Source organism: Myxocyprinus asiaticus, chromosome 16, assembly GCF_019703515.2.
Source record: "Myxocyprinus asiaticus isolate MX2 ecotype Aquarium Trade chromosome 16, UBuf_Myxa_2, whole genome shotgun sequence".
NCBI classification, from domain to species: Eukaryota; Metazoa; Chordata; class Actinopteri; order Cypriniformes; family Catostomidae; genus Myxocyprinus; species Myxocyprinus asiaticus.
The window spans coordinates 16,044,180-16,116,268 of record NC_059359.1 but is presented as its reverse complement, the minus strand read 5'-3'; positions in this window follow the sequence as shown (position 1 = coordinate 16,116,268).

The following is a 72,089-nucleotide window of genomic DNA, read 5'->3' as shown; positions in this document are numbered from 1 at the left end:
ACGACTCATCCAAGAGGTCACAAAAGACCCCACAACAACATACAAAGAACTGCAGGCCTCAGTTAAGGTCAGTGTTCATGACTCCACCATAAGAAAGAGACTGGGCAAAAATGGCCTGCATGGCAGAGTTCCAAGATGAAAACCACTGCTGAGCAAAAAGAACATTAAGGCTCATCTCATTTTTGCCAGAAAACATCTTGATGATCCCCAAGACTTTTGGGAAAATACTCTGTGGACTGACGAGACAAAAGATGAACTTTTTGGAAGGTGTGTGACCCATTACATCTGGCGTAAAAGTAACACCACATTTCAGAAAAAGAACATCATACCAACAGTAAAATATGGTGGTGGTAGTGTGATGGTCTGGGGCTGTTTTGCTGCTTCAGGACCTGCAAGACTTGCTGTGATAAATGGAACCATGAATTCTGCTGTCTACCAAAAAATCCTGAAGGAGAATGTCCAGCCATCTGTTCGTGACCTCAAGCTGAAGCGAACTTGGGTTCTGCAGCAGGACAATGATCCAAAACACCAGCAAGACCACCTCTGAATGGCTGAAGAAAAACAAAATGAAGACTTTGGAGTGGCCTAGTCAAAGTCCTGACCTGAATCCTATTGAGATGCTGTGGCATGACCTTAAAAAGGCAGTTCATGCTCGAAAACCCTCCAATGTGGCTGAATTACAACAATTCTGCAAAGATGAGTGGGCCAAATTTCCTCCACAGCGCTGTAAAAGACTCATTGCAAGTTATCGCAAACGCTTGATTGCAGTTGTTGCTGCTAAGGGTGGCCCAACCAGTTATTAGATTTAGGGGGCAATCACTTTTTCACACAGGGCCATGTAGGTTTGGATTTTGTTTCCCCTTAATAATAACAACCTTCATTTAAAAACTGCATTTTGTGTTTACTTGTGTTATCTTTGACTAATATTTAAACTTGTTTGATGATCTGAAACATTTAAGTGTGACAAACATGCAAAAAAATAAGAAATCAGGAAGGGGGCAAACACTTTTTCACACCACTGTATACACTATGCTGCCATGATCAATAGAAAATGTACACAAATATACCTTTTGAATAAAAATTCTGTTTTCTGCCTGATTTCCATAGGCGTTAATAAAGGCAAACAAATAGTGCTGACTATTGTGAATAAAGCCTCAATATTGTGAATTAACCACTATATTGTATAATTTTCTTCATTTTAACGTAGTAATTAAGTGATATCTTTCCTTGATGTGATGTTTCTGAGTACACTAGAGGAGCAGTCACAGCAGTAAAGAATTTAGTTGTGACCAAACTTCTCACTGTCTGTCTGTGTTCTGAGAAACCTGCAGGAACAGATTGTCTCCACTCACCCCCTGACGTGCTCTGTCTTACCTCATCCTCCCATGGCAGTTTCTCAGCCCTGAAAACCAGACATATGGAATGGGGAAAGACTTGCCAAGATAGAGGCAACAGCAGAGACTGGTGGGCCTTAAGGACCCTGACAGGCACTGCCGGGTAAATGGGGCCTTCTCTGCCTCTCTGGCAGATGGCTGGTGGAAGTGGAACAGGCGCAAGAGAGATGGAGGGAAGGCTCGAAAATACAAATCCAACTAAAGCCAATTGTTTCAGATGAGCTTCCTTACAAACTCTTGATCTAAAGCGTCAAAAGTAAAGATTAAGCAAAGTTTTCCACCAGAAATCAAATATCAAACCTTTTTCTACATTTGATTATTTTTTTATGATGGATGAATTACAAAAATTGGAATATTGTGGATTGTTTGATTGGGTTCTGTCTCATCTCTCTTTTATTTCAATAAATGACTCTTGGAAGGAATCATGATATATTGTCAAGCTTTTTTGGAATAAATAGAAAAGCTTTTGCAAATGAAAATGCAGTGGTGTTCCAAAACATACATATTTCACCAATTTATTCCCAGGCGTTTATTAGTTAGGTTGGACAATTTCAAGTATGGGAAGTATGAAATATAATTACCAATATGGATTAACACAATTTAGGCAACAAAACATAAAAACACAATCAAATGGTTAAGGAAAACAGAGACAGTTACAGTAAGTGGAGTCACACCACAAAGGCCTCTATTTAAAAAAAAAAGAAGAAAAAAAAAGTTCTATCTGATGAATATTGGCTTTGTTTGACTTTTTAATCTAGCTACATAGCATGTGTGATATCATACATATAAAATGTTTAAAAAGAGACATGTTGACATGGATTGTAAAACATTGCAATCATGTATCCCTGGCATTTATCATGGCTCTGTAGCAATCAATTTAATACTGTTTCATGGCAAGAATTTATCACATGGGCCTCGGTGTAATGGCTTTTATTGATTGTCATTTTACAGATTTTCCTCTCCACTGAGGACACAGGTACAGGACAAAACTCTGTATTTTGTCAGAGGTGTTGATGAAGCAATCATGCTGTTATGACCACCGACATGATTCCATCACATCAGCATTGACTCTGAATTGCACTTTGTGTCCAGTTGTCCTCTGTTGTCCAGCTGTCTCTCGTTGTCTCCATCTGCTTAAAATAAGGTGTTTGTCAGAGTGCATCAGTTGTGCAAACAAGGTCTAATCTCACTTATCCTCTGCTTACTTGCCCTTGAGGCAGGTAATTAGTCTTAAAGACAGTGTTAGATAATATTCTTTAACCAAGCCTGGATTGAAGGGTTTCTGGGGGACATACACAATCTTCAGGATTCTAGTTCACCATAACTGGCACTATGTGAACAACATTTGTAGCTATGTTGTAAAAAAAAAAAAAATATGATCACATGGGAAGTCGACTTGTTGATTACGAAAGTTCATGTTCCCTAAAATCAACTCTATTCAGCAGAATTTCTGACATGTGCCATCCTCCATCAGACATTTTTGCATCAATTTAAGCATAAATACATCTCCCTCTAGCACTACGCACAGGGTGTTGCAGAAGCAATCTTTGAGGTACGGGTTCTGGTCTCGTGAGAACCAGGAAGTAATAGCATTCACATAAACAATGGTGAGCTTGATTGGAAGGTTGCATTTTCACTCTAAAATGAAATGTTTTCTTCACTGATGGTTAGGTTTAGAGTTGGGGTTAATAAAAAAAGGGGGTAGAGTTAGTAAAATATGCATTCCTGTTGACTGTATTACATTATTTACAACTGAAAATACAACTCACTTTTGGAGTCACTCTGGATCTGGATGTTCAACAACATTTCCAGCTTCAAACACTGGGGGCATTGATTTGATTTTCAGTAAGCACAGAACGATTTCAGCAGCAAAACTTTCAACCTATTGTTGTAAAATTCACAGTGTGATCAGTCAGGATAAACGTACCGACAACCTTTAATGCACATGCCTGGACCCAGAACAGTCAGATACCCTAAGGCCGTCTATAGTACATGGAGAAAGCTTACTGTTAGCATTACTGTTCATCTCAATGGCATTTGCTTGGATGGCACAGGATTTTATCAGAACACTTGGCTATTTTTGAATGACAGATGGTGTAGTTATGGCATCTACCAGCATGGGCAATCTGGGCCATGCTAACCAGTCAAACATCGGCAACTTGGATTACCCTAATTCACTATTTCATGCATACTGTAGGCTTTTGTGTATGGCCAACCCTTTTTCAATACTAGCCTGCAAGGATATTCATATATTTACTTATCAAGATGCTTTCCAAGTAAGGCTGTGGGATTTTGTCTGCCTAATTGCCGCTAAAATATAGAACAGTGAAAAATGCAGGCTAAGCAACAACTAGGACAAACATATACCAAGTTGCTTGGGTCGAGATGGGCTGCAACTACAAGCGAACTCATTTATTCAAAATGCACCAGACAACAGTTAAGAGAACATTTTCCTAAATCCTTTATTTTGCTACCATTAACCATCTTCTCATTGAGATTTTCTTTAGTTTTTGTTCATATATAAATACAGATTATGACTGATGAGGCTATTGTACAGATATTAAGACGCACTTGACATTTGTGGAGCTTCATCTTCTATTCCTGCTACCCATTTTGCCTGTGCAGCTTGCCAATGTGTCAACAGAGGATGCTATTAAATGTTGACAAATGCTCTTGTCGACAAGCAGCATAGGTTAAGCTGTCCCTTAAAATCCAACTGGAAAACGAGGCAGGTGCCACGGACAGAGACAAATCACTAGCGTACAACTTATCTTAAGCAACAGAAAGAAGAGGTTGGCCTGAGCTTGGACAGAGAAAGAGAAGTGAGTGAAAGAGGGCTGGAGAGAGATTACCATCTGTCTTTTAAACACTTAAATCAGTCTATGTGCTGCTTCAGCAGCAGCTAAAAAATGTAACAGCCCTCTTTACAGCTCTCTGAAGCAGGCACGTAACTACACCCTGGCAGATAGGGCTGAAGCCCTGGATCTTTTGTTAATAGCCCCGAATGTTTTTCTTTTGTTTGTTTTTCTTGTGACGAAAAAAAAAAGAAAAAAGTATGGCTTAGCCTAATGTTCATTACATCAGGGTACAAAAGCAACAAGGCAGGCTGCAATTCTGGCTTCAAAAGTAAATGAATTCCTATCAGTAAGCCCCACAGTAGCGGATTTAGGCATGGGCGACATGTGAAGTTGCCCAGGGAGGCATCTTGCAGCGGGGCGGTGGCATCTTGCGGTGGGGCAGCACGAGGCACCCAGACATACTCCACCCCCCCAGTCAACAACTTTTATACAATCCCCCCCCTCAACAACTTTGGGGATGTGTTGAAGCGGGTTTCACCCAAGGCACCATACACCTCCCCCCCACCCCCCGGTCAACAACTTTTATACAATCCCCCCCTTCAACAACTTTGGGGGCGTTTTGAAGCGGGTTTCGCCCAGGGCGCCATACAAGCTAGAACTGCCCCTTAAGACCCTCTTGCATTAATTGAGAGTATGCATTTTGACTTTTTTCCTGCTGTTCATGCTCAAGTTCATCAGACATGTTACGAACACCTTGAGTGGCTGGGAGCTTTCTATTTTCTCTCAGAGGGGTTTAGCTTTTCTGTTTAATTATGCAAGCCTTTTTGCTAAATATATAATTGTGGCCAGGCGGAGGGCGGGGCCGGGTCGTGATTCTGCACACCCGGCCCCTAATTGGACTGATTAGCCCGAGAGGGTTAAGGGCCGACTGGAGACGGCAGTGTGACAGAGAGAGAGTTACGGACAGCTGTCCGACACCTGTGTGTGTTTGTGCTTTTGTTTTAGTTAATCATTAAATATTATTTATATTATCAAGCCAGTTCTCGCCTCTTCCTTTCCATTGCACTGTGTTTCACTGGTACTGAAAACCCGGGAAGGAGGAGGGATGCGCCGTAGTAAAGTTCTCGCCGCTACCATCCACCCCAAAGGAGCAGCCGCGGCCATCCACCGGAGGACGGAGGAGCCCGGCCGCCTAGAAGCGGAGGAATGGTCGCCGACTGCGAGGGAAGGAGGGGCTCCCAACCAACTGCCTGGAGCGGTTACCACTGCCAGGGGTGGGGGAGACCCCTACCATCCACCAAAAACGTGGCGGGGCATTCCATCCACCAGGGGCCGGAGGACTGCCTCTGATCCACCCGGGGATGCATGGCTGTCATCCACTAGAGGGTGGAGGAGTGACCGAGGACCGGACTATGGCGTACTGGAGAACTGGCAAGTAAATTCTTATTTTTGTCTCTCTCTCTCCTCTCTCTCTCCCGCTGCTGCTCTGTGTTGGCCTTTTCCCTCTCTTATTAAATGTTTTGTTAATTTGGCACGATCGCCGTTACCGCGTGTAGGTGCCACCTTTTTTTTTGTTTCCCTCCCCTTGTCCCCTCCCCTGATCCAGGTAGACGGGGATGACCTGCTGGCAGATGGGGCACAAGGCATGCCCCCCCCCCCAGGGAAAAGGGGGATGTATGTCATGTCGGGGGCTCCCCGGCCTGAGAGAACGGGAGCGGAATGTGGCAGGGTGGAGGGCGGGGCCGGGTCATGATTCAGCACACCTGACACCTAATTGGGCTGATTAGCCCGAGAGGGATAAGGGCTGACTGGAGACGGCAGTGCGACAGAGAGAGAGTTACGGACAGCTATCCGACACCTGTGTGTGTTTGTGCTTTTGTTTTAGTTAATCATTAAATATTTATTTTATTTATTTATATTATCAAGCCAGTTCTAGCCTCCTCCTTTCCATTGAACTGTGTTACAATAATATGTAAGTCTCATGTCTAATATTCATTTGTTTTTATTAATCCATACACCAAGTAGATTTTAATGCATGCACCAGTGACAGTCAACTTGTTCGGAGCACCTATTCTCGCTCCCTAAGATGGGCTCTTCCCAGGTTAAATTGCATTTAACAATGACCCTAATCAAATTAGCAGCAATTTCATTCAACAACAAACCGACCAGAATTTATTCAGCATTAATCATTAAGAATGAAGAAGGTACGTCAGTAACAATTAACTTTAACAAGGATCATTTGTATGGTGTGCGATTGCTATGCCAGTAGATTGGAACCTTAAAAAAATGTAGCAACTCCTTCATGCCAATTGAATAAAACAATGAAAAAAATAAACATTTCACAATGAAAATTAGTCAGAGATGTGATTCATACACTAAAAAAGGTTAATGTAAAATTGTTATTGTATCATTAATAATGTTTTATTTAACATCAAGGCTATTAATCCAGATATCATTTTTGTTAATATTATTATTAATGGGGGCCTGGGTAGCTCAGTGGTAAAAAACGTTGGCTACCACACCTGGAGTTCGCTAGTTCGAATCTCAGGGCGTGCTGAGTGACTCCAGCCAGGTCTCCTAAGCAACCAAATTGGCCCGGTTGCTAGGGAGGGTAGAGTCACATGGGGTAACCTCCTCATGGTTACTATAATGTGGTTAGTTCTCGGTGGGGCACGTGGTGAGTTGAGCGTGGTTGCTGCGGTGGATGGCGTGAAGCCTCCACATGCGCTATGTCTCCGTGGCAACGCGCTCAACAAGCCACGTGATAAGATGCGTGGGTTGACAGTCTCAGACGTGGAGGCAACTGAGATTTTCCTCCGCCATCCGGACTGAGAATCACTACGCGACCACGAGGACTTAAAAAGCACATTGGGAATTGGGCAATCCAAATTGGGAGAAAAAGTGGAAAAATCCAAAAAAATAAAATAAATATTATTATTAACTACATTGAAACATTTGGTTATATTATATTTTGTGTTCTCTCAGACCTGATTAACTTAATAAATATATAACATCCATCCCTCCTGCACTTTGGCTTCTAGCTGGTGAGGAGGCTTTTCAAACAGACAGGCGCATATAAACCGATGGGCATGGAAGTATGCTATAGCACAGCACTCACTACGACAGTCAATTTTGAATGAAAGGAGTGAAGGGTCAGGTAATTGAGCATGGAAACATGACACCGAACTGATGTGGACCAAGAAGCGGAGTGCCCGTCTGTGCGCGTTTATGGCGCAAACATCCGGCATCCGCCACTGACTCGGCAACATCTGCACAACTGGTGGCATGAAACAAATGATGTTCAGTGAAATTCAAATGAAGATCGCAATGTATGTATTTGGAACTAGTCCTTTATAAGATGTTATTAATAAAAGAACAGGAACTCTTTGTGGGGGCAAAGAGTTGATTATCATCACCATCTTCATCGACTAACAAAAATCTCTTATCTCATTGGTCAGTCAGTTTTCATCGCATTCCGAAAAAAATCAGAACACTCTCCATAAAAAAATCTTCGGATTGTCGGAGGATGATTTGTTGGATTCTGTATGAATAGTGGAATCGGAATTCGTGACACATGACACAACAGGATGATCACATGACAAAGACAGGAACCAGGAAGATAATAAGGGACAAGACCAATAACACATGAAATCAGAATAACATAATCTGACATAACTAAAAGGAACATGGAAAAGCATGACTAGACACGTTATATAATCCCCCTCTTAAGGGTGGCTCCTGATGCCCAAAAACAGACTAGAGCCAGACTTCTAGACAAAACCTGAATGTCCTGCTGAATTTTCAGAAACCATGGAATTACAGGCAATAATGACAGACCAGGCAACAGTAAGGGAAATGTCCCACCAGATGGGTGACTGAACTGAGGTTGTGTATGTGGCAAAAAACATCCAGACCAGGGCTTATGTCTAGGCAGAGGCTGGAAACCAGATGTGTGGCATAAACCAGAATGTTTGAATGATCTGAAAGGGTATGGTCCAGAAGGAGGTCAAGGTAAGGAGGCAGATGAAACATGAGGTACTGGATGAGGTTGGTCAGGGGCATTTGGCAGATCAGTAAGACAGACACACTGGAGAACAGACGAAGTAGCCTGAACAGGAGCGGTTTCAGGGATCTCTTGGTCAGGAGCAGACTCAGAGGGAGCAGAGCCAGGAGTCTTTAGCACAGGATCAGACCTGGGAGACATTGGGTCAGGAGGGGACAAGACAGGGAGTTCATGAGTGGTAGGGACTGGGAACTTGGAGACATGACCGGCAGAGACAGGGAACACACTGGAGATTTTAAGTGCAGATAACTTAAAACTCAGAGGGACCCTTGGATTTTGAGAATGCAGACTCCAGACACTCCGAGGGGATAGACGGAGACTCAACAACAGAAGGCTCAGGGAGCTCAGGAGAGGCCACAGCAGCACGACCCTCAGGCTCATGCAGACCTGCAGACTCTGTGTCCATGGACGATGTGGGTTCAGGTCTTCAGTTAAAAGTGAACTCTAAAAGCTCCGGGTCTGGAGCAGACTGTGAATGCCCAACAGTGGACACAGGATTTGAGATAGGAACATGGGGAACAAAGAACAGGGACAGGAACAAGGACAGGGACATGAACAGGAACCATAATAGGTACTGGAACAGGGATAACTAATGGAAAGGATGGAGCAGGCTTAGACAAAGGAGCAGAGACAGATGGGGCAGGATGACCAGACGAGACAGACGTGGGCAGTGGAGCAGGGCCTGACGAGGCTTCTGGTGTTGCCTCTGGGAACAGTACAGACTCGATAACCACAGGGAACTGGCAGCAGCTGGGGAACAGCCTCTGTGGCCAGGAACGCTGGCATTGGGAAGGACGAGGCTTCAGGTGCTGGCTCTGGGACGGATGAGTCTTCAATGCATTAGTAAATGCATTAGTTTAACTGCTGGGTTCATGTTGGTGGTCAGATGTTCTGATAGGTTCTGGCAGGCTAAAGACAGGAACAGATGAAAACGATGACAAAGATGATGTTGAACCCAAATGCAGTTTAATCAAACTTAACAAAAATACAAAACAGATATCCAAAAACAATGAGTCTAGAAACAAGGTGAACAAAATACAGAGCTCACCAAACACCAGCATACAACATTAACATCTCACAAAGACTGAATCAAACAGAAGGCATTAAATACACAAACAAGGGAAACCAGATAATAAGACAACCAATTAAAAAAAAAAGAAATAATAAACAAGATAATAAGACTAATAAAGACAAAGAAACAAGAACCAATGATAAGACATGACTAATGAACCAAAGACCAATCATAACAGGACACATGGCACAACAGGATGATCACATGATAAAGACAGGAACCAGGAAGATAAGACAAAATTCAAAATAACACGTGAAACCAGAATAACATGACCTGACATAGCTAAAAGGAACACGGAAAAGAATGACTAGGCACTTTACAGCTTTGCTTCGGTCAGGCTGCGCGGATGACAGCCTACATTTCATGTTTCATTTGTTTCTTTTTGCTTTCAGAACAACATGTCATGTAATAAGGGAAATACCACTATTAGTCTTTGAGATTTCCAACCCAGCATAAAGGTACACCCTCCTGAAACCAGGGTCACACTCAACATTACATTAAACAATTAAAAGAGAAAACATAAACCCATATCGTGGGGTTCAAAAATATTTTCAAGTCTATTCAAAATATAAATTAAACCTGGAAATAATGTTTTAGAATTTTGCAGGTGCGATTCACCGAAAAGGGCTAAATAGTGGATCAGCTTGTAATGCATGAATGGCTTGCACGCACAGCGCGAGTCTCGTCACACTCCCGTTTAGCTGATGAAAGCACGCTACGTAATCATGAGGAAGGATTATATCAAGATGTATATTGGAATGCAGGTGTGGAAAACGTCATATAAATAAAATAGACTGCTCATCTCTCGCTGTTGCTTGCGTGCTAGTAATTACATGATTACACTGACATAATATAAGAAATATTTAAGATTCCAAACAATTTCGTGATCAGTAATCAAATAAGAAAATTTGTGACATTAACTGTGTTAACTCATTTTTGTACAAAAGGACAGGTTTTCTTTCATTAAAGCAATTAAGATGCTCTGTGAAAACTCCCATGCAGGACCGCATCAGCACAGCCATTGACCAGAAAAATAAATAATGGCACTCCATGTCAAAAAGGTTGCCGACCCCTGTTTTAGACAAAAGAATTGCAGAACCACACTGCTATTTTTATTGCAAGGATAATATAACAAAATATTGCAATAATTTAAATAAGAAAAGGCAGTGAGCCAGTATTTTCTTTTCTTTTCTTTTTAATATATGCATCATATTTTATACCATACTGTTATTCTCAATGTACACTATTCCACATGTATTTATATCACTGTACCTTGTGTTAGGTTGTCCAGGAATTATAAAAAGGGAAGTTGAGTTCTGGAGTCCATTTGGAAGATACTCGTAGACAAATACATGTGCAAATATAAATAGGACATATGTTTATGCAACAGTGCTCTTTAGGGCTGCAACAACTATTCGATAAAATCGATAATTATCGATAATGGAAATCATCGACAACGAATTTCATTATCGATTAGTTGGATATTTGTAGTAAGCACGGAGAAGCCCCGTCAGTGATGTCACTTCACAGCCAGGTGAAAAATGTGTTGCATTATGAAACAGCGGTTTAAAAAACAACGGAGACAAGTTGAAGTGGAAAATATACGACCCAAGTTGTCCAGCACACGAAAGCACTTTATAAAAATTTCAAAGAAGATCATAATAATTGTACAGCTATGAATTCAAAAACAGCCGTACATTTTGCTAACTGTTTATTCTTACCACAAGCGAGTCTCCGTTAAACTCTAATGAGCAAGTGAGCATGCGCATCCGCATCAATCAAACTGATCGCAATGGAGGAAGGGAGCGCTGCGCAATTATTTTGATTAAACTGCCAACATCATACCACAATTTCAGTTTCAATGTAATCAGCTGTGCAGCTTTCATGCATATCAGACCGAAGTCTCAGCAGTCAAGGAGTCTGTTCCAAAACCTAGTGAGCTTCCTTCGGAGGCAGCATTTTGAGGCATCATAGGCACGCTCCCGATGCGAAGGCTGTTCCAAAAGCTAGGTATCATAATTTTGCTGCCTCATAAGAAATCTAGTTTTGGCTGAATTCTAAGGTAGCATTGTACGTATCCTTCTCCGGGTAGGTGATCCCAGAATCCCAGCACCATGATGAGCTCAGTGGAAAAATAAATCCAAAATGGCAGATGAAGCAAGAGAAATTTGGATTATAAGTATAATTCATTCAATAAGGACAGTATCGATAATTTTTTTTTAATATCATAGAAAAATTACTATTTTACCCACAATGTGTGTGTGCCATGTGTATCAATGCTCATTAGAGGACCACGTCTTTCCTCTCGTCACCTGTGTTGAAATTCGTTGCGAGCCTCGTGCGCTTTTAGTAAGGATGCTGCCATAGAAGACAGCTGGCTATGTAGGCAAGAGACAGAAAGACAGCTCACTAAGTTTTGGAACAGACCCAAGGTGTGCCTGTTTTTAAAGTGCTTTCTCCTGCTCATGTAAGCGCATGTAATACAGTGTGCACTGGGATGAGTCTTTTCAATGCGAGAGTGAATTTGGACAGGTTGTACAGATGATTGTACTATATTAAACTGTATGTAATGCTGAATATAATGCATAATAATGCTAAAGGTCCTTATATTTGAAAGTCATACTGATAATGCCACATGTAATGTCTGATTTCATTAGTAAATGTATACTATGGCAAACATTATTTTACTGGATAAGCATACACAATTTAAAGAAAAAAATTGTTTAGAAACATGTAATCAGTGAAAATACTATTTTAGACAACACGTTCAAGTTCACGTAACTAATGCGTTAGGCGCTAAAATGGATATCTGCAGTGTAAGCATTGACGACCGATGTGGATTTGGCTAAGTTAATTTCAATTAAAAATCAAGAAAGAGTGGCTATCAAAACTTCAACAAGCAGGAGACTTTTACAACAAAGTGACGGAAATGTTCATTCGCAAGGAGAGACGCATGGATTTTGTGTTCAAGTAAAGGTAAGTTAACATATTTATTAAAAATCTGTGTTATTGAGGTCATAGATACTAGGTCATTGTTTCTGGTTAGTCTGAGGCTATGAAGTGGTGATCTGGCAGTCATGTCCTCCTTGTGTTATGTCTGTCTGTTTTATAGTTTTAACATTAGGGCACACTGTCTGTTTATGTTATAATATATAATGTTTATGTTGTAATATTAAGGAATGTAGACTGCCGTGTCTAATTTACATTTGCCTTGTGCATTCAGGTTAAGATTGTTGTCTTTGGTGGTCAGATTACTTAATTGCCGCTGTATATTCCAGTGGTTCTAACCTGTGGGAAGAGTGGCGTGTGAGGCCTGTGATGTTGAAACTACAGTAGTAACTGGCAATCTGTTCTTTTTCTTTTTGTTGTATGCCAAAACAAGCTCTTCTGGCACTATGGTTCATTGTATGATTTAATGGACATAAACATGCTTGGCTCAATATATGACAAAATTTAATTTATGTGATATGAGCAATATTACTGTCCTAAATTTAAAACAATTCGGTCATGAAGTTCGGCACTGTGACACAATTGTTTCCATTGACAATTTATGTCAATAACATTTCCGCGACATTACACTCACCCGTATAACAAATTTTGGGCACAGCGTTTAATAATATATATAAAAAATATTTTATGCTTGGCTAGTTTCAAAGCCCATGGCACGTGCCTGCCAGGATGGTTGTTCCTTGTGCTTAAATGATGCTTCTTTAACAAACCCAGGATAGATTATTTTTGTGTCATGGGTCAATGCCAGCATCCCCGGATGAAGTATATGTGTTTCCCATTTTAATACAGATGCTCTATATTTATTTGTTTTGACTGTTTTTCTGTCTATCTATCTATCTATCTATCTGTCTAGATTTTCATTGTACACTTCCTCATGATCATCTACATAATACATATCTACATCTAGTTATGAGGCTGTTTTTGTTGTATGATGTTGTATGATGGTGATTTTATTGATGTGTTGTGTCTTGATTGGAAAAATAAACTCAAGCGTGAAAGTAGAAAAAAGACAGCAGAATGACTAAATGTCTGTGACGCATGGCTGACTCATTTTATGCCAACCATACTGAACAACAGAATATATTCCATTCAGTCAAGCTCTGTTAGGCATTAAAGCCATACTTCTGTTCATAAATTCTATTTGGAAGCTTTCATTATAAAAAAATGATCAGGCAGTGCAAAAACCCTGTGCTTTCTCTGTAATTTACAACTCAAGAGGAACAGAAAACAATGGTACATTACCATATTCATACTACATCAGTCAGGCCCATATCAGCAGGCTCAAAAAGACATTAGTTCTGGTAATGACTGGGTGGAAAGCGCAATATGTCACTTTTGATTTTCAGCATTTTATGTGAATATATCTGTACTTGTCTCTGCTATACTGGAATACACAATTTTGTTTAGCTACTCATTATATGACCTCAGTGAGAATTAAAAAAAATTATTCTTGCAAATAATAATCTGTAAATGCAAAACCAGGGCAAGATGAACACCAAGATGATTTAAAGTAAACATTGAGATGCTTTTGAGGTCAAAATTTAGTTTTAACACCACATTTTCAATTCAATATAAAGGCATGGGAGTTTCACAAATCTCCCTTCACCTCCAATTACTTTTTGTTGCAACACAAACCAGAATCTGAACTGAGAGCCACGGAGTGCATAAACAGAGCAGATGTTTCATAAAATATATATTACATATTTACACAGCAAAGATATGATAAACAAAGTCGGCAGTAGAACGTCATGGTTACTTTCGTAACCTCCATTCCCTGATTGAGGGAACGAGATGTTGTGTCGATGTAGTGACACTAGGGGTCACTCTTGGGAGTCTGAAACACCTCTGATCTTTTGAAAAAAGGCCAATGAGAATTGGCGAGTGGAATTTGCATGCCACTCCCCTGGACATACGGGTATAAAAGGAGCTGGTATGCACTCAGGTTTTGTGCTGAGGAGCCGAGACAAGGTCCTGGCCATTTCAGTAGGTAGTTCACCTTTGTGGCAAGAGGGACACAACGTCTTGTTTCCTCCATCAGGGAACAGAGGTTACGAAAGTAACCATGACGTTCCCTATCTGTAACTCACTCGACGTTGTGTCGATGTAGTGACACTAGGGGTCCCTATACAAAACGCCACAACTAGCTGAACTGTGTTACGTGGACTAGCGGTGCGAAACGGGCAGACTTTTATGTGCCTCGTAGCCAGCGCATTAGGCTGTCACATAACCTCCCCCAACGCTGCTATGAGCATCGAACGGTCTTTCAGGAACAAGTCGACTGCCCAACAAATAGGGACAGGCTAGCCCAGCCGAGGCCTCTTTTCCCTCTTTTTTTCTCCCTAAAAAGAGTGGAATTTTGTTAATGGACTGGGATCCGCGAGTGTCCACGTCGGGGGGTGGTCACTTCCAAGGGGAAGACACCGCGGAGACCAAACCCTGCCCAGAGAAGGGGGGGGGGTGGGTGGTATTTTGAGTGGAAATACGTCACATGGTCTTTACCGAGCCTTGTCGGAAGTATGTCATGTGGAGACGTCCCATGGTAGGTCCTACCCAAAGGGGCAGGAGTTTCTACAAAGCATGGCGACCAGGGGCAGAGTCTTTCCCTGCCCAAGGAAGACGCAGTTTACCGACAGGGAAATGATTTTGTGGAAAATATCACATGGGGTTGCCTTCGGGGGAACCAGCACATGCGGAGCACCTACCTCAGTACAGGGCCTCATTAGCGCACTTACTGAGCCGGCAGCGAGTTTCTCTGCAAACTCAGCTGCCACAGGGCTACGAAGGAAAGTCATCCAGGGATCACATTCTGTGAACACTACTGGGAGTCAAGAGCGCACGTCTTCCCCTCAAGGGAGGGGAAAGGCGCTATGCGCAAGCGGTACACCCGGCCAGTTGTCCCAGAACTTAACTGCTCGTGCCTGCCACTACTCGGGACGAGACCGGCTCAACGCGGTGATTGTAGAACCTCTCAGAGGTGTTGGGTGTTGCCCAGCCCACTGCTCTGCAGATGTCTGCCAAAGAGGCGCCACTGGCCAGTGCCCAGGAGGCCACCACACTCCTGGTAGAGTGGGTTTGTAACCCCGCAGGGGGTGGCACATACTGAGCTTGATATGTCATAGCGATGGCGTCAATGACCCAGTGGGCGATCCTCTGTTTGGAGACACCGCTTCCTTTCTGCTGTCCCCCAAAGCGGACAAAGAGCTGCTCGGAGCTTCTAAAGCTCTGCGTGCGATCCAAATAGATGCGTAAAGCTCGCACCGGACACAGCAACATGAAGGCTGGGTCTGCCTCCTCCTGGGGCAGCGCTTGCAGGTTCACCACCTGATCCCTAAAAGGGGTCGTGGGAACCTTGGGCACATAGCCCGGTCGGAGTCATAGGATCATGTGAGAGTAACCCGGACCGAACTCCAGGCACGATTTGCTGACAGAGGACACTTGCAGGTCCCCTACCCTCTTGATGGAAGTGAGCGCAGTCAGGAGGGCAGTCTTCAAAGAGAGTGCCTTAAGCTCAGCTGACTCCAAGGGCTCAAAGGGAGCTACCGTAGACCCTGAAGGACTACAGAGAGGTCCCAAGGGGGAACGAGGCATGGTCTAGAGGGGTTCAACCTCCTAGCGCCTCTCAGGAACCTGATGATCAAGTCGTGCTTCCCCAAGTACTTACCATCTACCGCATTGTGGTGAGCGAAATAGCGTCTACATACACCTTCAAGGTGGAGGGGGACAGCCACTGAGGCTGTCACGAGGAGCGTGAGATCCGAGAACCATGTCTTGGTGGGCCAGTAGGGTGCTACTAGGATGACTTGCTCCCCATCCTCCCTGACCTTGCACAGGGTCTGTGCAAGTAGGCTTACTGGGGGAAATGCATACTTGCGTAGTCCAGGGGGCCAGCTGTGTGCCAACACGTCTATACCGAGAGGTGCCTCGGTCAGGGTGTACCAAATCGGGCAGTGGGAGGATTCCCGGGAAGCAAACAGGTCTACCTGTGCTCGACTGAATCGACTCCAAATCAGCTGGACCACCTGAGGGTGGAGTCTCCACTCTCCCCTGAGGGTAACCTGACGTGACAGCGTGTCCACTGCGGTGTTGAGGTCGCCCAGGATGTGAGTGGCTCGTAGCGACTTGAGGCGCTGTTGACTCCAGAGGAGGAGACATGCAATGGGAGCATATACCGCCTTGGCGGTTGATGTAAGCTACCATTGCTGTGTTGTCCATCCGGACCAACACGTGCTTGCCCTGGATCAACGGCCGAAACCTCAGCAAGACGAGCAGTACTGCCAACAACTCTAGGCAGTTGATGTGCCAACGCAGCTGCGGGCCAGTCCAAGTGCCGGCGGCTTTGTGCCTGTTGCATATGGCACCCCAGCCCATCTTGGAGGCATCTGTTGTAACCACGACGTGCCTGGAGACCTGCTCTAGGGGAACCCCTGGCCATAGAAATTCCAGGTCGGTTCAAGGGCTGAAGAGGCGGTGACTGACCGGCGTGATGGTTACGCGATGTGTCCCGCGGTGCCAGGCCCATCTCGGGACTCGAGTCCGAAGCCAGTGCTGAAGAGGTCTCATATGCATCAACTCGAGCGGTGTGGCTGCCGCTGAGGATGCCATATGCCCCAGGAGCCTCTGAAAGTGTTTCAGTGGAACCGCTGTTCTCCGTCTGAAAGCCTTCAGACAGTTCAGCACCGACTGTGCGTGCTCGTTCGTGAGGCGCGCTGTCATCGAGACTGAGTCCAACTCCAGACCGAGAAAAGAGATGCTCTGAACCGGGGAGAGCTTGCTCTTTTCCCAGTTGACACGAAGCCCCAGTCGCCTGAGGTGCCGGAGCACGAGGTCTCTGTGTGCGCATAGCAACTATCGAGAGTGAGCTAAGATCTGCCAGTTTCGAGATAGTTGACAATGCGGATGCCCACTTCCCTTAGCGGGGCAAGGGCTACCTCCGTGACCTTTGTGAAGATACGAGGGGACAAGGACAGACCGAAGGGGAGGACCTTGTACTGGTACGCCTGGCCCTCGAAGGCAAACTGCAGGAAGGGTCTGTGTCGAGGTAGGACCGAGACATGGAAGTTCGCGTCCTTCAGGTTTACCGCCGCGAACCAATCTAGTTTTTGCATCAGCATCTTGAACGGGAGTCTGTGCAAAGCCCGGTTCAGTACTCGCAGGTACAAGATTGGTCGCAACCCACCGCCTTTCTTTGGTACGATGAAGTAAGGACTGTAGAACACTTTCCTCATCTTGGATGGAGGGACAGGCTCTATCGTGCCCTTGCTCAGGAGGGTCGCGATCTCTGTACGCAAGGTAGCGGCATTCTCGCCCTTCACTGAGGTGAAACGGATGCTGCTGAACCTGGGCGGGCGCCTGGCGAACTGAATCACGTAGCCGAGTCGGACGGTCTGGGTCAACCATCGCGACGGGTTTGAAAGCGCGAGCCACACGTCCAAACTCCGGGCAAGGGGGACCAAGGGGATAATCATGTCGGATGTACCGGCAGGTGGGGCCTCAAGGCGGGGCGGAGCTTGAGGGACATCGAAGCACTTACCTGGCTCCTGCCGCCCACCATGAGATTAGCCGGGGAGGGGGGAGGTGGAGTCTCGTCCCTGTGGTCCATCGGCACTAATCCCATGTGGGGGTATTCATGCCACAACTGGGCACCCAGGGGCGGGGGGTCCACTGCTGGAGCGCCAACCCTGCCAAAAAGGAACGGTGGACGGCGGTCTGCTTCCTGCGATGGGCTGCACACCGGGGCCAGGCCCCGGGGCGGGCTGCGGCAGAGCCAGAGATGTTGCTGCAGGAAGACGCCCTTGGTGATGAGCAGACAGGGTGCGGGATCTTGTGCCGCGCTGGGGCAGGATGTGCTTTATAGCCTCCGTCTGCTTCTTCACCGTTGAGAACTGCTGGGAAAAGTCCTCGACGGTGTCGCCAAACAGGCCAACCTGGGAGATGGGGGCATCAAGGAACCGTGCCTTGTCAGTCTCTTGCATCTCTACCAAGTTGAGCCAGAGGTGGCGCTCCTAGACCACGAGAGTGGACATCGCCTGCCCTAGAGACCACGCTGTGACCTTCGTCGCCCGGAGAGCGAGGTCGGTCGCCGAGCACTGTTCCTGCATCAATCCTGGGTCAGAACTACCCTCATGCAGTTCTTTTAGCACCTTGGCTTGGTGTACTTGCAGGAGAGCTATGGCATGCTGGGCGGAGGTGGCTTGTCCAGCGGCACCGTAGGCCATCAGAGATGACGTAAACCTACAGGCCTTGGACGGGAGCTTCGGGCGCCCATGCCAGGTGGCGGCGCTCTGCGGACATAAGTGCACCGCGAGCGCCTTTTCCACCTGGGGGATCACTGAATACCCCCTGGCCGCTCCGCCATCGAGGGTAGCGAGAGCGGGGGAGCTGAAAGATCGGGACTGGGCAGTAAAAGGTGCCTCCCACGAGCTTGTCAGCTCCTCATGCACTTCCGGGAAGAAAGGAACCAGGGCGGGGCATGGCTGTAGGAACCAATCGTCGAGCCGCGAGGGTTCAGGGGAAAGCAGAGGATTCCACTGTAGCCCGACGCTCGCGGCCGCCCGGGAAAGCATGTCCTTCATTTCCGCGTCGGCCTGAGACTGGGCGACCGTTCCTGAAGGAGGAAGCCCAGTCAAAGCCTCAAAATCAGACCGGACAAGCCCGCTCTCCGATGCTGCACTCGATAACTCATCATCTTCCGGGGTGCCGGACGAGATGTCGAACCCGCCCTGAGACGAGCCGGCGATCTCGCCCGAGAGCCCGATCGGGGCAAGCGAGGTCCGTGGGGGGATACCCAGCGGAGGTGGTCCCATTGAGGTCCCCAAATCGCCCCCAGTGCTAACCGGCATGGCCTCATACCCATAGGTAGAAGGACCGAGGCGGGGAGCCGCTGGGGTGGCTTGCTTTCTTACAAATGCAAGCCGCGACCGCAACGTTGCCATGGTCATGTTTTCGCAATGAGGACATGATCCACCCATGAACGATGTTTCCGCGTGAGCAGTGCCCGGACACGTAAGACAGCGATCGTGGCCATCAGAAGCGGAGAGATCGCGACCGCAACCAGGAACAACACACAAACGGAAAGACATCTTTAAAAAGACGTTCCGTGTGTGCTGCTCTTTTATGAATGGAAAATATAGTCTTTTCAGAATGTACTCTTTTTTTTGCGCTGCCGAAGCGCCCATGGGCATTCTCTGCACTGCACAGGCACAGAGGGGGAGAAGCCGCTGAAACGCGCCATCAAATCCAGCAGTCTTTAGCGAGGTGAGTTCTTTTAAGAGGAATTGTATTCAGTGCACTGAATGCAACCGCTCGGCTCCGAAGAGAAAATCTGAATGAGTGGTTGCATACCAGCTCCTTATATACCCGTATGTCTGGGGGAGTGGCATGCAAATTCATTCTCATTGTCCTTTTTTCAAAAGATCAGAGGTGTTTCGGGCTCCCAAGAGTGACGCCTAGTGTCACTACATCGACACAACGTCGAGTGAGTTACAGATAGGGAACATACGTAAGTACACCATGCTGTTAAGAACAATGACAACCTATGTATTCTTCAGCATTGTGGTCAATTAAACATGGAGTCAGTCATGCTTTCATCATGTTCAGTAACATTTGTTTAGTAATTGCTTTAAGACCCTGGAAATATTTTATATTTTATAGCTAGAAAGGTATTGGAATTAATGGCACATACAAGGTCATATCAAAGTCAAAATTAAATTTTTCCCTGTTTTAAACTTGTAAGATATTTCCCAACAGAGACTGGGTAATGTGCCTGGATTTAAATGGCATTTACAGGCCGTTTAATTTTAATTATCATTCCCTTCTGTTCAATAATTCTTGGGAGCAAAAAGTCCTGCTTGCCTCCAGATAATTGATATGAAGTGACATGATAAAAGCAACATTTCCCAAAGTGACTCAATGGCATACATGGACTACAGAAAATGCATTTTCAAAGCACTCGCATGAGCACACACGCACAGTATTCATACATGTATAAATGTGTAGCTTTGACATAAGGCTCATGGTAATATTTTATTCTTTTCTACCCAATCATGAACAATAATGCAAACAGAAATATCTTTGATTTCATAGCTATTCTCCCTCCTGAAATCCAGTGCAACATCTAATTTATGTCCAATTCTTCAGCGAGCCCGGTATTCCATCTAATCCAATTACCATGACAACCTGGCTCTCGGTAGCCCCGTTTCATGTAGAATTTTACAGGGCATATTTCACGATCCTGCCCTAGAGGCACTTTAACCACTCTGGGGTGTAATGCAGACCCAACATTTACCGAATTAATTCCTCTGTTTATTATAAACTTGTGTATTCATTCCACGGAAGACCATTAAATAAGCACAAAACAGGAAATAACAGTTAAGTCGTCATGCTGAATAGCGTATTAAAATGCAAATGTGACTTAATCCTAACCCTGTTGTTTTAAGTACGTTTTAATTGTACGAAATAAAATAAAATGTAAAAACACAATTGTATAAAGTGCGTAAATCTAACATACATATTTCAGTTAATAGAGTATCTTTTACTAACAACTCTGATGTTAAAGTAACATTTAAATCAACATTATAAACGAATGTTGAATAGTTTAATTTAAAGCATATTTTAATGATGTAGGGCTGCAAGCATGTTGTGTATTCTGTTACAGACCTAAGCTTGGTGCACAAAACATGATAATAGTAACAATGGATAATTTTTTAGTACAAATGGGTAATTTTGAGTAGAAAAAGAACTTCAGATGTCACAAAACAACTTACTAAATGTGACAACAAAATCAAGTTAAATTTTAAAGTAAAATGTATTTTAATTAATACATATTAACTATATGTGGTGGTGGGGGCATGGTTGAGGTCCCTAGACATCATGAGGGAAAATTGGGAGGAGGGACCTTCAAACAGCAAAAATGAAATTCAATACATTCTTGATCTGAGAGCAAAACTCCACACATTGGGGCATCTATCACAGGAGAATTTGCTACAGGCTCAAGAACATCAGTCTAGGCTGTATAACGGGAGCTCGGCTATGGGAATTTACACAGGGAGATAAAGTTCTTGTATTACTACCCACATCAAGCTTTAAATTGGCAAGGGCCCTTTGAGGTCACACGGTGAGTCAGGGAAGTCAATTATGAAATTAAACGAATGGATAGGGGCGGAGCATGGCAAATTTACCACCTCAAATTAAATATTAATTATACTATTAGGTTTTTTATTTGGATCTATACTTGAGGACGTATTTTAAATATAAAAAAGGGAACAGCTGTGGAAGATGGAGGGCAGGTGAGTGTAATCAACAAAAGTGCATCCTGGGAAATTAAGTCCATGACTAAGAGGAAAACAAAGGGCAGTTCGTGACAACTGATCAGTGCCCCGGCTACTGAACTAGGCAGCTGATTGAGATGCAACCTATAGCTTTTCAGCTGTATTTACAACAAAATAATTTGTTGTTAGTACAGTCTAAGGTGGTCTGCTGGTTAGACTGACCAGCTAGACCATCTTAAAGAGCACCTCTTATGATTTTTAAACGTGCCTTATTTTGTTTTAAAGGTCTCATACAATAGATTTACATGCATCCAAGGTCAAAAAACACTTTAATTTGCTCATAATTTAAATTGCAGCATTACCTTTTTTTTTTCCAGTGTCAAAAACGACTCGTTCAATGATCCATTCTAAAGGATTCATTGTAAACTCCTTTCAGAGAGCCTACTCTGCTCTGATTGGTCAGATGTCCCAGTCTGTTGTGATTGGTCTACCGCTTAGTGTAGTGTTTGAGGGCAGGTCAAAGCTGTTCGCGAGCAGCCAATGAAGACCAGAGGCAGGTTTTTTGTTACCAAATTATGTAGGTTAGTACAGGAAGTAAGTCTGGAATTACTAACGACTCATTTCAGGTGTTCAGAATCGGTTCTTTCTTTTGGGAGTCAATAGCCCCATTTGTTGTGCACTTTGATTTTTGAAACTTTGCAGACTTTTTTTACATTCACAAACAGCTATATAACACACTACATGAAAGGTAATATTTGAAAAACCATAACAGGTGCTCTTTAAGCTGGCAAAGTCCAGCAAACAATCTTAGGCTGGTCTGTTGTTTTTGTTTTCAGCAGAGACTTTAGATAATGCTTTGAGGGAATCAGTAGTAATGGCTTTCTTGTTTAATCTAGTCTTAAATTCTAACTCCCAACCAACAAGCTAACCTAACTTCTAAACACACTCCATAAAAGGAACTCATTAGAAGAAACAAAAAGCTAGATAATGAAACTGCATTTCTTAGGTGTTGTTGTTCAATAATTAATCCTTAAGCATTCCAAATTTAAACAAGCACAAATAGTCTCTACAGTTCCATTTCTCACCCTCTTCACCTTGGTTTCAACATGAAAACAAAAGGCCTGAGATGAATGTGGAATTAGTGCTGATAGCTGCTGACTCAGGTGGTTATAAATGGATGCAAAGTAAACTTCAAAATGGCAATTTCATTATGGTCCTTGGGAGAATGCTTACTATTTTCCGTGATTTGCTGTTCGCTCGGCAAGCAGCCATATCTGCCGTTTGGCTGTGGAGAAGAAGATAGGCATAGTCAACATGGCCACAAAACACTTTTGTCTTTAATACACAGTAAAAAAAAAAAAACGAAAACAAAAGCCAAGCTGAAACAATTGTCTTCTGGCTGTTGTGAAAATTAACAGCACATTTTACACATGAAATAGCTTAAATGGTGGAATATGTTGTGGAAAGTGTTTTTTCTCATGGGTACAAAGAAGACATGCCTTATCTATGTGTAGAGAACGTGCCAGCCTCAAGGATGTCTTAGAGTTCTGTAGAGGCTGGAGTACTGTGTGTGTGTTGTGTGTGTGTGTGTGTGTGAGTGAGAGAGAGTGAGAGAGAGGGAGAGAGAGAGAGAGCGAGAGAGAGAGAGAGAGAGAGAGAGAGCGAGAGAGAGAGAGAGAGAGAGAGAGAGAGCGAGAGAGAGAGAGAGAGAGAGAGAGAGAGCGAGAGAGAGAGAGAGAGAGAGAGAGAGAGAGAGAAAATGATGGAAAAAAAAGTTTATTGTGTTTTTGGATTTTTTGAATAAGCAGATTTTTGGTAATTACCAGCTTATTACTGGGATATAAACACACTCATTATGTTAAGCCAACATACTGTTAAAATTTGTTTAGGGTTTTTTCGAAACACTAACTCCTCCTTCAAGGTGCATCCAAAAAAATGGAATAGTGTGATATGTCTTTTCTAACTGATTAGACTAAGGTTTTTGCTAAGTAGTCTAGGGCTGAGCGATAGGACGATGAATTTGGATATCGACGATGTCTTACAAAGATCCCGATGCCGATTGTGAACAGATGATGATCGGTTGGCATGCATTGTGAACGCAACTCTGCAGGTTCAGTAATATATATCTTTGTATTAAAGAAACAAAGACGAAAGTGATTAAATCAAAAAGTAATACAAGACACGTTCACCTTGAACACAACACACAAATTCGATAAGAGCACACTATTTAGCAGCATTACTAACTAGGATGCTGTTATAATGCACACTAGGCAGCATTATTTTGGGAACACAAGGGAAATTATTAGGCTGATTTATTTTGATTATTATTGTCTTTACATTTATAATTGTCTTTAGTTCTTAATCTGTAAGCTATTAGTAATTTTCCACCTGTTGTCATTGACGGATGCTTGCGTGATGGCAAATGGTGCTGTTGGAGACGGTAAAGGTTTGGATTTGGGGAGGTGGTTAAATAAGATTTTTTGATCAATTTTTCAAAAAAAGCAATATTTTATTGCTTTATTCGTTTAGTTTAAAGAGCAATTTGAATTTAGAAATGTCTTTTGATTATGTTTTTTGTGTTTCAATAAATGAATCAAAATTTTAGAGCAAAATTAATAAAGCAAGAAAATTCACTGACCCTCGGCAATGGTGTTAACGATGTAATCGTATATCTTTATATTTTTTAGGGCGATTATTGATAAAATATGTTTTACGTAGCACCCAGCCCTGCTGTGGTCCTTTATAAAAATCTGAAAAATCCCATAGATTTACAGTGACGGAATGTTCAAATGGGCCAACAGAATGCTCAAACACCACCTGTCAAAAAATTTAAATGTAAACAAACCCACAAAAGGCCTTTAATCTGCATTTAAGTTGCTTTCTCTTTGGTTTCTAAATGTCTCTTGAATCTTGGTTTCATACTCACAGCAGCTAATAATTCACTGTACAAAACAAATTGTTTTTGGCACAAAACATGTTTACCCACACTGCAAGAGAAAATGTATTTAAAGGGATAGTTCACCCAAAAATAAAAATTCTTTCATCATTTGCTCACCCTCATGCCATCCCAGAGGTGTATGACTTTCTTCTGCTGAACACAAATGAAGATTTTTAGAAGAATATCTCAGCCCTGTAGTTCCATACAATGCAAGCAATCCAGTTGATTTTGGGTGAGAACATTCCAAAATATAACTAATTTTTCATTGTACATCTTGTCATTGCACTCTCTAGGCACGATCATGATTGCAAGCTTGATTACACTTCCTAGCGTTTGACACATGCACAGAGCGCTATAGATGCGATAAAGGAAGTGTAATCGAGCTTGAATTCATTATCGCCATGAGGCAGCTGTCAAGATGTACAGTAAAAAGGTGTTATATTTTGGTCTGTTTTCACACAAAACCAACTGGATCCCTTCAGACAACATTGATTAAACCACTGAAGTTGTAAGGATTACTTTTATGCTGGCTTAACTCCTTTTTGGAGCTTTTGGAGTTCTGGTCACCATTCACTTACATTTTATGGATATACAAAGCTGAGATATTCTTCATAAAATCTTTGTTTGTATTCAGCAGAAGAAAAAAATTATACACACCTAGGATGGCATGAGGGTGAGTAAATGATGAGAGAATTGAAATTTTTTGGGTAAACTATTCATGTAATGTAGTCTGGGTCATATTTCTTTGTTTTTTCCCTTTTTAACTGTAGTTTTGTTTACGGTTTTCAAAGATGAGGGGCTGTCAAGCAAACTGTCTATGTTGGCATTTATCTATTTTGGCTAGCTTGTACCAATTTATGCATTTAAACATTGATATCCTAACTATAAATGATTATATGGTTAGTTGCATTTTATTATTTGCATTTAGAATAGTTTTTTTCCCTTAAGTTAAATACCCTATAAGAACAGGCCTGCGACCCATTTTTTGTTTGAGATCCACTGGTCCACAGCAGAACCGAGTTGGTGTACTTCCCTGATTCTCAAATACTGTAAACAGAGTAAATCTTGCCAATGTGTGTTCAAATTGCATTCCTGAGGGTAGAATTGACACAAGATGATGAGCTGTTGTTCTTATCTCTCTAAACGAGCAATACCCGTTGAAACCCTTTATCCCTGTCCTCTATATTTTATGAGCTGAGGTCATCACATGCAATAAGTATTTCTCATTTCCTGTGAGGGGAACTAGTAATAATGAAAGCCAAATTGTGCTGACTGGCCCAGGCTGAATTTCTCTTGCATTAACAGACAAGCCTTGCAAGTCTGAGACGAGGTTCAGAAAAAAAAAAGGGGATGTGGTTATATGAGGTAACAAAAAAATTGATCTGGGATCTTGTGTCATCTCAGCAAAACAGGTAAAAGGAAAACTATTTGGTTCTTAAAATCCATATGGGTAGCTTAAAAAGATTACATCTCCATCTGAAATAAAATAAAATATCAATTTTAAAGCAATACTATGCCATGCAATATTATGCCATATATTAAACAAAACACAAAAAACTTCCAATGCACCACTTTGCTCAGTTATTATTTGGAACCCATCATACAGCACACTAGACTCGAGCATTCAAATATGCTTCTTAGGGAAAGGGAGCAGACTATAGATGGAGCAAGATACCATCACAGATAATTTCCTACTGTATGTTGGAAGCCATTCTGTGTTTGTTTATAAAAATGCAGCATTTATATAACATTCAAGATTTTAATTAGTAAATCAGTCATTTAGTTGATACATTTAACCAAAGCGACTAACAGTATTTACAGTGACAGTGGTGACAGCTCGAGGTGATAGTACATGAATCGCACCTTGCAGTGTTTGAACCTTTTGATCAGATCAAAACTGCTAGGCAAGACCATCTGTCATCAACAGATCCAAGAATTTATAGTATCTTGTCAGAACGGTGGCCTAGCAGTTAGCACATGGGTTTTGACACATTGTGTTGTGGTGCTCATTTGGGCAATGCAAGTTTGGATCCAGGGTTATTATAGTTTTTGATAAGATAGTTAAGGAAAATATTTTCATTTAGTTTTCATTAATAATAATATCACTGTTTGTGTCCTTTTTTAACATATTGTAATAATTTTTAACATATTGCTTTATGCACACGCTAATGAATGATCACGATAACTAAATAACCTAACCAGGAAAGATGCGATAAACCGACAAGGGTTCAAAGTGATCTCTTCCATGTACTGTACATGTGAGTTAAGATATTTTGTCAACCACTTGGTTTTTATAGAGCACAACAGTCTAGATCTGGAAGTTAATCAATGGCATATGCTTCTGTCGAAGCCATCAGTCCATGTTATTTTTATTTCATTTTTTAGAAATCGTTTTTTAACAGTTGAATTCATGGTGAAAACTACACTACCCATTAGGGATGTGCCCGAAGCCAAATATCTTATTCGGAAAGGCACGAATAATGACTTCAAATCGAATAACGGATTCATCCGAATAATATAAAAAATATTTGTGTGACTGATTATCCAAAAAGCACAAGGATAAAGCGACATTTTAAATAAACATTTCCAAAATTACAAAGAATTTATGTATCTGTGCAGCCAATATTTCTAAAGTGTACCTTATGAATGAAATTGTGCATAGTGTGATTCAGATCAGATGGCTGCGGTCTCGACTCCGTTTGTGGCAAGGGCGTAGCGGCCACACTCTTTAAAAAGGTGATTTTTGTCCCCCGCGCTTTTCCAAGCTAAACACATACCGAGTCCAAATGGTGGATTTGTATACAGTATTCTTTGCGTTTTGTTACTTTGGGCTGATTGAGCGACCATCCAGCCAATCACAGGTAAATTTCATGAGTCGAAACAACCCTTAAGTAATAGGCTGTCAGTCAGACAGTCTTATAAATGTGGCTCCATTCATTTCTACAAAGTTGCTTTCAACAATGCTCATTTATAAAAAAAATTATCGGCATTGATGTTGATCAGTAAATTAATCATCTAGAGATGAGGAACACACAAACGAGAGTTATTTATCAGCATATCGTTCTTGATTAGGAGCATTACGTGAAATGTTCTGCAGAAAATAACAAAGGACAATCCTTCTTTTAAGCACACATTGTAAGTGGAGTTTATATCAGCGCATGAGTCTTCATTAAGTTATGCTTTTTACATTATGTTTGTGAGGTAATAGTTTGATCAGTTGTTTTGTCCAATTTAAGCAGGTTACTAGATCGGTGTTAAATATGTAAAGCTATTTTTAATATCAGCTCCTGTTTTTACCTCTATGTTGGTGTGCAGTCATCAATCTGTAGGAAAAAAGATAGATCTGCTGTGTTCTTAGAACACTTATGCATTTTACTGAAGTGAATAGATATGTAGACATGCTTTTTTATACATGAAAACACACGGACGTAATTCAAACTCATAATTATTATAAGACTATTATTGTTGTCTTTTGATAAAAGTCATGCTCAGCAGCTCACAAACTGTAGGGAAATGATAGATTTGCTTTGTTCATCTAATGCTTAAAACCTTTGTAGTCTCTTTTGTGTCTCTTTGTAGGTCTGTAGACAAAAATTTTAAAGGATTCAAATTTTCTTTTGATCGTTGAGTCAGTAACTAACTAATTTCACACAAGACCCTCATTTGTCACCACCTTCTGGCATCATCAGAAATGGTCACTGAATCTTTAAATGGATCTGAACAAATTTTGGTTAACATAGTCAAAACATTTGAGCCACTTGGACACATTTAAATCCCACAATCCACAAGCACAAAGTAAAAAATAAAATTGTGCACATGCACGATTGACATTATTGTACTTGATTAAATAATTTATTCAGGACCAGCTTGTGCTCAGTCTTTTAGTGTCATGTGTGAAACAGAAGCAAGTGTTCCACAAGATGCCCTTTATATTTGCAGCTAATTTAGCAAAATTTTGCAATTATTTTGCAATACTTGAATCTTTAAATATTACAAATATTAAAAGTAGATAATACATCTATATTAATATAATACTTATATCGTACTTATAGATTAATATACACTGTAATATATTAAAACTGCACTGTAAGTGTTGGCTCTGTGCGAGCCACCTTAAAATGACTGCTATGCCCATGGTTTGCGGTCTCTGTTAATTGTTCACGTCTGGAGCTTGTCAAGTGTAACATTAATTAAGATACAACATCAAATACACATTCCACTTCTTGAAATGTCTATGTTAATGTATCACACAATTCACACGTGATTCCCATGTATTCATTGTCTAAACCTGAGTGCAATGTTAAATTCTTGACATGAAGTGATTTATCCTCAGAGTTTGTTTATCCGTCTTTTAAAGTTGGAATTTGCATGCCACTCTCTGCCCCGGACATACGGGTATAAAAGGAGATGGCATGCACTCATTCAGAGTTGTGCTGAGGAGCCGAGAGAGAGTCCCGGCCATGTCAGCGGTCGGTTCAGCGCCGCGGCAGGAGGGACACAACGTCTCGTTCCCTCCATTAGGGAACAGAGGTTACATCAGAAACCAAGATGTTCCCTGTCTGTCACGCACTCTACGTTGTGTCGATGTAGTGACACTAGGGTTCCTATACGAAACACCACAGGTGCTGAACCGTGTCACGAGGTATGGAGGAGCGGACACGGGCAGGCTGCTGCGTGCCTCGCAATGAGTGCTCGACCATGTCGTGACCTTCCAGCAAGTTAGCTAAGGCATCTCCCTGGTCCCGATAAGGGTAGGAGGAGGCAGTTACCCGAGGAGGCTACAGGCGGTGGCCTTTCCTGATTTTTGTATTTAGCAATTTCCCGCCAAGCACCTGCTAGAATAGTGCTGGGGAAGTGCTCTTCCCTCTCCAGGATGGAGAGCACTATGGAGACCACATGCTACCGGAGGGAGGTTAACATGTGGGGAATACCTCTCATGGACTTATCGACGGGGAAGTTCACATATGGAATGATGCCACTGGGAAGGACCTTATCTACGGAGAGGGTACACAGCAACAGTGGCCGAGGCAGAGCAGAGCTCTGACAAGGGGAAACACAGGGTTCACCTGAGGGGAAACCGAACATTGGAAACTCATCATACGGGATTACCGAGGGGGTAATCACCACATATGGAGCACTGAGCCCAAGTACACGGGCTCACCTGAAAAGGGGCATACCACGAGTAATGGGCCTGGTGACGTTACTCCTCCGCCGATTTAGCCACCGAATAGTGCTTAAAGAATTAAAGAGGCGTCCAGTGTTCACCAGTTGCGGGGAACTGTTGTGGACAAGATAGCACACATTATCACCTTAAAAAAGGGGAAAGGCACAATGCAAGCGATACACCCAACCAGCTGCCCAGCCTACCTGTTGTCACCCCATAACACTCAGGTAAAAACTGGTTCTATGTGCAGGTTGCAGAACCTCGCAAAGGTATTGGGTGTAGCCCAACCCGCTGCTCTAAATATGTCTACTAGAGAGGTGCCCCTCGCCAGTGCCAAGGAGGACGCAACACCTCTGGTGGAGTGTGCCCAGACTCCCACAGGGCACGGCAATCCTTGTGATTGGTAAGCCAGAGAAATGGCATCCACAGTCCAATGGGGCAGCCTTGTTTGGAGAAATCTTTCCCCTTCTGCTGCCCTCCAAAGCAAACAAAGAGCTGCTCCGAGCATCTAAAGCTCTGTGTGCAGTCCAGATAGACGTGCAGGGCGCTAACTAGACACAGCAACGAGAAGGCGTTCTATCACTCACTCGTCGAGTGAGTGATAGATAGGGAACATCATGGTTACTTTCGTAACCTCCGTTCCCTGATGGAGGGAACGAGACATTGTGTCCCTCTTGCCAAAATGCTGAACTACCCGCTGAAATGGCTGGGACCTTGTCTCAGCTCCTCTGCACAAAACCTGAATGAGTGGTTGCAGACCAGCTCCTTTTATACCCGTGTGTCCGGGGGAGTGGCATGCAAATTCCACTCGCCAATTCTCATTGGCCTTTATTCAAAAGATCAGAGGTGTTTCGGGCTCCCAAGAATGACCCCTAGTGTCACTACATCGACACAACTTCAAGTTCCCTCCATCAGGGAACGGAGGTTACAAAAGTAACCATGATGTTTTATGCAAATATTAATATCTGAAATAGAAGGAGAAACCACAACATATTCCACAGTTAATGTAGCCTACAAATTCAGCTTCATTTGGTAAGAAAAAAAAAGAATAAAATAATATAATATATTTTTAAATAACAATTGTATAATAATAATAATAATAATAATAATAATTATTATTATTAGGCTATTATTATGAAAAGGTATATACAAGGTATATTTTATTAACAGAAACTATAAATGTAAGAGTAACAAAGAAACAATGGGCATTTCATTTAGTTTTGACGCACTACCAGTTTAAGCCCCAACCACACCCCGTTTTATCCGAATACAGAGACAGATACAGAACATTTTGTCATATGAACAGATACAGATACAAATACAGATAATGGCTTTGCTGCACACCCCTACTACCCATGATCCTGAAGAGAAATGCTCCATCAGTCATCTGCGGCCAAAAAACAAATGCTGCAGCGACAGCTCACTTGTTTGACTTATACTGTGAACGACACAATTGAGTCTTCCAACACTCTCAGACTAATTATACGGTATAGTTGTAAATGTCTAAATATTTTTTAATTGCATTATGTCATTCGCAATGCTTCATGGGATTGTAGTTCATGCCCTTATGAAAGACATTAAGTACACAGTCTTTCAAATACTTTTTTGGTTTAAATCAAAGTTTGTAATGTTGTAATTCACCTCAGAGTTGGTTGTTTTGTTTTTGTTCATGGCATAGAATGCTTATGAAAAGAATGAATGGGAACAATATGGCTGAAAAAGTGGAAGCACACTGTTGCTCTCTATTTCTGCAGCATCATACTGTGTAGCCCCACCCACAGTGGAATCTCATTGGTCCAAAATCTTGCTCCTCATTACAGTATATTGAGCATCAAATTGGCTGTGACTTCAAATTGTCCAGGAGTTTATTATAAAATAATCTTAATGAGCTTTTACACCTCAAATACATGCGTCTATCAGAATGAAGGAACAAATGCAAATATTTTTGTGTGTGCTTGTCTCCTTGCTATAAGTAGCATCAAAACAATGTTCCCTGACCATGAATGGAGTTCTTCACAAGCATGATTGCACCAGTCATCTTCTTCTTTGTGATCATCTCTCTCTTCTACATTTGTTTTATCTGTTCTGTCTCTCTTTCCATCTTTTACCTATTTTCTTCTCTCGCTATCGCTCTTTGAACAGAGCAGCTCAGCTTCAGCTTTAGCGTAAGCTCATTGAAGCCAAAGCCACGGTGTGCCAAACAGAGAGACAAAGTACCCAGTGCTGCCAAGCCATGCACCCACACATAGAACAATGGCATGAACACTCACTTCCCCCAGCATGCGGCCTGTAATGCTAAGAATTTCACCAGCGTTGATTGTGTGGTGGGCAGACACAAAGCAGTGCCATTGGTAAGTAGGTGGTGCTTATGCTGATCATATTGTCTCTTCTCTGTAGGATGAGAAAAGAGGTAAGAGACATTTATCACAAGTGGAGGTAAGAGAGAACAGCAACAGGTTGCAGAATTTTTTTTTAGGTTTTGGGCTGTTGGGCTCTCATTGTGCTATTTGCAATAAAATGCACATAAAGCTTGTTTTTTTATGCTGTTTCTTTTTAAAGACTTTAGTGTCATGCAAAAGCAGAGCTGTAGAAAGCACAGTAGGATGTAACATGGATCATTTGACAGGCAAATGGCCGCTGCCATAAGATAACACAGTGGATGCTCTCTCTTTTTCTCTTGTGTGCTGTCTCAGTTCTCAGATTTTTTTATTTTTATTTAACAAAGTTAAAAATGCAGAATGTGCCATCAAAAAGAGGAGCATATCAGTCATATCATCAATGATATGATGACATGTATATGTATATTCTCTTTGGGGTTTTTTTATTGAACAAATTATCCACCTTTTTCTGTGCTAAAAGGACACAATCAGATAATCTTATAATACAATAAGTTAATATTGAGTAACTAACAGTTTATAATAAACATGGCCAGCTATTTTGGAACAAAACTAGATCCAAAAAAGCCAAAGCAGTCAGCTACATGTTTCCAAGCAATTCACAGACTGAGAGCCTGGCTGGAATGCAATGAACACAAACGGAGTAATACAAACAGTAAAGTGTCACAGTACTGTTAAACTAAATAACAGCACTCTTGGAACACTGTTTGTACATTCAAACTAGAAGAGTGGATCTAACTGATGTATAATAAGAATTAAACTCCTTTAAAATTATCCAGTGTTAACCTGTATTTTTTATGTTTCATGTGAGATCAAAGACTTTTACATTTAAACTTCTGCCAACATTTTCTTTAACACTTGCATCAGAGCTTCTTGCAATGGGCCACTTTGTCTTTCTTTAATGATAATAGCTTATTTTACAGCTGCCATCAATTCCCCTCCTGAATTCAAACTGATCCTTTGCTGGATCTGGATCCCATTCATTTTTACCTAGTGGTAGCACATGTAGCTTGCAGAAGGGGGAGCAAGAGAGCTAGAAATCACATTCAGTGTTCATTTTCATCAGACCACAACAGTGAATGCAGAGATTGCAGGGGTAATTTTCAACCCCACTATTCCCTCAGAGCATTGGTGAAAGACCTATCTATTCCATTGAACCATTTTGGTCCTGTTTTGCAGCTGATGCCCTTTTAAAGGCCATAGTCAAGTGACAGATGAATCTTGGAGTAAGTTAAAACAACGTTGTGGGAATGAGGTCTGTTCCAGCCATTCTGTAGGTAAAATATGTTTTCACACATACCTGAAGGTTTTTCTTCATAAGTGTACAGGTGAAGAAGAGATTTCAGCACCACAGAGCAACCATACTTTTGAATGAAAGAGTAGACATTACCAACACACTTTTTTGCCAAGCAAGTCACATACAAGCGAACAGTCTGGGTTTAGCTATGCTTTCATTATGCAAAGCTTTGAATTGGTAGAATAATGCTATACAACTGCAGATTGACATTCCTTAAAGGTGCTATAAGCGATTTAAGCTGTTTTGCTAACTTCAAATATATGCTTTCTCTCATAAAATCCCACCCTCCAAAGACATACCCTGAACAAACCCTGAGTGCACAAAATTATTCACAGGCAAAGAGTGTTTCTGATTAGCTAGTTTTCTGACTGGCAAAAGGTACAAGTCACTCCCCTAATTCTGTTTACTTGCTGCTTGCAAAGCCTATGGATGTCACAGAGACTGGTGTGATTTCTCAGGGAACCCATTTCAGTAATATCTGTCAGTTAATTCTAAGCAATCCAGAGCCCTCCAAATGGGGTCGGAATCTCCAAAAGAGGGCAGGGTTACTCCAGAAGGGGGCATGGTCACACCAAAGGGGTTTGCGCCAACTCCAAAAGGGGCCATCACTGCCACTCATGGCTAAGGTAAGGGGCTCCCTATATCTTTAAACCTCTCTATATCCCTCTCGGTAATTAAGACATTTTATAGGTATGTGTGGTATTTTAAAAAATGCTTACAGCACCTTAAATTTCCTTCAGTTATTGGAGAAATAATGTCACATTTCATTAACACGGGTGTGTATTAAGCTTAAACCAGCCAACTTTTCCAGATTTTCAGGTGTAAGCTTAATTGACATAATCACTGGCCAGTAGGAGGAAGATGGAGGAAGGTTGTTAATGCCTTGACCGACAGGTCTCCTTGCAACTGGGAAAGCACATCAAACATGCTGATCTGAAAGTTTTAATCTGTGATTATCATCACAAACAGCATTTATAATCCATAGTGATTCTGTCACCAAGCATCCTGTCATGGGTGATACTTTGTTTAAAAAAAAGTGATGGGGATGTCATGAAGTGGCGAAACTCATGATAATGTCAAATAATCTTTCACTGTTTTGATAAATTGGCAACATCATTGCCTGGCCTACTGATGCTCTTGTATCTGAATGGGGGCAAATCCCCACAGCCATATTCCAAAAATTGAAAGTGTTCCCAGAATAGTGGAATCTGTTGTAGCAGTAAAGAGAGCACCAACTTCTATTGGTTTTAAAATTATATATTTATGTATTTAACAAGCACATATGGGTGTAGTGTTGTGTCCACATACTTCTGGCAACACAGTGACTAAATCAAATTTCTGATTGTAGAATTAAATAATATCACCTGATATACATTTAATTAGGGTGACATTCAACTATTAGCATAATGAAAATACATTTATACTAAATAAAACCTAATAAAATTAGGAAACACCCTATTTTATGTAACAAAATATAGTAATAAATTGCAGTAATTAACTAAAAATTTAGCTTAAAAAAGAAGACCCTGTAGTCCCTGTAGAGCTGCACAGGGGTTCAGTTGAATTAGTGACTCTTTTATGTAAACTACTTCATTTACATGTAGAGATCAACGGATAGTGGATTTTACTGATACCGTTAAGTTGGGCAGTACCTGCCGATAACAGATTAATCAACCAATAGTTTTAAAAATTTATACTGAATTAAAAAATAACAATCAAAGTGAAATAGTGCTGAAATGTATTATAAAAATAAACAATACTGACTGAACCATGAAAATGTATTGTATTTTTTTAAATGAAATAAATATATAACGTCATGGTTACTTGTGTAACCTCCATTCGCTGATGGAGGGAACGAGACATTGTGTCAATGTAGTGACACTAGGGGTCACTCTTGGGAGCCCAAGACACCTCTGGTCTTTGATAAAAGGCCAATGAAAATTGGCGAGTGGTATTTGCATGCCACTCCCCCGGACATACGGGTATAAAAGGAGCTGGTATGCAACCACTCATTCAGGTTTTATGCTGAGGAGCTGAGACAAGGTCCCAGCCATTTCAGCGGGTAGTTCAGCGTTGTGGCAGGAGGGACACAACGTCTCATTCCCTCCATCAGGGAACGGAGGTTACACCAGTAACCATGACGTTCCCTATCTGTCACTCACTCGACGTTGTGTCGATGTAGTGACACTAGGGGTCCCTATATGAAACGCCACAACTGGCTGAACTGTGTTACGTGAACTGGCGGTGTGTGGTGGGCAGACCACTGTGTGCCTCATAGCCAGTACACCAGGTCAACACGTAACCTCCCCCAACATAGTTATGAGTGTCGAACGACCCAAAAGGTAGAGACAGGCTAACCAAGTCGAGGCCTCTTTTCCCCTTCTTTTTTTCCACTCCCTAAAAAAGAAAGGGGATTTTCCGACTGGGCCGCCAGGTCTAGTCAGGGGGTGTCCCTCCCAAGGGGAAGACACCGCAGAGACCACACCTCGCCCAAAGAGAGGGGGGGATATTTAAGTGGAAAAATACGTCACATGGTCTTTTTGACCATGTGGAGAGTCTTCAAGGTAGATCCTTCCCAACGGGGGAGGAGTTACTACAAACATGGAGACTGGGGCAGAGGGGCTCTGCCCAAGGAAGATGCAGTTTGCCAACAGGGAAACGAATTAGCAGAAGATATATATCGCATGGGGTTAGCCTTACAGGGAACTGCCACATGCGGAGTACCTACCCCAGAACAGGACTCTTAGTTAGCACGTGTACTGGGCCAGCAGCGAGTCTCTCCGAACACTCGACTGCCACAGGGCTCGGAGGAAGTCAACCAGGGAACAAAGTTTGTGAACACTACTGGGAATTAATGGCGCACATCTTCAGCTCAAAAGGAGGTGGAAGGCGCTATGTGCAAGCGATACACCTGGCAGGCTATCCCGGGCTTATCCGCTTGTATTGTGTGCCACTACCTGGGTCAAAACCGGACCGGACTCCAGGCACGTTTCGCTGACAGAGAACTCTTGCAGGTCTCCTACCCTCTTGATAGAAGTGAGCACAGTAAGGAGGGCAGTCTTCAAGGAGAGTGCCTTAAGCTCGGCTGACTGCAAAGGCTCAAAGGGGGCTCTCTGTAGACCCTGAGAACTACAGAGAGGTCCCATGAGGGAACGAGGCGCGGTCTGGAGGGATTCAGCCTTCTGGCGCCTCTTAGGAAGCTGATGATCAGGTCGTGCTTCCCTAAGGACTTACCGTAGACTGCGTCATGGTGTGCTGCAATGGCTGCAATGTACACCTTCAAGGTGGAAGGGGACAGCCTCCCTTCCAACCTCTCCTGCAGGAAGGAAAGCACTGATCCGACTGCGCATCTCTGGGGGTCTTCCCATCGGGAAGAACACCACTTAGCAAACAGATGCCACTTAAAGGCATACAGGCACCTCGTAGACGGGGCCCTAGCCTGAGTGATCGTGTCTACCACCGCAGGTCCCGTCCAGGGGCCAGACATGGAGATTCCATAGGTCTGGTCACAGGTGCCAGATGGTGCCCCGTCCCTGAGAAAGAAGGTCCTAGGGTGCTACCAGGACGACCTGCTCCTCATCCTCCCTGATCTTGCACAGGGTCTGTAAAAGTAGGCTCACTGGGGGAAACGCATATTTGCACATGCCAGGGGGCCAGCTGTGTGCCATTGCATTTATGCCGAGGGGGGCCTCGGTCAGGGCGTACCAGAGCGGGCAGTGGGGAGGATTCTTGGGAGGCGAACAGGTGCACCTGTGCCTGTCTGAATTGACTCCAAATCAGCTGGACCACCTGAGGGTGGAGTCTCCACTCTCCCCTGAGGGTAACCTGTCGTGACAGCGCGTCCGCTGTAGTGTTGAGGTTGCCCGGGATATGAGTGGCTTGCAGCAACTTGGTGCTGCTAACTCCGTTGGAGGAGACGGCGGGCGAATTGTGACATACAGCGGGAGTGCAGACCGCCTTGGCGGTTGACATATGCAACCATTGCTGTGTTGTCTGTCCGAACTAGCATGTGCTTGCCCTGGATCAACGGCCGGAACCTCCGCAGGGTGAGCAGAATTGCCAGTAACTCGAGGCAGTTGATGTGCCAATGCAGCCGCGGACCCGTCTAGAGGCCGGCGGCTGCATGCCCATTGCCAACAGCGCCCCAGCCCATTTTGGAGGCATCTGTCGTGACCACGACGCGCCTGGAGACCAGTTCTAGGGGAACACCTGCTCGTAGAACCGAGAGGTCGGTCCAAGGGCTGAAAAGACGGTGACAGACCGGCGTAATGGCCACGCGGTGTGTCCCGTGGCGCCATGCCCGTCTCGGGACTCGAGTCTGGAGCCAGTGCTGAAGCGGGCTCATATGCATCAACCCGAGCGGGGTGGCCACCACTGAGGATGCCATATGCCCCAGGAGCCTCTGAAAAAGTTTAGTGGAACTGCTGTTTTCTGTTTGAACGCCTTCAAGCAGGCCAGCACCGACTGGGCGCGCTCGTTCGTAAGGTGCACCATCAAGGAGACCGAGTCCAACTCCAAACCGAGAAAAGAGATGCACTGAACTGGGAGGAGCTTGCTCTTTCCCCGGTTGACCCGAAGGCCAAGTCGGCTGAGGTGTGAGAGCACCAGGTCCCTGTGTGCGCACAACATGTCCCAAGAGTGAGCTAAGATTAGCCAGTCGTCGAGATAGTTGAGAATACGAATGCCCACCTCCGTTAGCGGGGCAAGGGCTGCCTCTGCAACCTTCGTGAAGATGCGAGGAGACAGGGACAGGCCGAAAGGGAGGACCTTGTACTGATATGCCTGACCCTCGAATGCAACCCACAGGAAGGGTCTGTGTCGAGGAAGGATCGAGACGTGGAAGTACGCGTCCTTCAGGTCTACCGCCGCGAACCAATCTTGATGCCAGATGCTCGCCAGAATGCGTTTTTGCGTCAGCATCTTGAACGGGAGTCTGTGTAAGGCCCGGTTCAGTACTTGCAGGTCCAAGATTGGCCGCAACCCACCGCCTCTTTTCGGTACAATGAAGTAGGGGCTGTAAAACCCCTTCTTCATCTCGGCTGGAGGGACAGGTTCTATCGCGTCCTTCCGTAGGAGGGTAGCGATCTCCGCGCAAGGTAGCAGTGTTTCCGACTTTCACCAAGGTGAAGTGGACACCGCTGGACCTGGGCGGATGCCCGGCGAAGTGAATCGCGCAGCCGAGTCGGACGGTCCGGACCAGCCCTCGTGACGGACTGGAAAGCGCAAGCCATGCGTCCAAGTTCCGCGCAAGGGGGACCAAAGGGACAACGTCATCGGATGTACCAGCAGGTGGGGCCTTGCGGCAGGGCGGAGCTCGAGGTGCCACACCACATCGTGGCCGTGCTGAGTCTGAGGACATCGAAGCACTTACCTGGCTCCTTGTAACCACTCCCGGAACAGCCTGGGATGGGGGAGGAAGAGGCCTGTCCTCGTGACCCGTGAAGACTGTCACATCGGGGGCGGATTTGTGCCACAGCTGGGCGCTCAGGGCGGGAGACCGCCACTGGAGCGCCAACCTGCCAAATGGAGTGGTGGACGGTGGTCGTGATGCCAGCCGTACACACCGGATATGTGACCCAGGGAACAAGGAAACCACTCTTGCTGAGCTCTTGAGTACTGCAGCCACTTGGGCATGCAGCGCAATTAAATGCAAAAGGTAACAAAAAGATGAAGATCTGCTTACCAGCTCCAGAGCAGCGGGTTTCGTTGTCCCTGGGTCGCCCGTCTCAGGGGCGCTTCGAAGACCTCCGTGGATTCTTCGGTACCAGCTGTGAGACGGGGCCGGGCCGGAGGGGCGGGCTGCGGCGGAGCCGGTGCAGTCACCGTAGGGGGACGCCCTCGGCGATGAGTAGATGTGGTGCGGGATCTTGAGCCACGCCGAGGCAGGATATGCCGGCTAGCATCCATCTACTGCTCTACCATCGAGAACTGCTGGGCAAAGTCCTCGACGGTGTCGCCGAATAGGCCCGCCTGGGAAATGGGGGCAGCAAGGAATCGTGTCCTGTCGGCCTCACCCATCTCGACCAGGTTGAGCCAAAGGTGGCGCTCCTGGACCACTAGTGTGGCCATCGTCCGCCCGAGAGACCGCGCCGTGACCTCCGTCACTCGGAGAGCGAGGTCGGTCGCCGAGCACAGTTCCTGCATCAATCCCGGGGCGGAACTACCCTCGTGCAGTTCCTTTAGCGCCTTAGCGGACTTGCAGGAGAGCCATGGCGTGCAGGGCGGAGGCGGCTTGTCCAGCGGCACCGTAGGCTTTGACCGTCAGAGACGACGTAAACCTACAGGCCTTGGACGGGGGCTTTGGGCACCCGTGCCAGGTGGTGGCGCTCTGCGGGCATAGGTGCACCGCGAGTGCCTTTATCCACCGGGGGATTGCCGAATAACCCTTGGCCACCCCACCATCGAGGGTAGTGAGAGCGGGGAAGCTGAAAAGATCGGGACTGGGCAGTAAAAGGTGCCTCCCGCGACCTTGTCAGCTCTTCATGCACTTCCGGGAAGAAAGGAACGGGGCGGGGCGTGGCTTTGAGCGGCGCCGCGAGCCCAGGAACCAATCACAGAGCCGCGAGGGTTCAGGGAAGAGCGGTGAAATCCACTCTAACCGACGCTCGCGGCTGTCCGGGAAAGCATGTCGTCATCTCCGCGTCAGCCTGTGACCGGGCGATCGACCCCAAAGGGAGGAGCCCAGCTGAGGCTTCTGACTGGACGAGCCCGCTCTCCGATGCTGCGCTCGAGAGCTCATCACTTTCGCGGGCTCCGAATAAGAGGTCGAACTCGCCGTGAGACGAGCCGGCGGACTCACCCGGAAGCCCGATCGGGGCAGACGAGCGTGCTGGGGAATGGGAGGTCCGCGGGGGGATACCCGGCGGAGGCGGTCCCATTGGGGTTCCCAAATCGCCCCCAGTGCTAGCCGCGCTGGCCTCAAACCCGTGGGTAAAAGGACCGAGGCGGGAGCCTCTGGGGTGGCTCGCTTTCTTACGAAGGCGAGCCGCGACCGCAACGTTGCCATGGACATATTGTCGCAATGAGAACGTGACCATCCACGAATGCTGTCTCCGCGTGAGCAGTGCCCAGACACGAAAGACAGTGATCGTGACCGTTAGAAAGCGAGAGATAACGAGCACAACCAGGAATAACACACAATCGGAAAAGTATCTTTAAAAAGACGCGTCTTTAAAAAGACGTTCCGTGTGTGCGCTCTTTTAGAGAAATATATACTCTTTTAGAGGGGAAAAATGCTCTTTCAGAAAATATTCTCTCTAGTTTTTCTGCCGAAGCGCCCAGGGGCGTTCTCTGCAGTGCACCAGTGCAGAGGAGGGAGAAGCCGCTGAAATGCGCCGTCAGATCCAGCAGGTGAATGAACAGTAGTATTCAGCTCAGCGAGCATGACCGTTCGGCTCCGAAGAGAAAATCTGAATGAGTGGTTGCATACCAGCTCCTTTTATACCCGTATGTTCGGGGGAGTGGCATGCAAATACCACTCGCCAATTTTCATTGGCCTTTTATCAAAGACCAGAGGTGTCTTGGGCTCCCAAGAGCGACCCCTAGTGTCACTACATCGACACCAACGTCGAGTGAGTGACAGATAGGGAAAGACAGTTCAACAACCCTACACTATAACCCCAACAGCCAAAGTACCATCACAACCTATATTAAAAAAGCACCTAAAAAACACCTTACTGGATATAATAAGTCCAAGACTGATGAAAAGTAATTTTACTGCATGAGAGTAAAAGGATTAAAAACCATAGCTTCCTTGACAGACATGCAGGAAAAACATATCACACACAGGTTGCTGTCAGATATCTCTCTTTTTTTTTTTATCATACCATGAATGTCAGAAGAAATGTTATTATCACTCATGCGGCCTTTAATATCCGAGTCATATCCACTTGGCAGTCATTAACCTTGTTTCCTGACTTTGCCACCTTCATTGAGAATACTTGTGGCTCCCCTATTATAAATGCAGGGATGCAATTTTCACCTGGTCTCAATGTATTGGATCTTTGAGACTGTTAAGTTGTATAAGTATGTCTGAGAATAGGTCTTATGTACATATGTAACCATTTACAATGCTTTGAATGTTGATGTTGCTGTTGAGAGTGAACAAGCACACTGTTACTAAACTGTGCAACTAAACAGGGAAGAGTTTGGGGCTGAGATCTTGTTTTGCTCTGGTAAATTGGTCCCTGAGCTGGATGATGTAGAGAATGTTGCTGAATGATCAGGTGCATTTGAATAAATTAAGCTCAATTATGATTTGACTAAATCGTATGAAATCGTATGAGTTGGGTCATACAAACTTACCCTTCGCTAAGCTCCATCTCCCTTGGTTATGGTCGCTCACTCTGACAAGCTCTGCAGAACTCCCCACAGGAATAAATGGGAGATTGCAGTGAACAGTGCTGTTGTTTGACAAAATATTTTCATAAACAGAATGGATAATATTCTTAAGTGGGCTAGAATGAAGAGTGACATTGCAAGATATATTTATCAGATTTTATTTTTTTTTTGTAACAGAAATTGTTAAATTACATAATTTGAAAACTGTAGTGACTCTGAATCAGAATAAAATTATCATAGTTACTTGAAAAGAGAAAAGTGTCATTTGATAGCAATTATACAGTACCTGATAACATTTTTATTTTGTATTTTTATTGTACAGCACTTTGGTTACAATATTTGTTGTTTTTAAATGTGCTTTATAAATAAACTTGAACTAATGTAATTGAACAGAAATGCTTATAACATCTCATAACACACTAATTCTGATGCTGTGAACTGATTATTTACTGTAATTTTTACTATTGCATGAATCAAAACTTAAATTAACGTTCAGTTATTAGCTTTAATTTACCTTAGAAATGTAGGTGACTTTGATGTTATTCATGCTCATTTAGGAATGGGGACCGAAACAGTTTAATCCATAGTATGCTCTTCTTGACATTTATTTAACGTTTTATTTTATTTTATTTTTTATTTTTATTTTTTTAAAGAAAGTGTTACATCACTCCCCGACTAGGGTTAGGAATGAGTAACAAAGAAAACTAAAATGGAGAGAAGGGATATTCTAATCTCCCACCTCAGTAATCAAAATTGTTTGAAAAATACTTTATATAAAAAAAAGAAAAAAAAGAAAGAAAAGTGGGAACAAAACTTCAGGGGAGGGCAAGGCCAAAACAATAAACAAAAGAATCTTTATTAGAAGGGAGTAAATTAAATAACCTGAGGAAAAAGTAACAGAAAACTTCCCTAGCTCCCTCTCTAGGCATAAACAGGACAGTACCAAGATTACAAATAAACAGGCACCCACTCCCCTACAGTTCCTACTAAATAACTATTTACAAACTAAAAGGTAAGGCAAATAAGGCTTACATAAAGATTTTCTGGCGGTCTGATAACTAGCATACCACAGCTGATTATAACAGACTCGACTATCAAGAAAACAACAACATCGTCGTCTGGGGAAAAGATCCATCCTGATGGAGGAAATATCTCTTGCTTCTCAGCGTGATCTGTGGTGCTTTTATCCTTGCTCCAACACTCCACAAACGAATCACAGTTGAAACTGGTTCATTAACAACTGCTGATGGTAATCAACCTTAGTGAGGAAAGTGGAAAGGACACAGAGCAGAAACAAAAGTGAAAACACACATGCAAATACCACGGCATTTGAAAGAACATTTGCACTAAATACGTCTTAGGACGTAACAAAAGAATAACACTACATGTATCCTCTCTGGGTACCTCGTGTCACTATTACAAGTCATCCGGCAACATTGTGTTTTACATTTTTTAGATCATTTTGATAAAATCCCACTTAAAACTACTCAAACACACATTACTCCCGTTGGCTCTCATCGGAAAATAGCAAACGCATGTCAGAGTAATAGTGGCGGGGCTTAGCAAAGGGTCAATTTGTATGACTTTTGCAACAGCCAATCAGTTGACTCTCCCTCGTCTTCTTCTAAAATGTCATAAAAAAAAAAAAAAAAAACATACTCTTTATGCTTCAAATCATCCTTACAGACTCTAATCTATGGTTAGGTTTAGATATGGGGTTTGGGTTAGAGCATAAAATTAAGAAGCATGTACACAACGTCTGACATGCGGAACTTTCGTTTACTTCAACATTATATAATATCATATAATATCCGGGTATTGCAGTATAGGAATTCATATGAACGAACTTGTACAATTTCGCATGATCTTACCAACTCGTATGAATTCGTGTGACTTCTCATGAGAGCTGGCTAAATATTCCACTGACAATAATAGATATGTTGATAACATAGCAAACCATTATTTTAATGCCAATTGTTTTTCCATTTGAAAAAGTCAAGGTCATTGGAGTTTATAATAAGCAGCGCTGGCAGAAATACAGTGATGTGTTATTTGATTTGTTGTTGTTAAATTAAATTCTTTATAATTCGTACAGTACCATGCTGTTCATGACTAATAATGGATCCTGTGCATGTGTCAAGCATGTGGAAGTGTTTGAAAAAGCCTTTCTTATGAAGGAGATAAAGGATGTTAAGATTTATAGTTAATATGGACTTTTGGACTGTTTCTCAACCAAAGCGATCACATCGCATCAGAAGACAGATTAAATCACTCGAGGCATATGGATTACTTTTATGCTACCTTTATGTCATTTTGAAGCTTGAAAGTTTTGGACCCCATTGACTTGCATTGTATTGACAAAAACACATTGTACATCCTTTAAAATATCTTTGTTTGTGGTACTGCAGAAGAAATGAGGGTGAGTAATGATGAATTATCATTTTTGGTTGAACTATCCCTTTAAGGCTCATTCAGTGAATTTAAGTGTTTATTTTGTAGTGGTTGATATGTCTTGGGACATGAAAATAGCAGTTATTATAGCTACCGTGAAACCAAACATCTCCAAGAGAAAACACAGTGTCACATGGCTCAAGTTATCCACTCTCTGCTCTGGTTTAATGTAGGTGTTGATTATGAAACAATTAAGAGTGTTAGTTATGCACTCTCACCTGCAACACCATCCCCACCTCCGCCCACAGTACAATCATTGTACACTTATCTGCTCAATGAACATAGAGATGTACATATGTGTTGAATATATTCACAAGTTCCAAACTCTTTTCTCCGTTTTGCTCTGAGGAGAAGAGAATGTGAAAGATAGCTATCATTAACGAGCATGTTTCATTAAAAGGAGGCTAATGGGTACTCTTTGAAGCTTCGCCAATGGCTCTCTCGTCAGAGATCACTGCACTACACTGATTGCTACAGCCGCTTCAGCATCACTTACCATCACATTAACGCACCAGCATGTGCTGCCTCCTCTGAACGGGGCCTGACAAGGCTGTGTCAAATTAATGAAGTAGAGAAGATCAGCTCGCTTTTCTGTAGACTTGAAAAGCCCATTTAGTCCTTTATGACTTGGATGTCATCCTCTGCATCTCTGGCTTGTGTTCAAGGGGAGGGGGTTAATTTTGACTTTACATGACTGTGATTGAGAGCTCAAAGCCAGCTGGTACCTGTTTGTTGGTTAATCTTTTACATTGCTGCAAAGTTACTTAACATAAGTTAATAAGGTTCTTATCTCAAAGCTGATATATGCTTGCAAAACTGAATTGCAAATCACACTGATTCAGCCAAAGCATGCATGGAGTTGGTATCTATCAAGGTCTTTTCTTCCTGTTCTGTTGTCTTTACCCCCCTTGATGCAACAGAGTGCAACAGTGGGGTTCCGGAAGTAAAAATTAAGTAAAATTTTTTCAATAGAGAAATTACTTTTTTAACAACAACAAAAAGCCTTTCAAGACAGACCTACCATGAGCTCAGAGGTTGTTAAGCGATGATGTGAAAATGTATATTTTAACATAGACAAAACATGTTTCATTGCTAAATTTCCAGTGAACTACACTACCCCTAATTCTGAAGCGAGAGAGCCAACAATCAGAGAAGTACCATTAGAAAAGAAAATCACGGCAAAAGCATTCAGCAGTTACCACTCACATTAATGAATGACCTAATTTTGTCAGTCTCTATACACTCAGTTTATATGTTAGTATGTTTAACTACTTAAATATTTGTATGTGAATATTTTGCAATAAACTTCAAATGTTTTTATACCTATAATCAGGGCTCCCAATACCATTTTTTGAGAACAAGTATGAGTACAGATACTTCCTTTTTGGTAGTCACTGACACAGAGTCCAATACCTGTTTTTTGCCTTTTTTCTGAAATTTCATATCAACAGTTTATTTCAAGATTATCATCAAAATTGTGTTTAAATAAATTAATTCATAAAACTTTGAAAATATAACAATTAATTTTCAACATAATATTGTATTATTTTTATTAAATGAAGTACTTTTATACAGAACCCACAGCACAATCCAAAATACAACATTGGAGTTATATTTTGTCAAATAAAGTGCTGCATAACAGAGCAACACAGATGTGAGACTGTGGCAGCGGGGGTGTGGTCGAGTGTCCGTTGAGAGAGAGAGAGCGGTAAGGGTGCATATACCTGAGCCAAATTATGACTAACACCTGTCTCTAATTGTAGTGAGATTGGGGAGAGCTGCATTAAAGGACCATGCCAGTGCCAGATCGAGAGATCGAGAGAGAGAGAGAGAGAGAGAGAGAGAGAGACTGACTGGGTCGAGAACTTTACTGTGAAGCTGATGAGTTATTGTGAAGCTGTAAACCAGAGAAGTGGTCAATTAAAAAAAAGCTGGTGCTGAAATCCGGGATCAGTGTAACAAGGAAGGACACCGGGAACTGGTTTCTTAAACACAGGTAGGGAACTTTTAATTGACCACTTCTCTGGTTTACCTCTCTCTCTCTCTCTCTCTCTCTCGACGGACGCCCAACCAAGCCCCCGCTGCCACAGAGAATGTGATCAATCTGAAGTCATTGTATTACAGTGAGGATAAAAAATGTTATTGAAATCAGATGCATTTCTGATTTGTTGATACGTTTCTCTCGGCTGCATGAAGATATTAATTTGCTTTCTCACGTCACTAGCTTTAAATATGCAACTTAGCTGGCTAACAAATGCATAAATGCATGACCAGCTGGATATAAACTAATGCAAATAGATAGTAACAATTGTGACATTTAAACATTTGGGTAGGACTTAAGTGTATTTTTGTCACATTGTTCTAACAGCTTGAGGTTAGCTTTAATGTTAGCATCCTTTCATCCTTGTCTGCAAACATACTGCTGTTCTCTACTAATGCAGCATCTAGTCAACAAATTAATTACTTTATAATGATATGACAAAGTGTACTGTAGTGTACTGTATACATACCTTTTTGTTGTTGATGTTTTAAATCTGCATCTGAAGTGTTCCTCTCCATGCAGAGTGTAGTCTCACGTGTCAAAACAAACACCACAAGGCATCAGTGAAGTAATAGTTTTTATTTTGCCTCTAGAGGCTGCTCTCATACTGTATAACAACAGAGGACCCTTCCCAGCCGCTCAAGCACCAGATGCAATGGGGAAAAACTATCGGAGTGGATTTTTGCAGATAACCGATAGTTCCAGTTATCTGTTATCTGTGCCAATTAATCGGCAAAACCTATATATCGGTCAGCCTCTATTTACATGAACCATCAGAATGAACCGACTCACTAAAACGAATCAGAGCTCGCAATGGTAAATATAAGTGAATTGTAACCAAATCATTTACATGTACTGTGTAAAAGAACCAATTCACTTAAATGATTTGGATTTCCCAGTACATTTGAGAAAGAGGGATGATGGTTTAGGTGAGTGCGTTTTATTACTCCCTAACTCCGTTGTAGTGTTTTGTGATGCTTCACATCTTATCATTGGAATTTTACCACTTGTTAGTGGAAAAGCTACACTATTGTGAAAATAGCTACTGTCACACAACAAAACTTTTAGTTTAGTTGCTATTTTAGTTAGTTACTTCCCAACACTAGTCAGTGCACATACAGTTTCTATTTATGAGACCTCAAGAACAGCCTTTTGAGAGTGTTTGATATGAATGGATTAATGTTGCACAAATATAGCTACATTTAAAAATGTATTTAATGTTTAAGCAATGCTATTATATTAATGTACAATATACATATTGAAGTATGTTCTCAGCCAAATTAAATTACTTGCGAACCAAGCTTTTTAATCTTATTCATTATGAATACCTGGACATACCTACATGTCTCCTTCTCTTTTCAATGTACTTCTACAGGTGCATCTCAATAAATTAGAATGTCGTGGAAAAGTTCATTTATTTCAGTAATTCAACTCAAATTGTGAAACTCGTGTATTAAATAAATTCAATGCACACAGACTGAAGTAGTTTAAGTCTTTGGTTCTTATAATTGTGATGATTTTGGCTCACATTTAACAAAAACCCACCAATTCACTATCTCAAAAAATTAGAATACATCATAAGACCAATAAAAAAAACATTTTTAGTGAATTGTTGGCCTTCTGGAAAGTATGTTCATTTACTGTATATGTACTCAATACTTGGTAGGGGCTCCTTTTGCTTTAATTACTGCCTCAATTCGGCGTGGCATGGAGGTGATCAGTTTGTGGCACTGCTGAGGTGGTATGGAAGCCCAGGTTTCTTTGACAGTGGCCTTCAGCTCATCTGCATTTTTTGGTCTCTTGTTTCTCATTTTCCTCTTGACAATACCCCATAGATTCTCTATGGGGTTCAGGTCTGGTGAGTTTGCTGGCCAGTCAAGCACACCAACACCATGGTCATTTAACCAACTTTTGGTGCTTTTGGCAGTGTGGGCAGGTGCCAAATCCTGCTGGAAAATGAAATCAGCATCTTTAAAAAGCTGGTCAGCAGAAGGAAGCATGAAGTGCTCCAAAATGTCTTGGTAAACGGGTGCAGTGACTTTGGTTTTCAAAAAACACAATGGACCAACACCAGCAGATGACATTGCACCCTAGATCATCACAGACTGTGGAAACTTAACACTGGACTTCAAGCAACTTGGGCTATGAGCTTCTCCACCCTTCCTCCAGACTCTAGGACCTTGGTTTCCAAATGAAATACAAAACTTGCTCTCATCTGAAAAGAGGACTTTTGAACACTGGGCAACAGTCCAGTTCTTCTTTTCCTTAGCCCAGGTAAGATGCCTCTGATGTTGTCTTTGGTTCAGGAGTGGCTTAACAAGAGGAATACGACAACTGTAGCCAAATTCCTTGACATGTCTGTGTGTGGTGGCTCTTGATGCCTTGACCCCAGCCTCAGTCCATTCCTTGTGATGTTCACCCAAATTCTTGAATCGATTTTGCTTGACAATCATAAGGCTGCGGTTCTCTCGGTTGGTTGTGCATCTTTTTCTCCCACACTTTTTCCTTCCACTCAACTTTCTGTTAACATGCTTGGATATAGCACTCTGTGAACAGCCAGCTTCTTTGGCAATGAATGTTTGTGGCTTACCCTCCTTGTGAAGGGTGTCAATGATTGTCTTCTGGACAACTGTCAGATCAGCAGTCTTCCCCATGATTGTGTAGCCTAGTGAACCAAACTGAGAGACCATTTTGAAGGCTCAGGAAACCTTTGCAGGTGTTTTGAGTTGATTAGCTGATTGGCATGTCACCATATTCTAATTTGTTGAGATAGTGAATTGGTGGGTTTTTGTTAAATGTGAGCCAAAATCATCATAATTAAAAGAACCAAACACTTAAACTACTTCAGTCTGTGTGCATTGAATTTATTTAATACACGAGTTTCACAATTTGAGTTGAATTACTGAAATAAATGAACTTTTCCACGACATTCTAATTTATTGAGATGCACCTGTATTTCTATGTAATGCGTGTAAAGACAGTTCAACAACCCTACACTATAACCCCAACAGCCAAAGTACCATCACAGACTATTGACATAAACAACACCTTACTGGATATAATAAGTCCAAGACTGTTGAAAAGTAATTTTACTGCATGAGAGTGAAAGGATTAAAAACCATAGCTTCCTTGACAGACATGCAGGAAAAACATATCACACATAGATTGCTGTCAGATATCTCTTTTTATTTATTTATTTATTTTTTTTATATCACTTGAAAATAATACAACAGGGGTCGGCAACCTATGGCACACATGCCAACATTGGCACGCTTTACTTGGGTCAGGCTGCGCAGATGACAGCCTACATTCCGTGTTTCATTTGTTTCTTTTTGCTTTCAGAACAACACGTGATATAATTAGGAAGACACCACTATTAATCTTTGGGATTTTCAACCCAGCATACACCCTCCTTAAACCAAGGTCGACCTCAACTACATTAAATGATTAAAAGAGGAAAAATAAAATCTCTGAATCTATTCAAAATATAAATTAAACCTGAAAATAATGTTTTAGGATTCTGCAGGCACGATTCACAGAAAAGCGCTAAATAATTGATCAGCTTGTGATGAGCACATTGCTTGCACACGCAGCGCGAGTCTCGTCACACTTTAATAGTGTTAAGCCTCCAATTCAGCTGATGAAAACACACTACGTGATCATGAGGAAGGATTACATCAAGATATAGATCAGAATGCAGGTGCGAGGAACTACATATAAATAAAATAGCTTGCTCCTCTCTTGCTGTTGCTTGCGTGCTATTGATTAACCCTCTGCATAATTTAGAAAAATAACATAAAATAAGAAATATTTAAGATTCCACACAATTTCATGATCAGTAATCAAACAAGCAAATTTGTGTAATTAACTGCATTAACTCATTTTCTACAAAAGGATAAGCTTTCTTTCATTAAAGCGCTTTCACAAGATGCTCTGTGATAATTCAAATGCAGGATCATAATTATATCATAATCATTGTGTTTTGCACTAGTTGTCGGCAAAAAGGTTACCGACCCCTGTAATACAATTACTAATGATTTATAATAATAATAATAATAATAATAATAATATTAATTAGTAGTAGTAGTAATAGTAGTATTACAGTGAATATTACATAACTACACAGTAGTAATCTATTTTTGTTGTACTTTTTACCATTTAAATTAAGCCTTTATTTTGGCTGAGCTTTTATTTTGAAGTGTTTCTGTGTTGCTATGATGGTAGCTTCTTGCTATGCGACTCTAAGTGATTATTAAACTGCAAAAGACTGTTATTTAATTTAATAAATTAAAGGGATGTGCCTCCCACTACAAAGTGAATTAGCGCTCTGCCTGCTGTCATCTGCTACAAACAGAGCATGCGATGCTCATTATGGTGTTTTCCGTATATGAGCCAAGGATCTCTAAAAGGTATGAGCACTTTGTGTCTTTATGTCAGCACAACACCGGCTCCACACATTCACAAGCACTCACATTTGAAGCACACATGCAAACTACATATTTATCTTATTAAATCACAGTGTTTGCGGTTAAATAATCTCACTAGGAGTGTGATTTTACTTAGTTCACTGAATGTTTACGTAATGACATTCGTATATCAGATGGTATCAGTTTTTGGTATCAGAGCACAGGTACATGAGGTACAAGTATATGAGCGCAGTATCAGACCCAATTCCGATACCAGTATCGGAACATCCCTACCTATAATCAGTAACTAATAGTTAATAGTTTATTATTGCACTGTTGTTTTTGATTCAGTCATGTTCGCAATGCTTCATGCAATGCATAGTTACTTCCTTCAGAAGAAATCAAGTTCGCAGTCTTGCTCCTTTTTGTCTAATTTTCAAATATCTGTGTTGCTTAAAATCTAAGTTTGAATTGTTATGATTAATTTCTGAGCTAGCTGGTTTAGTTAATCGCTTAGAACTCCTTACTGAAGAAGTTTTTGAACTCCCTATAAAGAAAAAGAATGGGGAAAATACTTCCAGAATCAAGGCCACTGAAAAAGTTGATCACTCTGCACTCTGTTGTTTCACTTTTTTTTTTTTTTTTTATCAGGTAATAATGATATTCAGATTGTGACACAGCAAGCTTTGCTTAATGTGAACAATTTGCTCTGTATAAACACCAACCACAAGTAAAATTTGTCAGCACCTGGCACTAGGGAGGGAATATCAAAATTATGGTTTACTCATGTGAAAAAACAAAAACACTAAGCTGCAGGCTGTACTGACTGTTTAAAGCAAAACTAAACCCTACAAAGAAACATCTTTGCCTAGAGAGGAAGTTGTTTGCTGAGAAGTCTCTTGCGTGCTCTTTTTATATTGCTGTAAATAATCTTGCCAAGCTGACTAGATGCATAAACCTCTAACCCCATTTAAACAGAACAGTTATGACATGATTGGGGAAGAGACATTATGCAACAGCTCAGAACATGCAAAATAAAAAATGTCCAAACAATATGTGGACATGATCAGACAGTTTGAATTACCTTCAAACCGTGGCTTTTTTTAAATGTTTTTTTTTTTAGTGGGAACAAACAGAATGAAGTAGGATGGCAGATCCACTAGAACTGCATCACCACATAGTAAAAAATAAATAAATAATAAAAAAAAAACCGTTTAAAACACCATTCAGAGTACAAGAGCTTTAACTGCATGAATCATTTTATTAATCACACAGCTCCAGAACTTATAATGTCCATTATGAATCAATTTCCTTAATGACCAGTTAGTACTTTTAAACAAATAGTTCTAGAGATCTTAGGGAAGTCACAAAGAATTGTGCTGTCAAAAGCTGGCGAGCACTCAAAGTGTACTCTCTTTTATAAAAGAAATTGCATTTGGCTGGGAGGTACTGTAGAAGAACAGACAAGATGATGGCACTTTAATTGTCACTTTCAAATTAACTTTCCCTAGCTGTAAAATCTCCTTTTAGGTCAATATCAAAGTTCAGAACGAAGGTAGAAGAAGTTATTTTTAAGTCATTTCCACACGAATAAATACAATTATCCATCATATATTTGTATGTTCATTTCTTTTCTTTGGTCTGTAAGCTTGAAATGTTCTGTATATTGAGAGGAAAACTTCTTAGAGAAATAGAATGAGGCAGAGTGGATGATACATTTCAAAATGCAAAACAGCAGCAATTCAACCAGAGTAGCTGTTTAAGATGAATAGTTATTAAATGGTAACTTATTATCTATTTATGCCAGCCACAAAACTCAAATACATCTCTGAGTAAAGGTTTGTGCACAAACACAATGCATTTGGACTGATCTAGCCCACCAAATATCAAGTCTCTTGCGGTTTTAGTTTGAAAATAAATAAATTTAAAAAAATTAAAAAAAAGAGACAAAACTTAATAGTCAACGACATCTGTCTAGCACATGTTTAGAAAGGGCACTTTGGGATGGGCTCTTTTGACTTGGGCAAGTAAGCAACGACCCAGAACACCCTAGCAACCACTTAGAAACATGCTTAGAAATCGCTTGTACATCAATGCAGGATCCAGAGACTGAGGTGGGGAGCCCCATTACATCACACTTAGCAGCTGATGAATTGTGCCTATAAGGTCCATGTTAAGATCCATGCCCTTATTACTGAGGTTTAAGCCATGCTACAATGAGACCAACTGAGGGATTAATAACTACAGCTGTATAAAGAGACCTCAGATGCATTCGTCTGCGTCGGAAATCCAAGCTTCCTGCTGATGGTGACAAATGTCTGTTCTTGTGCGCGGGTAGTATAAGTAATTATATACAAATGAACTTGTCAGTGACTGCGGGGGAGACTATCACCAGTGCTGTTCCCTCCCCACTTGGCTTCTCTTCTGTGAAATTCCCACAAACGCCTCTTCTGGAGACAAACGAGCTTGCGCATGCTAATACAAAGACACAATCATATATTTCTATTCTGAAGCCTGTCTCCCGTACTGCACATGGGACTTATCGCATGAGGCGTGTAATACACACAGGCTGGCAAGAGAGGAATACGCACTTACTGTAAATATAAACAAGAGCAGATGAGAAAGTGACAGGAAAAGATCAGAGTGTGGAATTGTTTTTTCTTTCCAATAAACCGCTGTCTGAAAGGGGGTGGGGAGGGAATGCGGAAATGGAAAATACATGTGCACAGGCAAATGTTTATGCCAGTGGCTATTTGCACTAAGTGCAAATAGTGATAGATGTTATTTGCACTGTGTAAATAACAACAAAAAGCATCTTCTTTGCACTGAGTGCAAATAGTGTTAGATGCTATTTGCACTCCTAATTAAGCTGTGTGGCAGGTGCTATTTACATCAAGTCCAAATAGTGGCTCTGATTTTTTTATTCAGGTACTATATGTATTAGCTGACTTAATATTTATTGCGTTGTCACTGTGTTGCCTAGGAGATTCATATTAAAGGAATATTATGGGTTCAGTACAAGTTAAGCTCAATCGACATCATTTGTGGCATAATTTTGATTTCCACAAAAATAAATTTTGACTTCCTCCTTTTCTTACATTTTTTTATATAATCTGGGTTACAGTGAGGCACTTACAATTGAAGTGAATGTGGCCAATCCGTAAACGTTGAAATATTCACTGTTTCAAAAGTATAGCCACAACATGTAAACATTTTGTGTGTTAACATGATTTTAGTGTGATAAAATTGCTTACTAACCTTTACTGTGTAACATTATATCCAATTTTACAAATCTGTTGCCATGACGACATTATGCCTTGGGCCAAACAGCAACCAACACCCTAAAAAACACACAGAACACCTTAGCAAGCACATAGCAACAACTGACAACAAATTTGATTATGCTTTCCTCTACCAATAAGAGTACAGTACTCTCAGCTCTACTTTCATTTTATATATTCTATATATTCACTAACATATATTCATATACTAATTTATGTACACTTTCCAGAAAATGTGAAAAAGTCTGCAGATTCTGTCAGGGCCTATACTGGCCTATCAGTATTTTTTTTTACACTTTCCAGAAAATGTGAAAAAGTCTGCAGATTGTGTCAGGGCCTATACTGGCCTATCAGTTTTTTTACACTCATGTATGGAACAAAGAGATTTTGGGAAGCACTGCATATCGTAAACTCCAAATCTCTACTATCCATTACATTTTGGGCTGTAACCGGAGACATTTCAAATGAAGAAGCACTATCAGTCCTTGTTATTGCTTGTTATTTGTTCCATTTTAGACAGCTGGGCCTTTGATTGATCTGGCCAAAACGAGAGCACTAATGATGTGTTAACTGTCAAAACACTGACAACAGACCATCACCACCAGAATACACAGATAAAGATTCATAAATGTACTCAGTGCTGCACACGTAAACAATGTGTCATTAGCTGGGTTTCCATCAAAATGTTTCACATTTTTAATGCGCATTTCTGAAAATTAGACTAAAGAAAATGCAAAACATTGCACGTTTCCATGAACTGTAAATGCGCATCTTTAGGGAGCCCACCTTTTTGTCATGGAACAGCTGAACGACCTATTTGCTTCGGCAAGAGTTGTATTTGCTGTAATAAAGCAATTGTACATTATGTTATTAAATGCTGCCAGGAGACGTTGCAGAATAAGTGCAATAGCTCACATAATGAGGGCTCAAATGGCTATTCCCAATCGCCGACAGCCTCCACATACCTGGGAGCACCCGCGCTCAAAACAGTTCTGGTGGACTGTGAGGACCCACTTTAACGACGATCTATGGGTGAAGCACTTTCAACTAAGCAGGGCTATGTTTGAAGAATTGTGTGCCATGGTCGGGCCTTTCGTTGAGCCAGACACGTCAAGCTCTTGCACGCCTATACAATCTGACGAGCGCATTACCATCGCGCTTTACAAATGGCATGACACGTCATCGTTCATGTGAATAAGCTGTTTCCACCACTTTAATGCACATTTTAACTAATTGCAAAACTTTAGAAAATCCACCTCCTCCTAGCGCATTAAATGTTATGCGAATTTTGAGATTTTATTCGCATATCAAGCATTTCCATTCAGGATTTCTTATGTGCATTTTGAAATAGTTGGATGGAAATGCAGCTAATGAGAAATTAATAGCTTGTTAGAGTATATCGAGGAGGAAACTAAGTGTAAAGTTTCACATTTATGACACATACCATCACTTTGGCGTACCATTACTTTGTATGATGAACAAACTAAAACCGAAGTCATTATACACACGCAATTCAATTTAAATAATTGAAACAGAGCCCAAATCAAATATGGAGACACGTCAATAACATCAAACCTCAATGGGGTTTGAGGTTCTACAAAAGAGAGAAAGTCATAGAGGTTTGGAACAACATTAATGTGATTAAATAATGACTGCATTTACATTTTTGGCTGAACTATCCCCTTAACGAAATGTTTCACTGCTAGTTTTCATCTTCGTAAGTTTTCGTTAACAATAATAACTTGATCTTAGTAAAAGCTCTAAGAAACATTGTACTTGAATTTTGCTCTTTGTTAAACCAAACATACCCTGGCACTGATGTCAAAATCCTGTTACCCCCTGTGGCTATGATGCTGCCTTACTTTGATCCTGTCAGCTTTTGGGAAGGTAGAGTCGACCATCGCTCTGTCAACAAACATCTGTCAAAACAGCCAGCATTTCTTAACAATAAAAATTTTTGCACCCTAGCCCTTCGTGTGATTTTGAATCAATGCCCATGCGATGCAGATCCATGCCAATCACAGTCTCTATGTGCTCCTGTCTCTCCTTCTCATGCTAAACATGCCATTAATATCACTTTGTGTCAGTTCATTAAAACATCCCATTACTTTTCATCATGGCTGACATCCACTAATGCTTCTCTGGCTTTCAGGGTGAGATTAAAGCCTTAATGTTCATTCCCTGCTCTCATTAGGACACAGGCTCAGATAGCCTCCTCAACGCTACCTGTCATGCTTGGAGACTCTTCAGCCACACAGATGGATGATTTTAGGGAGTTTTTGTTGTGTTTTCTTAAAGGGCTGCCACCTCAAAATGAATTCCCAGTCTCCATTTCGAGCAAGGTCTAATACCACTTTATTAGCCATTTAATTTGGCTCTGTTTGTTTCATTGCTATTGTTTTGTTTGGACCCTTTGACCCTTTTTGGAATTGGCATAATTTGCATAATCTGTTGTTCTCATTGGTAAGTTGATTGAATTTCTAGATACTATTAACTTAAATCGACAAAAAGACAAATTGACCCTAGCAAAACTAAGCACCTAGCAGAGAGAAGAGCCAGAGAACTTCTTAGCATTATTACAGTTATATAAAGATTTGTGATACCACATCACCATACAGCTTTGTGGAAATATTTTGGTGCCGATCCTTGCTTGTTTTTTGATGATCATTTGTAAAAACATATAAATACATAAATAAGGGACACCATGGGCATGCTGTCACACTAAATGGGGTAAGTTGCCACACTGGTAATCTGTTTACATATTACATATTACCTATTTTAGGCTATTTAATGACATTTCAGTGAAGTTTAAATAGTATAACAATTATGAAGCACACACACACACACACACACACACACACACAAAAACCTTACGAAAAAGCTAAATGTAAAAGGTAACACACACAAATGTCAAACCATTGTTTTGGCCAACAGATATTGTCATTTATAAATTGTGTCAAAACACAACCTGCGACTACACACAACCTAACCTGACCTGGCATTTATGAAAAATACCCTTGCCCTGAGAACAGTTAAACCTTTCAGGTAAAATCATCTAGGTCACCTTTTCCTGACTGCATACCAGTGTGGATTTATTGTGTTTGGTTGTTTACCCAAGAGCAATTACAAAAATGTTATGATATTAGAATATTAATCTGGAGGATAGAATTTAACCCTAAAATGCATCTGTGGGTCAAAAATTGCATGGCTGTCTATTTTTGACTATCATTTTTACATGAAGTTTTTTACCTGACACTACATTAAGGCGTCTTTGACCATGTGAACGGACTTTTTTAACATTTAGTTAATTATTTTGTTAACTATTTGTTTTAATTATTTCAGAGTTTGCTTCGCTAACCCTATAATCAGAGGCTATGTAGGGCCAATATGACCCATAAGTGTTTACTATGGTATTTAATGCATTAAACACTTGTATTAGACTTGTAAGCACTGATTGTTTTAATTTAATTTAATTTAGTTTTTTAATTTATTTAATCTGTTATGTGATTAAATACACATTTTAAATACCATGTGTATGTTCTTATTTATGTGTAGTATTCAAGTATAGCAAGTTGTCATTCAGCTGATGCTTTTATCCAAAGTTCATGACATTATACCTATTATAGGGACAGTCCCCATAGAGCCACCTGAGGTTAGATGCCTAGGTCATGGCAAGGGCACAATGGTTATAGCTCCTGGACCACTTCTTAGGGTGTTTAAACCTGCAACTTTTTTCAGTATGCCTCACCACTCTGAATGACGGACCACTTCTATTAAAATGAAGGAAAGAAACTGGAACGGCCAATGGCATATATATATATATATATATATATATATATATATATATACAGTATATACAGTATGTGTTTGTATGGGGAGGGTTGTTGAGACATTTCATACAGTACATTACCAACAAACATGGAAATTGCCCATATTTCTTATATACAGCCTTTTTATACTGTCACCCAAAACTCTTACTTTATTTTCAATGTGTGTGAAACTCAAATTTTTTTAAAATTATGAATAAAATTATCATTACAGTTCATTTTCTTTAAATCTAGCATCTAGATTTCACCTGGATCTTTTTCGACCCATTTGCATTTTAGGGGGGTAAAGTAGCATATGCATTCTAGGAACAACACACAGAACTACTGCTAAAGAAATTAAGCTTTTGTGCAATTGGATGTTTGACTCAAAACCTTTTAGTTTCTGAGGTATAGACTACATCCACATTAATCTGAATAAATTTTAAAACAGCATTTTCATTTTTAAATGTTGTCCAAAGTTGTTCGTCCACACTGAAATGTCTGAACCCACTTAAATCCCCTTACTGCACATGTGAAAAAAACGTAAGAAGTGTGGCCTTGCGTCATTTCCATGTATGGTATGAAATGCAATTGTCCTTATGTTCCGCCACTGGACAGCAATTCCGCCTTTGAAGGAAAGCAATGTGAAGGTTGTACAAAGTAACATTTATCTTTAACAACACTATCAAAGTGGATAGCAGGAACAACAACGCCTCTACAACATGGGACGCCATCTTGATCATTTTGGGATGAATGGATCACGTGACTGCGTCACTTGACAACAAGTCATCGTTTTTGAATATCTCTCTTTTCCCTGTCCACACTACAACATGAAGCCGGTGTTTTCAAATTTCTACACTTGAGAGAGCATTTTCAAAAAGCTCAGTTTTCACTGTCAAAAAAGCTAAGTGTGGACAGAAGGCCAAAATGTAACGAAATTAATGTGTCTTCAAACGACGACGTATCAATGTGGACTTGGCCATAGCCCTTGTAACAACTTCCTTGTTTGACAACAAGTCCCTGTCTCCCCTTAATATTGTATTTCAGTAAAACACATTTAATACAGCTAAGCACAATATCTATAGGCACAGTATAAAACCACTGTGGAAAGTTCATAAAGGTGTTGAGGTGAATAATTCTCTTTTAACTAAACTGGGCAATTCCCTCTAATTATTTGACTGCAGGGGACATAGAAGGAAAATGTATTGTGTTTATCCCAGGTCATGTCAAATTAATCACCGATTCTACTGTGTAGAATCTAAGATGCTGACGCAAAAACGCATTCTAACGAGCGTCCGGCATCAAGATTGGTTCGCGGCGGTAGACCTGAAGGACGCGTACTTCCACGTCTTGGTCTTACCTCGACACAGACCCTTCCTGCGGTTTGCCTTCGAAGGCCAGGTGTACCAGTACAAGGTCCTCCCCTTCTGCCTGTCCTTGTCCCCTCGCATCTTCACGAAGGTCGCAGAGGCAGCCCTTGCCCCGCTAAGGGAAGTAGGCATCTGCATCCTCAACAATCTCGATGACTGGCTAATCCTAGCTCACTCTCGAGAGTTGCTGTGCGCACACAGGGACCTCGTGCTCCGGCACCTCAGCCGACTGGGGCTTCGGGTCAACTGGGAAAAGAGCAAGCTCTCCCCGGTTCAGAGCATCTCTTTTCTCTGTTTAGAGTTGGACTCAGTCTCAATGACAGTGCGCCTCACGAATGAGTGTGCGCAGTCGGCGCTGAACTGTCTGAAGGTGTTCAGATGGAGGACAGCGGTTCCACTGAAACCTTTTCAGAGGCTCCTGGGGCATATGGCATCCTCAGCGGCGGCCACATCACTCGGGTTGATGCATATGAGACCGCTTCAGCACTGGCTTCAGACTCGAGTCCCGAGATGGGCATGGCGCCACGGGACACATTGCGTGGCCATCATGCTGATCTGTCGCCACCTCTTCAATCCTTGGACTGACCTTGCATTTCTACGGGCAGGGGTTCCCCTAGAGCAGGTCTCCAGGCATGTTGTGGTTACAACAGACACCTCCAAGACGGGCTGGGGTGCCGTATGCAACGAGCACACAGCCGCCGGCTCCTGGACTGGCCCGCGGCTGCGTTGGCACATCAACTGCCTAGAGTTGTTGGCAGTACTGCTCGCCCTGCTGAGGTTCCGGCCATTGATCCAGGGCAAGCACATGTTGGACTGGATGGACAACACAGCGACGGTAGCATACATCAACCGTCGAGGCGGTCTACGCTCCTGTTGCATGTCACAACTCGCCCGCCGTCTCCTCTTCTGGAGTCAGCAGCACCTCAAGTCGCTACGAGCCACTAACATCCCAGGCGACCTTGACACCACAGCGGATGCGCTTTCATGTCAGGTTACCCTCAGGGGAGAGTGGAGACTCCACCCTCAGGTGGTCCAGCTGATTTGAAGTCGATTCGGTCAAGCACAGGTAGACCTGTTTGCTTCCCGGTAATCCTCCTACTGCCTGCTTTGGTATGCCCTGACCGAGGCACCCCTTGGTATAGATGTGCTGGCACACAGCTGGCCCCCTGGACTACGCAAATATGCATTTCCCCCAGTGAGCCTACTTGCACAGACCCTATGCAAGGTCAGCGAGGATTAGGAGCAGGTTGTCCTAGTAGCAACCTACTGGCCCACCCAGACATGGTTCTCGGATCTCATGCTCCTCGTGACAGCCCCTCCCCCTGGCGAATTCCCCTGAGGAAGGACCTTCTTTCTCAGGGATGGGGCACCATCTGGCACCCGCAACCAGACCTCTGGAATCGGGACACGGAAGACCTAAGTGGCCTACCACCCACGGTGGTAGACACGATCACTCAGGCTAGGGCGCCCTCTATGAGGCACCTGTATGCCTTGAAGTGGCGTCTGTTCACTAAGTGGTGTTCTTCCCGACGCGAAGACCCCCAGAGATGCGCAGTCGGATCGGTGCTTTCCTTCCTGCAGGAGAGGCTGGAGGGGCAGTTGTCCCCCTCCACCCTGAAGGTGTATGTAGCCGCTATTTCGGCACATCACGATGCAGTAGATGGTAAGTACTTGGGGAAGCACGACTTGATCATCAGGTTCCTGAGAGGCGCTAGGAGGTTGAATCCCTCCAGACCACACCTTGTCCCCTCGTGGGACCTCTCTGTAGTCCTTCGGGGTCTACAGGGAGCTCCCTTTGAGCCTTTGGAGTCAGCTGACCTTAAGGTACTCTCTTTGAAGACTGCCCTCCTGACTGCGCTCACTTCCATCAAAAGGGTAGGGGACCTGCAGGTGTTCTCTGTCAGCGAATCGTGCCTGTTGTTCGGTCTGGGTTACTCTCACGTGATCCTGAGACCCCGACCGGGTTATGTGCCCAAGGTTCCCATGGCCCCTTTTAGGGATCAGGTGGTGAACCTGCAAGCCCTGCCCCAGGAGGAGGCAGACCCAGCCTTGGCATTGCTGTGTCCAATGCGAGCTTTACGCATCTATTTGGATTGCACGCAGAGCTTTAGAAGCTCCAAGCAGCTCTTTGTCTGCTTTGGTAGACAACGGAAAGGAAGCGCTGTCTCCAAACAGAAGATCGCCCACTGGGTCATTGATGCCATCATGATGGCATATCAGGCTCAGGACGTGCCATCCCTGCGGGGTTACGAGCCCACTCTACCAGGAGTGTGGCAGCCTCCTGGGCCCTGGTCAGTGGCGCCTCCTTGGCAGACATCTGCAGAGCAGCGGGCTGGGCAGCACCAAACACCTTTGCGAGGTTCTACAATCTCCGGGTTGAGCCGGTCTCGTCCCGTGTATTGGCAGGCACGAGCAGGTAAGTTCCGGGACAGCTGGCCTGGTGACTTTGCACATAGTGCCTTTCCCCTCCCTTGAGGTGAAGATGTGCGCTCTTGACTCCCAGTTGTGTTCACAGACTGTGATCCTGGATGACTTTCCTCCTTAGCCCTCTGGCTGTTGAGTTTGCGGAGAAACTCGCTGCCGGCACAGTACGTGCGCTAATGAGACCCTGTACTGAGGTAGGTGCTCCACATGTGCTGGTTCCCCCAAGGCGACCCCATGTGATATCTTCCGCAAAATCGTTTTTTTCAAAAAAGCAGAGGTGTTTGGGGCTCCCAAGTGTGACCCCTAGTGTCACTACATCAACACAACGTCAGAGGTTACGAAACTAACCATGACATTATGGTCACAACCATAAGCACCATGTTTGGAGAGGGGTCAACAAGGCATAAAGTGAAAAGAATACCATCCCCACTGTGAAGCATGGTGGTGGCTCACTGATGTTTTGGGGGTGTGTGAGCTCTAAAGGCATGGGGAATCTTGTGAAAATTAATGGCAAGATGAATGCAGCATGTTATCAGAAAATACTGGCAGACAGTTTGCATTCTTCTGCACGAAAGCTGCGCATGGGACGCTCTTGGACTTTCCAGCATGACATTGACCCTAAGCACAAGACCAAGTTAACCCTCCAGTGGTTACAGCAGAAAAAGATGAAGGTCCTGGAGTAACCATCACAGTCTCCTGACCTTAATATCATCGAGCCATTCTGGGGAGATCTCAAACGTGCGGTTCATGCAAGACGACCAAAGACTTTTCATGACCTGGAGGCATTTTGCCAAGACGAATGGGCAGCTATACCACCTGCAAGAATTTGGGGCCTCATAGACAACTATTACAAAAGATTGCACGCTGTCATTGATGCTAAAGGGGGCAATACACAGTATTAAGACTAAGGGTATGCAGACTTATGAACAGGGGTCATTTCATTTGTTTCTTTGTTGCCATGTTTTGTTTTATGATTGTGCCATTCTGTTATATCCTACAGTTGAATATGAATCCCATAAGAAATAAAAGAAATGTGTTTTGCCTGCTCACTCATGTTTTCTTTAAAAATGGTACATACATTACCAGTTCTCCAAGGGTATGCAAACTTTTGAGCACAACTGTATATATATATATATATATATATATATATATATATAAAACGCAACTGAGCATTCTAAACTTAAGAAGAATTAGTTTTTGGGTTGAGCAGCTAAAGGCAGTATAAAAGCAACACTGCTTCAGTGAAAGAACAATAAGCAGAACAGCTTAATTATTTAAGGTGTGCCTCAAAAACATTCTCCTTCTTTGGTTTATTGTGTCTTGAAATATATATTGTGCTTATGTGTGGGAGGTTAAGATTGAATGTGGAGTCAGTGCACCAGGCGCCTGATGAATCTTAAGAGCCAGAAATAGTATAGCTGACACAATACAAGAAAGAGTGATAATGCAAAATAAACTACAACATAAGAATTCAAACCTTGTGTTCTTCATTACAATCCTATGACAAATGTTTTGCTTTCCATTCTCGTTCTTATTCTGAATATTTCTTTTATCATTGCCATGGCAATTATTTTATAATGAATAGAGAAACCAGGGGAGGAGTATCAAACAAGCATTTTTGCTCACACTCATTACAAAGTGTCTAGGCCTTTGTAAATGACTTTGCAGAGTCGGTGTGCCTGTTTAAAAATGCATGGGATTAAGGAGGAATGGAGCGCAAGCATATCAGCAGAGCTCAACCGAATGTGTTAGTGAAGGAACAAGGACATGAAAATTGTCACTAGATGGTTTCTCTCGCTGATGTGGAGGAATGTTCAATCACATTTAAAAGGCTCTTTTTTACTAACTCTCTCTCCCCATATCTGTCACTCTGACAAGTTCTTATAGTGATGGAGGTGAACTTTTTGGTGTACCTATTTATAGTACAGTAACACCTCTCAGCTCTTTGTGTATGAAAGGAATAGAGCTAGCCAGCCTGATCTCATGAAAATCACATGACTGTAGCGACATTTTTGCAAAATTATATTTCTTGGTTCATTACACATATTGCTGCAGTTCCGAGGTGAAATGTCCACTGTGTGTTGCTTAAATGTGCTCCCAAACAGATATTTAAGAGTTATCTGGTGTTATAAGAGTTATAGTTAATGCTATATATTTAAATGAACAAAACCTACCTCCCTATACCCTAAACCTAAACTTAAACAATAGTGTCATAAAAACAAATGTAAGATGAAAAACGCAATTGCTGAAGTAACCATGTCATTTTGTGGTGCTTCTATGACACTTCTGACTCATTTGCAGGGTTGGGAGGAATACTTTTGAAATGATTACAGATTGCAGAATACATGCTGTAAAATGTAATTTGTAATGTATTTCGTTAGATTACTCTAGGTCAGTAATGTATTCTAAATACTTTGGATTACTTCTTCAGCTGTGGTAGATTTTTTTCACTTGTTTTGACTATAAAAACTCTGCCAGTACAGCAAGACAAAATACTTATGTTAAAAATACATTCTCTGAAAAACTTATGCACTGTTGTTTCTAAAACAATATAAATGTAATTGATTTTGTTTTAAGGATGTTTAGATATTTTTGCAGGAAAACAATAAAAAAATTATCAATAATAAAGTTTTTTGCCCTAATATCAAAGGTCTTACTAGAAAGAAGAAATTATGATCCAATGTGAATTTTCTTGATAAAAAACATGACCGTGCCAGGTAACATGTGCATATAAAATGGCTAGAAATAGCATTTTAGCTTAGCGTAAAGCTGACAATTTACACATGGTTTATTCCTATTTCTTCTGCTCCAAACTTACTTCAAATGTACTTCTCTGTCTGCTCTGAGTCCAAACAAATATTCAATTGTAATTCTACCGATTTCCTTGTGATGAGAAAGAGAAGAGGAAATGGCTACAGTTGATAAGGTAAGTTAAAACAAAGAAGAAAAACAAAGTTTGGCACCAGTGGGAGCTAACGTTAGCACACACTGGCAAAAACCAAACAGGACCTTTGCAGATACCCCTGATGTAGACTATGGGTTTTATAGTTTTTGTTCTAACCAAGCAAGAGCACAGCTGGTACTACTGTCTACATCATGTTACCTGTTTACATCCTTTCCTTACCAGTTCTCATTATGCATATACATTAGTGCACTACCTGTCTACGTTACAGTTTACCATTATTGTACACCTGCTACCATATAATCTTACCACTGTATTATATTCTATTTTATTACTATTTTTAACTTCTGCACTTTATGTCTTGGATTCTTATTTTTACTTTAACTTGCATGCTTCTCTTTTCTATACATATCGTTTGAGCATTGTTGGAGGGAGCCTGAGATTTAAGATTTTCATTGCCAATGACTGCTTCACTGTAATTTTTGTGCACATGACTAATAAAGAATTTAAGTAATTATGATATATATATATATATATATAATTTAATTTTTTTTACAGGCATGAAATCTTCAGCCCAAACTGCAACAAGATGTGCAGTTGGCATTTCCCCAATGGCTAAGCTGATGGGCCATCGCGATTCGCATGGAACAAGGGGAAGACTTACCTTCGCCAGTGACCTGTATGGTGGGAGTGCCTCAGACAAGGCAATAACAGCTGACTGTGGACTTCTCCAATATCTACAATCAGGTGATATGATTATGGCAGACAAGGGCTTCACAATTCGGGACATTTTGACAGAGGGTTCTCTTTCTTTATAAAATGTTTCCAGAGTGTCAGTGTTAACAGCCCATGTTGGGTCTTTGAGCGCTGGCAGGATGTCAAGATCAAGAGGAGTTCATACAAGTAGGTGACAACTGTTAGCTCTGGTCAGGTGTAGGTTATCCTGGATCTGATGCCAGTAGTTATGAGTTTGTTTTAGTGTTAGGGAACCAGCAACTTCATCCAACTCCAGAAAAAAAGTTCCTACTCTCTCTGCTGCCTGCAGGATAGTCTTGGTTCTAGCTGACCACGGACACTTCACCTCAACAATGCAATCACCAGATACTGTCCCATCTGGAGATCCACCGAGCAGGCCGCTGTCTGACAGGGACAGTCCCCTCTCCTGGATAATGACACCAATGTGCAACGTGTATTGCTGCTTTGCCCTTGGCTCATGGAAGATCACATGCCTTGAAAAAAACAACAACATACCACTTAGTCTTAATAAGTGTATTCTTAGAAACACAGATGCCTTCAGTTTAAATGATCACTTATTACCCACAATCCTACTTTGAGGTTGTACTGGCTAAGCAGGAATAAGGAAGGAGGGTAAGACCAAGACCAAACCAAAGCTGCTTGCTGTGATCCGTCTCTTGCAATATGCCGACCTGTTATAAAGAAACCAAAAATAAGAGAGATAGTTCACCTAGACAGTTCTTGCTTAACAACTGGCATTAGAGTTACATGCAAAAACAATCTGACCCTCTGCAGCCAGCAGTTGCTACAATTTCTCATCTGTACAAAGTTTCTGAAAAGTTGAGCAGTTTCAATTACTAGTTTTGTATTGTTTCGGCTTTTATCTTGTTTTGTAAACACAAGCAAAACACAAGCAAATTAAGAAAACATCAATTTGACAGCACAGGCGCAGCATTTAGAAGACGTGCTGCAAATTCAGACAACACAACACATTACAGACAACACAACACAATACAGACAACACCACACATTACAACAAGGTCTGAATTTGCAGCACGCTTTCTAAATGCTGTGCATGTGTTGTCAAATTGATGAAGATGTTTTCTTAATTTGCTTGTGTTTTGTCTATTTGTATGTGTTTTCTTAAGTTGCAGTGCGCTGAGCTCTCATGGCCACCGTAGTTTTGTTTTTATTAATGTGCTTTCTTACCATAATGCATTCTTTGCTTGCCCAACTGTGGCTCCCTCAATCTGCTGCTTCTCCTGATCGGTGACAGCAAGCAATGACAGCTCATAAAGAGCCTTGTCCTCAGCTTGGGCATAACCTGGGCTAGTCACCAGCCCATCAAACGTCTTGATAGGGAAAGTCTAGATTAAATGTAAGCACAGTGTCAGATATTTAAAAAAAAAGAAAAAAAGAGTGCCCATTCCTTGTCCTCTTGGGTGACAGGTCTTTTGATTCCAGCTAAAATAATAGTATAAAATGGGTAATAAAATGAGTAATAGTAATTGAGATCTTTTCAAGTGAGAATACTGTCTCAACAGCCTTTTATAAGCACTATTAATTTATTGCACTCCTTTAAGCTAAGCTTTTAAAAACTCACAGTGTACACTACAGCCTCCGGGCTCACAGTGTCCCGGACACCAATATTTTAATGCTTCAGAAAAAATGAATCACTGTCTGGCCATCTAAGACTTTGTTATGGAGATAAAGCTTAGGATCATGATTTTTCGGTAGTACTACAGCAGACCGTGAGTGTATGTTAGCACCGTCTTCGCCCTCTTCCACATGCATTTCACTCGGGACACATTCTAGCTAGCTTACTGCCAACTTCAAACTCACCTTAACCTGGTAAATCCTCTTTAACATGGATGCCTGGACTCTACTCTTGATTATACCACCTGGGAGAACAGCTACACTAATCACTTGATTGGAGTTGAAAGAATTTAGACCATTTTTAACCCTCAGTGGTGCCTCACTAAAGAAGGAAGTGACTGTGAAAAGGTTCACAGGTTCCGCCATTGTTGTTTGCTTTTGGGATCTGAAGGAGCGTTTGGACCCGGAAATGGCTATTACGTCACACGTGATGTCAGACTTAACAACCGGATAAGCCTACACACCTGTTTCTATTGTTTGCATACTTCCGTTGTTTACAATCATGCACATGCTAGTGAAACATACATGTAAAATCAGAGTAAATTGTATTCTAAGCTTAAAACTAACTAAAGTGCATATTTAACTAAAATATGTGAAGAAACTAAAGACAAGTAACTAGAAACAGAATGAAAACCAAGGAGTCAGAAAAATATGCAAAATTGTATATTTATTATTAATACTTGCAAATATATGTAAAAAATATTGCAGTTAAACTTGACCAATAAGGTTCTGGATCAGCACTGCAAATGTGATTTATCCAATCTGACTCCACCCTAGAGTTAACGCAGACAGACACAGAACAGACGAAGAAGCGAAGAGCAACGAGATGCCGATCAACTGTGCTGTTAGGAATTTCTAGCAGCAAAAGTCCGAAAAATAGAAAAGATTAGTTTAATCTTAAACTAAAGCTCTAGAAAAAGAGAAAAATACATACCTGAGAGTGAATTTTGATGTCTAATCGAGATAAAGCTGAGTGATGAAGTCATTTATTTCACTGTTCATCTGGATAAAACCTGGAAGAAAAGAACAAGTTTAGTTAATTATCGAGGAAATCGGTAAGTTTAATCTTTTATTCTAAATATAAATGAGAATCAGAAACGTAAACTTGTTTGAGTAAACTTAGTTGAGAAACTGTGTCGTGTAAATGCTACCACGAGGCATAGCATTTAGAGCTAAATCTAATGCATGTATTGTAAGTTAAGAAAGTTAAAATAATTGTTTGAAATGTTAGGAAATTGTTTCTGAGAATGTTTTCCTGCTATTGTGCAGGCCAGTTTTTGTATATAAGTGTTTTGTTCGAGTTGGACCACGTTTTTCAACAAGGATAGTGAACATTTCATCGTGGATGTTTCTGCAAGAACTTTCTGGAAAGTTTGATGGCGAGCCAAAAAAACCCAAGAGTGTTATCTGAACTGTGAATATCTTCTGTTCATGGATTTCCGAATAATCTTCAATTCATCTCTACTTTGAATTCATTCGACAATGAAAAGGTCGAGGTATTTGTGAATCTGGACATTTATTGAATGTTTATTCTTGAAACCACTCTGAATTTAGTACATGTGGTGATTCAGTTGATTGATTATTGTTTGTTTAATTGTATAATTGTTTATTTGAATTGTATAGGTAATTAATAGGTAACTGTAATTTTATTTGTTTGGTTTCAATTACATTTTATTGAGTTTATTTGGGGTGAGAGTTACAAAAGAATTAAATTTGATAATAAATTAGGAACTAAAATCGATAAACATTTTATTAGCTTCAAATAAACTAATAGGCGTAATTAGATTAAATCAACAGAAAGAACATTGAATTTAAATCTCTAATTGTGTTTATTGTATTTTATTTAAGATTTATTTGTTGTATTGTTTATTGTTTTGTCTGTAAAGTTTGTTATTCAAATTATTCAATATAAATAATTTATTTCACTAAAGTCAGTGTTGAGTGTGTATGTGTACCTTTTGCCTCCTTCACATACCTGGATATCTTCTGATTGGCCCAACTCTTTGCCGCCCCGAGTGCCATCACACGTGCTACCCATACTACATGCATGCCACCCACTACATACAGTCATGGCACACGTTATCAATTTAAGTTATCAATGCAATTTGGTTATTTTGCCCCTTACACTGTATATGTGCCCATGGCTGAAGCAGTAACATTTAGTAGCAGGTAAGTAAGGTTTTGTATTACTTTACGGGGATAACAGCAGTGCTGGATTAGTACTTATTTAGAAGCAGACACCTAATATTCAGTCGACTGAAGCTTCACATGTAATGGACTATGCATACATGTTGTTGGTTTGGCATGGGCTTCATCAAAGCTTCTGCATCAAACATCACATCATTATTCACATTTACATGTTTTCCCTTTTGATCTGCATCTTGCGGCATTCGCAGTCCCTTACCCTTCAGTCGTTAAGATTTCAGAAACATTCTTTAACAATTTATTTATATGCTCTCTGCAGCCGAAAGGAGCCCTGACTTTGCAACTGCAAGTCTCCTTGTCCTTCAAAACATTCATACTTCCTGGCGCTCACCACTCTATTCTCTCCTCAGGCAGGCAGTGCTCCTGCTAGTGGCTCAATTAATCTCCTGAGCAGTGAAAATTTGCTGTTCAGGCACTGCAACTGCGGCTTGTCTTTCTTTCCATGCAACTAAGCGTCCCACCGCACCGCAACTGTGGTGTGTTATATTGCTTCGGCTCAGTACATCTCCTAGGCAGCGTAAAAGTGCTGTCTAGGTGCTGCAACTGTGGTATGTCTTTTGGGCCAGGCTTCTAAGTGTCCCAAAACACCGCAAATGCGGTTTATAAAGAAACCATTAATTTCTCTTCATATGGCAAAGCTTTGTTTATCTTTTCAAATGCAAACTTTTGTCCTCCTGCAGGGGTATTGCACAAACAACATCGCCCCTATCGTGGGGCTCAAATGAAAACCGCGTTTATCCTTTTGCAGGAGTATTGCACAGAAGACGTCGCTCTTATCAAGGGCTCAAATGCAAAATGTTGCTATGTACTTTTGCAGGGATGCTGAACAACTATGCCCGCCTTTTTGGAAGGGCTCAATGACAAGCATTGTTTACCCCTCTGCAAAGATATTGCAAAACAAGTCTCACCCATTCGCAGGGGCTCTACAATTCTGATAAGCTTGCCTACTCTTCTGCAGGGTCTTGCACAATATTAGCATGTCATACAGGCTTATGTTTGCATCACTTATTGATAATTCCTTTTCTTTCAGATTTGTCCCTCACCTTCTGAAGACCTGGGTGTTGTCCTGAGTTTAATTATTTGGTTTTATATTTTCTTTTGGGGGCATAGTTTAAATTAGGTTCTTATTCCTTTTGGGGTTAGCTCCGCTCCCCTGCCATCATCGCATCCAGCAGGATCTTATGGTTCAAGCAAGTATCTGAGCGCTGAACTGTAGGATGGGGCTTATGCCAAATATAAATTTCGCTACATACAAAATAATTCCAATCATCTAGAATCTTTTCTGATAGAAATGTAGGCTTCTTGTTTGAAAACTTGGCAGCGTATTATTTTGTATCTGAATGTATGCGGTCAGTAATGTTGGTGATGTTTTAAATATTTGGACAAATGTTTACATTCATGCAGTTGCTCGAGACTCAATGACAGCATATGTGACGACTTCAAATAAGATTGATGAACTACAGAGAACAAAATGCTGTCACTAGCATCTGAAGAAGGAGATGCTAACTGTGCTGAAAAGCACAGTAATGTGTACTTATATCACTACAAAGAGGTCTGCATGTTCATGGGGGAGGATGTTAATTTTATTCTATGTTATGCAATCGCTTACTGTTCCCTTAAGCTGTCAGCAATTTTCTTTATCCATTCGGATAAAGGGAAGCGCTCTAGTTTCACTATCTGACCAATTTGTTGAAATTTTCTTACTTCCAATTCACCGGTGTTACAGTGCGAATTAAGTAATCTCCATCAAACCCCTCAAGGGTGTCAGAGTTTCCGTCACCCGCCATAAGAGACAGATGAAGAAACAATTTGACAAAATAAAATGCCAGGGTGCCAGACATTTCTGTAGCAGACTGGGTTCATGTTTGCAGGCCCTACGGAGACAATAAAATGGCTTCTATGAAAATTGTTCGGCGGCTGGGCCCAGCCTCCTACCTCCTCAATGATGGCACCCATTGGCAATCTGGTCACCTCCAGAAGGTACCTACACAACCTCCGGTCCAATCACAGTTAAGCGGGGACATACCCTGGGCCATACCTGTACTAGTGCAGTGCCAAATTTACCAGAACTTCTTCAGAACGGTCGTGTTCACACATGACTTCTAACCTGAAAATTGTAGTACATTTTCTGGAAAAGGCTGTATATGAGAAAAGGATTGACAGAAAGAGAGGGAGAAAGTCATTATCTAATTCTAAAACTAGATTAGAATGACTTGTGAAGAGCCAACAGTGTCTTTACCCTATCACAATTTACTGTGTGCAACAGTTTTTCCTTTCCTATTATCATTCATGTGGTTAGATAACCTAATTATGTTCTTTGTTTTAGAACAATATCCCATAGTTACTGTTATAAAGCTTATTTAAATTATAGTCCTTTCAAATCCATCATCAGGGTCATAGGACTTAAAGGTGCTAAAATTGTTAAATGTGGTAGTGCATTCAGAAATTAGGCCGATTATGTTTTTGAAAAAGTAGAAAAAACAAATCTGAAGCCATGATGCCATTATAAGTCCCTATAGTCAATACTTCTCATTGCTTTTGTGTGTTTGTGTTGCACCTCAGTCTCTGCAAAGGAAGCTGGATATATTAAATGCTTTTCATGTTATTTTTAGTGTACACTAGAGAAGATATGGCACTAAAACCTGTGTAGCTTCAGCATTGAGGCTTATCTGGAATTATCTGTGTATTCTGGCAAAGCATGTCTTATCAATAATGCCTCTAATATCTAAGATGTGTGTTTTGTGGTGAATCACTTTCCATTTAAAAAGTAGCGTTGGAAAATTCACAGTTATTACATCTCAAAGGAAAAGTCCTCCAAATCAGTGATTACATCATGTCGAAACCACCTCTCTCCAAACACCAGCTCACATCCTGGCTCGCAATTGAACAGTGTGACCAAGACAGGAGGGGGGTTGAAAATGGAACACTGCTGGTAATGTGTGATGAGGTGCACCTGGTACCTCATCACAACTGACATAAATTTGATGTTTTCTTCAGGTAACCATGCAGTTTCCACAGGTACATAAAGAAAGTTTAATTTAGATTCCGAGCCACAGCATTTGTGCCACAATGCTG